The sequence below is a fragment of the Amphiura filiformis genome, unplaced genomic scaffold (assembly GCF_039555335.1).
Source record: "Amphiura filiformis unplaced genomic scaffold, Afil_fr2py scaffold_33, whole genome shotgun sequence".
NCBI lineage: Eukaryota > Metazoa > Echinodermata > Ophiuroidea > Amphilepidida > Amphiuridae > Amphiura > Amphiura filiformis.
This window is the reverse complement of record NW_027305497.1, coordinates 1-72,089: the sequence shown is the minus strand read 5'-3', so window position 1 is coordinate 72,089 and position 72,089 is coordinate 1. Positions and strand designations below refer to the sequence as shown.

At 35.9% G+C, this 72,089-nt stretch overlaps 1 protein-coding gene and 1 long non-coding RNA gene across 2 annotated transcripts in view; one reads left to right on the top strand and one right to left on the bottom strand.

The window, feature by feature from the left end:
• LOC140143946 (uncharacterized) overlaps positions 1–1,058 on the top strand; it is a 5,158-nt gene extending 4,100 nt beyond the window's left edge. Inside the window, exon 3 of the long non-coding RNA XR_011857812.1 lies at positions 219–1,058. This is a non-coding gene — a long non-coding RNA (uncharacterized lncRNA). The remainder of the gene's footprint in view (positions 1–218) is intronic.
• Positions 1,059–42,928: 41,870 nt separating this feature from the next.
• On the bottom strand, positions 42,929–63,350 carry LOC140143951 (acyloxyacyl hydrolase-like; the record flags this gene model as incomplete). The annotated part of the gene is made up of 9 exons (XM_072165785.1): positions 42,929–43,057; positions 45,282–45,358; positions 58,295–58,312; positions 59,314–59,331; positions 60,825–60,842; positions 61,099–61,195; positions 61,989–62,204; positions 62,630–62,705; positions 63,276–63,350. Coding segments are annotated over 9 exons (724 nt in total), but the record flags the coding sequence as incomplete, so codon positions are not given.
• Positions 63,351–72,089: the final 8,739 nt, after the last annotated feature.

The window sequence follows — 72,089 nt, the reverse complement described above, 5'->3', positions numbered from 1 at the left end:
AACAATGCAGTGTTACAATAAATTGAGAAGGTGCATTATACAATGTACATGGGACAATTTTCAGTCGGTACCCATAGCTAGGGGAATAGAGATTCATTAATGAAACTTATACATGTATTGCATTGGTTAGATATGTTTGGGTTCTTACAGTATTGGTTTACATGTACAAGAAATTGACTAATTTCCATTTTTATCCTTTTCATTTACACATGATGCAGGTGTCCAGAAGTTGATATTGATTCAGCATGAGTGTGGCTCGACATCTCTGTATTCCTGACACCATTGGGCGCTGGTCTGGTCTGTTACCAATATGAGACTTGTTTGGTCTTAACTCGCAATACACATGATACAAGCAGCAAGCACAGTCAATTACAGTCATGGATGTACCATCGATAGCTGCAAATATGAACTACAGATACATGTACCATATTCGCTCCATTAACAGCCCATGCCCCTATATAAGTATATAATCCTTTATCATTATGTGCATGATGCATGCAACTACTTGTGTATCCAACACATGCAGAACTTTCTACACACAAGGTCCATATTCTGGGCTATTTTTTACATATTCATGTAATTATGTAAACAATGTAAAAAATAAGGGCCCGCCCAAAATGACTTTGTCAAGTACCCTGTGTGGTTAATGGAATGAATACGGTAGGAGAAAATTGTGCACAGTGGATTATGTTGAAAATTTTCAAATATTCCTATTTTCAAAGGAAAAATATTATCAACTTTTAAAATTCAGTAACAAGTTAGACATTCTTCCTTCAGTTCAAGTTTATGTCGCTCACCCAGTTGTGACCAAGTATACATTGTATACTGCCCTATGCATGTGTGTATTGACACCGTCAGCTATGGGGACTATTTTGCGAAATTCAACAACCATACATTTAGCGGCTACAGGAACATAAGAAAGAATAGATGAGAAGACAACAAAACCAATTTTATTTGAGAACATTTCAGGAGAGATAATGCAATATACGATATACCCCGGTATACTTGAAAAATGAATGTGAAGCAATACATGTACAATGCATTTTTAAAACTCATTTTATATAAAATTGGAAGACAAGCATATTGTGTTTTTGTATTTTAAATTATGTAGTGATGATTATAATTAATATGAAGGATACAATCTTAATAATAAATATATTGAACAGTCTAAAAGCCTGCCCCATGTTTACTCTGTTTGGCTTATAATTGGTATTTACTTATTTTGAGATATTAACAGTACGGATTGATATAGCAAGGCATGCATACCTGTACGCAGTCTGGCAAAGCATTTTTGCTATTCAATACAAATAATTTTTACCAATTATTATTAGCCACACAAATAACACGCTGTAATACTTATAAACACTATACCAATTTCACACTGATGTATCGAGATTTTAGGCTTCGTAAAATTTTGCTATATACTAGGCCTAAAATCTCGATAAAATGGAAATTGAGACTTTTATTGCGATTTTAGGCGTTATAAAGCTTTACAAGGTTTTAAATCTTGATTAATTTGATCTTGATCAATTTCAATGTTCCATAGTTTTTATACAAAACTTTACAAGGCCAAAAATCTTGATAAAATCCTTAATTTCAATGTGCCTTGGCTTTTACGGAACATTGAAATCGAATTTTATTGAGATTGTAGGCCCGTAAAGCTTCACGAGGTCTACAATCTTGATTAAATTCTTGGTTTTAATGTTCCGTAGCTTTTATGCAAAGCTTTACAAGGCCTAAAATCTTGATAAAACTCTTGATGTCAATGTTCCGTAGCTTGTAGGGAGCATTGGAATCAAAACTTTTATCATAATTTTAGGCCTCGTAAATCTTTACTAGGCCTAAAATCTTGATAAAATTGAAATTAAGAATCTTTTTGAGACTTTAGACTTCGTTAAGCTTTACAAGGTATAACATTGTGAGAAAATTCTTAATTTCAATGTTCCGTAGCTTTTACGCAAGCTTAACAACACCTAAAATCTCGATACAATTCTTTGATTTCAATGTTCCATAATTATTTACGAAAATAATTTCAATCATTGAAAATTGATTTCAATGTTCCACAGCTTTAACGCAAAGCTTTACGAGGCCAAAAATATTGATAAAACCATTGATTTAAATGTGCAGTAGCTTTTACGGTACATTGAAATTGAGAATTTTAATTGATTTCAATGTTCCGTAGCTGTTTACGAGGCCTGAAATCTCGATAAAATCCTTGATTTCAATGTGCCATACCTTTACAGAGAATTTTATCAATATTTTAGGGCTCGTAAAGCTTTACAAGGACTAAAATCTTGATATACCGGTAATTGAAATTGAGAATTTTAACTGATTTCAATGTTTTGTAGCTTTTACGCAGCTTTTACTCAAAAGTTTACGAGGCCTAAAATCTCGATAAAATCCCTGATTTTAATGTGCCGTAGCTTTTACGGAACATTGAAATAGAGAATTTTATCAAGATTTTGGGCCTCGTAAAGTTTTACGAGACCTAAAATCTCGATAAAATTGACATATTGAGAATTTTAATTGATTTCAATGTTCCGTAGCTTTTACGCAAAAGTTTACGAGGCCTAAAATCTCGATAAAATCCCTGATTTCAATGTGCCGTAGCTTTTACGGAACATTGAAATAAAGAATTTTATCAAGGTTTTGGGCCTCATAAAGTTTTACAAGGCCTAAAATCTCGATGAAATTGACATTGAGAATTCTAATTGATTTCAATGTTCTTTATTTTTTTACATAAAAGTTTACGAGGCCTAAAATCTCGATAAAATCCCTGATTTCAATGTGCCGTAGCTTTTACGGAACATTGAAATAGAGAATTTTATCAAGATTTTGGGCCTCATAACGCTTTTTTACTGAGACCTAAAATCTCGATAAAATTGACATATTGAGAATTTTAATTGATTTCAATGTTCCGTAGCTTTTACGCAAAAGTTTACGAGGCCTAAAATCTCGATAAAATCCCTGATTTCAATGTGCCGTAGCTTTTACGGAACATTGAAATAGAGAATTTTATCAAGATTTTGGCCTCAGAACGCTTTTTCTGAGACCTAAAATCTCGATAAAATTGACATATTGAGAATTTAAATTGATTTCAATGTTCCGTAGCTTTTACGCAAAAGTTTACGAGGCCTAAAATCTCGATAAAATCCCTGATTTCAATGTGCCGTAGCTTTTACGGAACATTGAAATAGAGAATTTTATCAAGATTTTGTGCCTCGTAATGTTTTATGAGACCTAAAATCTCAATAAAATTGACATATTGAGAATTTTAATTGATTTCAATGTTCCGTAGCTTTTACGCAAAAGTTTACGAGGCCTAAAATCTCGATAAAATCCATGATTTCAATGTGCGTAGCTTTTACGGAACATTGAAATAGAGAATTTTATCAAGATTTTGTGCCTCGTAACGCTTTTCTGAGACCTAAAATCTCAATAAAATTGACATATTGAGAATTTTAATTGATTTCAATGTTCCGTAGCTTTTACGCTTAAAAAAGTTTACGAGGCCTAAAATCTCGATAAAATCCCTGATTTCAATGTGCCGTAGCTTTTACGGAACATTGAAATAAAGAATTTTATCAAGGTTTTGGGCCTCATAAAGTTTTACAAGACCTAAAATCTCGATGAAATTGACATTGAGAATTCTAATTGATTTCAATGTTCTTTATTTTTTACGCATAAAAGTTTACGAGGCCTAAAATCTCGATAAAATCCCTGATTTCAATGTGCCGTAGCTTTTACGGAACATTGAAATAGAAATTTTATCAAGATTTTGGGCCTCATAACGCTTTTCTGAGACCTAAAATCTCGATAAAATTGACATATTGAGAATTTTAATTGATTTCAATGTTCCGTAGCTTTTACGCCAAAAAGTTTACGAGGCCTAAAATCTCGATAAAATCCCTGATTTCAATGTGCCGTAGCTTTTACGGAACATTGAAATAAAGAATTTTATCAAGATTTTGTGCCTCGTAACGCTTTTTTACTGAGACCTAAAATCTTGATAAAATTGACATATTGAGAATTTTAATTGATTTCAATGTTCCGTAGCTTTTACGCAAAAGTTTACGAGGCCTAAAATCTCGATAAAATCCCTGATTTCAATGTGCCGTAGAATTTACGGAACATTGAAATAGAGAATTTTATCAAGATTTTGTGCCTCGTAACGCCTTACTGAGACCTAAAATCTCGATAAAATTGACATATTGAGAATTTTAATTGATTTCAATGTTCCGTAGCTTTTACGCAAAAGTTTACGAGGCCTAAAATCTCGATAAAATCCCTGATTTCAATGTGCCGTAGCTTTTACGGAACATTGAAATAGAGAATTTTATCAAGATTTTGTGCCTCGTAACGCTTTCTGAGACCTAAAATCTCAATAAAATTGACATATTGAGAATTTTAATTGATTTCAATGTTCCGTAGCTTTTACGCTAAAAGTTTACGAGGCCTAAAATCTCGATAAAATCCCTGATTTCAATGTGCCGTAGCTTTTACGGAACATTGAAATAGAGAATTTATCAAGATTTTGTGCCTCGTAACGCTTTCTGAGACCTAAAATCTCAATAAAATTGACATATTGAGAATTTTAATTGATTTCAATGTTCCGTAGCTTTTACGCAAAAGTTTACGAGGCCTAAAATCTCGATAAAATCCCTGATTTCAATGTGCCGTAGCTTTTACGGAACATTGAAATAGAGAATTTTATCAAGATTTTGTGCCTCGTAACGCAATAAGAGACGTAAAATCTCAATAAAATTGACATATTGAGAATTTGAATAGATTTCAATGTTCCGTAGCTTTTACGCTAAAAGTTTACGAGGCCTAAAATCTCGATAAAATCCCTGATTTCAATGTGCGTAGCTTTTACGGAACATTGAAATAGAAATTTTATCAAGATTTTGTGCCTCGTAACGCTTTCTGAGACCTAAAATCTTGATAAAATTGACATATTGAGAATTTTAATTGATTTCAATGTTCCGTAGCTTTTACGCAAAAGTTTACGAGGCCTAAAATCTCGATATAATCCCTGATTTCAATGTGCCGTAGCTTTTACGGAACATTGAAATAGAGAATTTTATCAAGATTTTGTGCCTCGTAACGCTTTTACTGAGACCTAAAATCCCGATAAAATTGACATATTGAGAATTTTAATTGATTTCAATGTTCCGTAGCTTTTACGCAAAAGTTTACGAGGCCTAAAATCTCGATAAAATCCCCGATTTCAATGTGCGTAGCCTTTTACGGAACATTGAAATAGAGAATTTTATCAAGATTTTAGGCCTCGAAAAGGTTTTATAAGGTCTAAAATCTCGACAAAATCCTTGATTTCAATGTGCCGTAGCTTTTAGCTTGTAGTATCATTCGATAATAATTTAGCTTTCTTTGTAGAAATATATGCCCTACAAACTCTGCACAGATGATCCAGTGCCTTTGTGTGAGTTTCCATTTATCATAATAACATCTAAAACGTTGTAATTATAAATAAAAATGTCAAAATAATGCGTGAAACACGAATATATCACCCTCTCTAAAGACGCCATTGTCCCAGCACGCGCCCGGTGCCTCAGCGCAACCGAGTGCACAGTGAGCGCCGTACGGCTCCCGCATGCATTGCGCCGTAGCACCGAGTTACTATGCATTACACGGTAAACACCGCAAAAACAGTGCGAATAAAATCACTGAAAATAAGAAAAATACTGAAGGCAAGTTTATTATATTATAATTTTTATTTGGGAAATATATTATCTTTTATTACGTTAACTTCGATTTTACTTTTGCCCTAACCTTTTCGTGCAACATGGGGTCATTTTTTGGTGATTTTGGATTTCGAAATTTTATCGCGGTAATGGCGCGATAACCGGTGAAAAATAATTATCGGACTGGACATTATGTCTCAATTACCGCTTATATTTTCGGTATTTGTATAGTGTCATTGGTATTTACTAGTAAAATAAACCATTTTACAACTAATAAGAGACGAAGAATACTTTCACTGTGTTTTTTAATTGAGTTTTATTGAGTTTTCTATCTCCATTTTTACAATCGTCTATGTGCGAGTGCAGTGTTTACATGTCAGTCTCTGTGACGTCACGACAAGGGGGAATCCCGCACTGGAGGAAAGAATTACCAACCGATAAACAATAATACTTTATTCTCAGAAATACACGCGATCGAGATACCGTGTATAAGCAAATACTTATGAAAACGTATGAAACTTGAACGTGGGGGTGTGTGTGGGTGAGGGGTTACACGATAATCAATTATCGATTTTCCTCCACCACCCTCAACCACACAAATATCCCCCCCCCCCCCCTAATCATCCTTAGCGACTGCGATTGAACATGACAGTCTGTGATCATCATTTCCGTGTTAGGTTTTAGAATTTAATTGAATATTGACAATTAATTGATCATTGATTGTCGGTTATCGACTGTCTATTACCCCCTCCCACCACCACCAACAACTCAAACACTGCTTAACAACGACATCTACCGGCGTGGCGTCTTTAATAAAGACTGTGATCACGAACTCCTACACTAGTGGAAGTTTTGGATGAGAAAACGGACATTTTGATGAGAATCGGCCAAAATGGTGAGAATTTAATTTTCTCATTCTCTTGGATGAGAAACTTCCTGGTGTGTGTGTCAATCATTATTGTCTTATTAAAACTGGTGACAATTGCTAATCCCCTATTATTATTTTCTCATCCAAAAGAATGAGATAATTAAATTCTCACCATTTTGGCCGTTTCTCATCAAAATGTCCGTTTTCTCATCCAAAACTTCCACTAGTGTTATCTGACAATTGCTATATTGCCCATATTCATGACATTTAAAGATGTCCGGATCTATGTGTGTCTTTATTACAAATAAAAAAAACAATCAATTATCATGCCATAGATAAATTAGGGTTTTAAAACTTATTTTTGTGTTTCACAATGTCAATTGTCATGAATATAGAAGAAAAGTTTACTGGTTTGAATAAGTCACACACAAAAAAAAAAAAGAAGAAAAAAAGTGAAACTGTTGGGGCTCGAACCACTAGCCTTTCGTTTCACCGTCTAAAGTACTGTCCATTACACCACGCTGTCATGTTGAAATAATTACGGGATTCCGTGATATATGGGTGCGCATTGCATTCTCGTGATTATGAAAATGGTAAATCTCGACAGACGATTTACATTTGCTAAAATCAGTAAAATGTAAATAATGTAAGAGCTAACAAAACGTAAAATAGTAAAATTAGATGTAGTTTTTAACAAGCTTTCAAACAAAACACTTTACAAATAAAAGTTGACACCAAATCGGCCTAAAATATGAATTTTGTCAACGGTTTACCATTTCTAAATTAAAGAAACTCCTTGTATTAATATTCAGTATTAGACTATGGTAAACCGTCAAATCACTATGTGATTCAATGGGACGATTTACAATTGCACTTTACCATTTCACGCAAATAAAATGATCAATTTTAAAGATATCTCTGCATGAGTAGGCCTACTTCATGAGCGTACTAATGCGATTTTTTTATTGGTTCGTTTTGTTTTGTTTTGTTTTGCTTTGGGGGGAGGGCGTTGGTCTGAAAAAGGTGAAAAGGGTCGTTTTTGACTATATTGCCCTGCACTGCAGCGTTCACGTGATACATATGCATTGAACTATATCATGCTGATCACTCACATCTGTAAGATTAGTATGTTTGAAAGGAGCGCTATTGTATTCAATCTATGATTGTAGACATACAGAGGTGATGGGTGCAACCTGCTTGTAGTCAGAGGCGAATAGCAAAATTGAACAATTAGTTGTTTTATAACTTTATATCTACATGATAGAATCATCCAAATTTTAATGAATATTCATTGAAAATTTGCATAATTCTATGATGTGGTTTATAAAAGCCAAAAAAAACTAATTGTATCAATTTTGCTATATTGCCTGCATACAAGCAGGTTGCGCCCATCACCTGTGTATGTCTACAATCATAGATTGAATACAATAGCGCTCTTTTCAAACATACTAATCTTACAGATGAGTGATCAGCATGATATAGTTCAATGCATAGGTACCGCGTGAAAAAAATTCCATGACTATTTATTAATAGATAGGTTATGATGTGGGTACAAAATAAAACAACTAATCTTTTATTTAGATAGTGGTCAAATAATTCTTTTGTACTGCATCCATTTGCATTATCTTCTGGAGCGTGCCTATAGAGGAGATGATTTGAACTAATGACCTTATGTGCAAGCACTCTATAAGCAAATACTTATGAAAACGTATGAAACTTGAACGTGGGGGGTGTGTGTGGGTGAGGGGGTTACACGATAATCAATTATCGATTTTCCTCCACCACCCTCAACCACACAAATATACCCCCTAATCATCCTTAGCGACTGCGATTGAACATGACAGTCTGTGATCATCATTTCCGTGTTAGGTTTTAGAATTTAATTGAATATTGACAATTAATTGATCATTGATTGTCGGTTATCGACTGTCTATTACCCCCTCCCACCACCACCAACAACTCAAACACTGCTTAACAACGACATCTACCGGCGTGGCGTCTTTAATAAAGACTGTGATCACGAACTCCTACACTAGTGGAAGTTTTGGATGAGAAAACGGACATTTTGATGAGAATCGGCCAAAATGGTGAGAATTTAATTTTCTCATTCTCTTGGATGAGAAACTTCCTGGTGTGTGTGTCAATCATTATTGTCTTATTAAAACTGGTGACAATTGCTAATCCCCTATTATTATTTTCTCATCCAAAAGAATGAGATAATTAAATTCTCACCATTTTGGCCGTTTCTCATCAAAATGTCCGTTTTCTCATCCAAAACTTCCACTAGTGTTATCTGACAATTGCTATATTGCCCATATTCATGACATTTAAAGATGTCCGGATCTATGTGTGTCTTTATTACAATTAAAAAAACAATCAATTATCATGCCATAGATAAATTAGGGTTTTAAAACTTATTTTTGTGTTTCACAATGTCAATTGTCATGAATATAGAAGAAAAGTTTACTGGTTTGAATAAGTCACACAAAAAAAAAAGAAGAAAAAAAAGTGAAACTGTTGGGGCTCGAACCACTAGCCTTTCGTTTCACCGTCTAAAGTACTGTCCATTACACCACGCTGTCATGTTGAAATAATTACGGGATTCCGTGATATATGGGTGCGCATTGCATTCTCGTGATTATGAAAATGGTAAATCTCGACAGACGATTTACATTTGCTAAAATCAGTAAAATGTAAATAATGTAAGAGCTAACAAAACGTAAAATAGTAAAATTAGATGTAGTTTTTAACAAGCTTTCAAACAAAACACTTTACAAATAAAAGTTGACACCAAATCGGCCTAAAATATGAATTTTGTCAACGGTTTACCATTTCTAAATTAAAGAAACTCCTTGTATTAATATTCAGTATTAGACTATGGTAAACCGTCAAATCACTATGTGATTCAATGGGACGATTTACAATTGCACTTTACCATTTCACGCAAATAAAATGATCAATTTTAAAGATATCTCTGCATGAGTAGGCCTACTTCATGAGCGTACTAATGCGATTTTTTTATTGGTTCGTTTTGTTTTGTTTTGTTTTGCTTTGGGGGGAGGGCGTTGGTCTGAAAAAGGTGAAAAAGGTCGTTTTTTACTATATTGCCCTGCACTGCAGCGTTCACGTGATACATATGCATTGAACTATATCATGCTGATCACTCACATCTGTAAGATTAGTATGTTTGAAAGGAGCGCTATTGTATTCAATCTATGAGTGTAGACATACACAGGTGATGGGTGCAACCAGCTTGTAGTGCAGGGCGATATAGTCAAAATTGATACAATTTTAATCTTTTATTTTATAACACATCAAAACTACATTAATAGATATTCATTCCAAATTTCAATGAATTCTATCAAGTAGTTTATGATTACAGTATAAAGTTTAAAATCAATGTATCAATTTTGACTATTGCCTCACTACATGCAGGTTGGCAATCGCAAAAATGTCTACAATCATAGATTGAATACAATAGCGCTCTTTTCAAACATACTAATCTTACAGATGTGAGTGATCAGAATGATATAGTTCAATGCATAGGTACCGCGTGAAAAAATTCCATGACTATTTATTAATAGATAGGTTATGATGTGGGTACAAAATAAAACAACTAATCTTTTATTTAGATAGTGGTCAAATAATTCTTTTGTACTGCATCCATTTGCATTATCTTCTGGAGCGTGCCTATAGAGGAGATGATTTGAACTAATGACCTTATGTGCAAGCACTCTATAAGCAAATACTTATGAAAACGTATGAAACTTGAACGTGGGGGTGTGTGTGGGTGAGGGGGTTACACGATAATCAATTATCGATTTTCCTCCACCACCCTCAACCACACAAATATACCCCCCCCCTAATCATCCTTAGCGACTGCGATTGAACATGACAGTCTGTGATCATCATTTCCGTGTTAGGTTTTAGAATTTAATTGAATATTGACAATTAATTGATCATTGATTGTCGGTTATCGACTGTCTATTACCCCCTCCCACCACCACCAACAACTCAAACACTGCTTAACAACGACATCTACCGGCGTGGCGTCTTTAATAAAGACTGTGATCACGAACTCCTACACTAGTGGAAGTTTTGGATGAGAAAACGGACATTTTGATGAGAATCGGCCAAAATGGTGAGAATTTAATTTTCTCATTCTCTTGGATGAGAAACTTCCTGGTGTGTGTGTCAATCATTATTGTCTTATTAAAACTGGTGACAATTGCTAATCCCCTATTATTATTTTCTCATCCAAAAGAATGAGATAATTAAATTCTCACCATTTTGGCCGTTTCTCATCAAAATGTCCGTTTTCTCATCCAAAACTTCCACTAGTGTTATCTGACAATTGCTATATTGCCCATATTCATGACATTTAAAGATGTCCGGATCTATGTGTGTCTTTATTACAATTAAAAAAACAATCAATTATCATGCCATAGATAAATTAGGGTTTTAAAACTTATTTTTGTGTTTCACAATGTCAATTGTCATGAATATAGAAGAAAAGTTTACTGGTTTGAATAAGTCACACACAAAAAAAAAAGAAGAAAAAAAGTGAAACTGTTGGGGCTCGAACCACTAGCCTTTCGTTTCACCGTCTAAAGTACTGTCCATTACACCACGCTGTCATGTTGAAATAATTACGGGATTCCGTGATATATGGGTGCGCATTGCATTCTCGTGATTATGAAAATGGTAAATCTCGACAGACGATTTACATTTGCTAAAATCAGTAAAATGTAAATAATGTAAGAGCTAACAAAACGTAAAATAGTAAAATTAGATGTAGTTTTTAACAAGCTTTCAAACAAAACACTTTACAAATAAAAGTTGACACCAAATCGGCCTAAAATATGAATTTTGTCAACGGTTTACCATTTCTAAATTAAAGAAACTCCTTGTATTAATATTCAGTATTAGACTATGGTAAACCGTCAAATCACTATGTGATTCAATGGGACGATTTACAATTGCACTTTACCATTTCACGCAAATAAAATGATCAATTTTAAAGATATCTCTGCATGAGTAGGCCTACTTCATGAGCGTACTAATGCGATTTTTTATTGGTTCGTTTTGTTTTGTTTTGTTTTGCTTTGGGGGAGGGCGTTGGTCTGAAAAAGGTGAAAAAGGTCGTTTTTGACTATATTGCCCTGCACTGCAGCGTTCACGTGATACATATGCATTGAACTATATCATGCTGATCACTCACATCTGTAAGATTAGTATGTTTGAAAGAGCGCTATTGTATTCAATCTATGATTGTAGACATACACAGGTGATGGGTGCAACCTGCTTGTAGTGCAGGGCGATATAGTCAAAATTGATACAATTAGTTGTTTTATTTTATATCCACATCATAGAATCATTAACAAATCATTCAATTTGAATATTATCAAGTTAGTTGCCATAAGTTTATCAGATGTAGCGATTGTACATAAATCAGAGGCAATAAAACAACTAATTGTATCATGATCCAAATTTTGACTATATGCCTGCATACAAGCAGGTTGCGCCCATCACCTGTGTATGTCTACAATCATAGATTGAATACAATAGCGCTCTTTTCAAACATACTAATCTTACAGATGTGAGTGATCAGCATGATATAGTTCAATGCATAGGTACCGCGTGAAAAAAATTCCATGACTATTTATTAATAGATAGGTTATGATGTGGGTACAAAATAAAACAACTAATCTTTTATTTAGATAGTGGTCAAATAATTCTTTTGTACTGCATCCATTTGCATTATCTTCTGGAGCGTGCCTATAGAGGAGATGATTTGAACTAATGACCTTATGTGCAAGCACTCTATAAGCAAATACTTATGAAAACGTATGAAACTTGAACGTGGGGGGTGTGTGTGGGTGAGGGGGGTTACACGATAATCAATTATCGATTTTCCTCCACCACCCTCAACCACACAAATATACCCCCCCCCCCTAATCATCCTTAGCGACTGCGATTGAACATGACAGTCTGTGATCATCATTTCCGTGTTAGGTTTTAGAATTTAATTGAATATTGACAATTAATTGATCATTGATTGTCGGTTATCGACTGTCTATTACCCCCTCCCACCACCACCAACAACTCAAACACTGCTTAACAACGACATCTACCGGCGTGGCGTCTTTAATAAAGACTGTGATCACGAACTCCTACACTAGTGGAAGTTTTGGATGAGAAAACGGACATTTTGATGAGAATCGGCCAAAATGGTGAGAATTTAATTTTCTCATTCTCTTGGATGAGAAACTTCCTGGTGTGTGTGTCAATCATTATTGTCTTATTAAAACTGGTGACAATTGCTAATCCCCTATTATTATTTTCTCATCCAAAAGAATGAGATAATTAAATTCTCACCATTTTGGCCGTTTCTCATCAAAATGTCCGTTTTCTCATCCAAAACTTCCACTAGTGTTATCTGACAATTGCTATATTGCCCATATTCATGACATTTAAAGATGTCCGGATCTATGTGTGTCTTTATTACAATTAAAAAAACAATCAATTATCATGCCATAGATAAATTAGGGTTTTAAAACTTATTTTTGTGTTTCACAATGTCAATTGTCATGAATATAGAAGAAAAGTTTACTGGTTTGAATAAGTCACACACAAAAAAAAAAAAAAGAAGAAAAAAGTGAAACTGTTGGGGCTCGAACCACTAGCCTTTCGTTTCACCGTCTAAAGTACTGTCCATTACACCACGCTGTCATGTTGAAATAATTACGGGATTCCGTGATATATGGGTGCGCATTGCATTCTCGTGATTATGAAAATGGTAAATCTCGACAGACGATTTACATTTGCTAAAATCAGTAAAATGTAAATAATGTAAGAGCTAACAAAACGTAAAATAGTAAAATTAGATGTAGTTTTTAACAAGCTTTCAAACAAAACACTTTACAAATAAAAGTTGACACCAAATCGGCCTAAAATATGAATTTTGTCAACGGTTTACCATTTCTAAATTAAAGAAACTCCTTGTATTAATATTCAGTATTAGACTATGGTAAACCGTCAAATCACTATGTGATTCAATGGGACGATTTACAATTGCACTTTACCATTTCACGCAAATAAAATGATCAATTTTAAAGATATCTCTGCATGAGTAGGCCTACTTCATGAGCGTACTAATGCGATTTTTTTATTGGTTCGTTTTGTTTTGTTTTGTTTTGCTTTGGGGGGAGGGCGTTGGTCTGAAAAAGGTGAAAAAGGTCGTTTTTGACTATATTGCCCTGCACTGCAGCGTTCACGTGATACATATGCATTGAACTATATCATGCTGATCACTCACATCTGTAAGATTAGTATGTTTGAAAGGAGCGCTATTGTATTCAATCTATGATTGTAGACATACACAGGTGATGGGTGCAACCTGCTTGATTGCAATTAGTTGTTTTATTTTATATCCACATACATGCTTTGCATTAACTAATATTCAGAAAATTTGGAGCAATAGTTTTCAAGTTACAGCCAAAAGTTTAAAATCAAAATTAGCGAACATCTGAGGATTTAACATCTGATTTTTTTAGCTATAACTTTAAAACTACATGATAGAATCACTCCAAATTTTCAATGAATATTAGTTAGTGCATAAGTTTATGATGTGGGTATAAAATAAAACAACTAATTGTATCAATTTTGACTATATCGCCCTGCACTACAAGCAGGTTGCGCCCATCACCTGTGTATGTCTACAATCATAGATTGAATACAATAGCGCTCTTTTCAAACATACTAATCTTACAGATGTGAGTGATCAGCATGATATAGTTCAATGCATAGGTACCGCGTGAAAAAATTCCATGACTATTTATTAATAGATAGGTTATGATGTGGGTACAAAATAAAACAACTAATCTTTTATTTAGATAGTGGTCAAATAATTCTTTTGTACTGCATCCATTTGCATTATCTTCTGGAGCGTGCCTATAGAGGAGATGATTTGAACTAATGACCTTATGTGCAAGCACTCTATAAGCAAATACTTATGAAAACGTATGAAACTTGAACGTGGGGGTGTGTGTGGGTGAGGGGGGTTACACGATAATCAATTATCGATTTTCCTCCACCACCCTCAACCACACAAATATACCCCCCCCCCCCCTAATCATCCTTAGCGACTGCGATTGAACATGACAGTCTGTGATCATCATTTCCGTGTTAGGTTTTAGAATTTAATTGAATATTGACAATTAATTGATCATTGATTGTCGGTTATCGACTGTCTATTACCCCCCTCCCACCACCACCAACAACTCAAACACTGCTTAACAACGACATCTACCGGCGTGGCGTCTTTAATAAAGACTGTGATCACGAACTCCTACACTAGTGGAAGTTTTGGATGAGAAAACGGACATTTTGATGAGAATCGGCCAAAATGGTGAGAATTTAATTTTCTCATTCTCTTGGATGAGAAACTTCCTGGTGTGTGTGTCAATCATTATTGTCTTATTAAAACTGGTGACAATTGTTTGTCCCCGATTATTATTTTCTCATCCAAAAGAATGAGATAATTAAATTCTCACCATTTTGGCCGTTTCTCATCAAAATGTCCGTTTTCTCATCCAAAACTTCCACTAGTGTTATCTGACAATTGCTATATTGCCCATATTCATGACATTTAAAGATGTCCGGATCTATGTGTGTCTTTATTACAATTAAAAAAAACAATCAATTATCATGCCATAGATAAATTAGGGTTTTAAAACTTATTTTTGTGTTTCACAATGTCAATTGTCATGAATATAGAAGAAAAGTTTACTGGTTTGAATAAGTCACACACAAAAAAAAAAAGAAGAAAAAAAGTGAAACTGTTGGGGCTCGAACCACTAGCCTTTCGTTTCACCGTCTAAAGTACTGTCCATTACACCACGCTGTCATGTTGAAATAATTACGGGATTCCGTGATATATGGGTGCGCATTGCATTCTCGTGATTATGAAAATGGTAAATCTCGACAGACGATTTACATTTGCTAAAATCAGTAAAATGTAAATAATGTAAGAGCTAACAAAACGTAAAATAGTAAAATTAGATGTAGTTTTTAACAAGCTTTCAAACAAAACACTTTACAAATAAAAGTTGACACCAAATCGGCCTAAAATATGAATTTTGTCAACGGTTTACCATTTCTAAATTAAAGAAACTCCTTGTATTAATATTCAGTATTAGACTATGGTAAACCGTCAAATCACTATGTGATTCAATGGGACGATTTACAATTGCACTTTACCATTTCACGCAAATAAAATGATCAATTTTAAAGATATCTCTGCATGAGTAGGCCTACTTCATGAGCGTACTAATGCGATTTGTTTATTGGTTCGTTTTGTTTTGTTGTTGTTTTTTGCTTTGGGGGGGAGGGCGTTGGTCTGAAAAAGGTGAAAAAGGTCGTTTTTTGACTATATTGCCCTGCACTGCAGCGTTCACGTGATACATATGCATTGAACTATATCATGCTGATCACTCACATCTGTAAGATTAGTATGTTTGAAAGGAGCGCTATTGTATTCAATCTATGATTGTAGACATACACAGGTGATGGGTGCAACCTGCTTGTAGTGCAGGGCGATATAGTCAAAATTGATACAATTAGTTGTTTTATTTTATATCCACATCATAGCTTATGCATTAACTAATATTCATTGAAAATTTGGAGTAATTCTATCAAGTAGTTTTCAAGTTACAGCCAAAAGTTTAAAATCAGATGTAAATTTTAGCGATTGCCTCATACAATCCCCGAAATATGTCTTGAAACATTAAAGCGTCTTGAGGGGAAAATTAGTCCCCCCACTCCCCCGTGCAATGTTGAAACGTGCAAATGTGTTCAGCGTGTCTCCAAAGTGTCGCAACATTGAATGATGGGGGGTGGGGAAGAAAAAAGTGTTAATTGATGGCCCAGCTTTCTTCTAATTCCAAATATTCAACATTTTTATCCACATTAAAAATACACTTTTGATTTCATTCAAGATGCCTAAAGCGTTTCAACGACATATTTCGGGGATTGTAGAAGCAAACTTATTTCTTTTCTTTTTTTCTTTCTTTTTTGGCCTAATATATAATATTCACATATATTCCGTTACAATCTGAGTCTATTTCTTCGTCATTGTTTTTAGGTCTGTACAGTTGGAATGAAAAAAACAATGAATATTAAAAGGGCATTTCGTGATCCACAGCCTCATGCCGCTACTTTTCTCATAAAAAGTTGAGATTTTTATATCACTGGAAACCTCTGGCTAAATAATGTTTATGTACAAAAACATTCTTGCAGATTAATTCGTTTAGCAAAGATATCGTGAAATTTGAATTACGTTCTGGTATACCAGAACGAAATCACAACACATTGTCTATGGAGCAGTGTAATTCATATAAACTGAACCCAGAAAGAATCGAAACGATTATAGATGGTCAGATATATCGGGAACTGAAATATATAGCAAAAACTTCTTTAATGTATATAAAGCGCAGCTTTCTTCTGCGCATTTTGATATCTCTTTTGTTACTCTACGATATGATTTGGTCGAGTTATGGGCGCTTGAGTGGCTTCAAGTCGGATTTTGAAAGTTGCACTTAGTTCCTATTCAAGCCAAATGCGTTCGTCGTGTACACCCACCCCCACAAAGGACACCGATGTGCTCTGTTTACTTAACCATGAACTTTACTTTATTTTACTCCTTCGACTTCCAACTTCAATACTTGCTACCCTTTACATATCTCTGACTTATCTCATGAACTCTTTCTGCTGACAAATCAATACTTTCTAACACTGCCTGGATTCGTCGTCGCATGCTCTGAACAAGATGTCTTATCATTCCTTGGTCAATGTCTCGCCATTTCCTGAGCAGGATGCGCCGAAGACCTTCTAAGGTGGTGTCAGGCTTGATTGCCTTGTTAGCTTTCCTCTTAAGAGTGTCCCACAAGTGTTCTAGTGGAGTAAGGTCAGTGCTCTTTGCAGGCCAGTCGAGAGTATCCACCCCTCTCATTTGAATTTGGCGGATAAAGGTAATGGTCATTTATTGGTCACAGTAGAACGAATTTGGCTTGAATAGGAGCTAAGTGCAACTTTCAAAATCTGACTTGAAGCCACTCAAGCGCCCATAACTCGACCAAATGATATCGTAGAGCAACAAAAGTTTTTGCTATATATTTCAGTTCTCGATAACACGTGTGGCCGAGTGGATAAGGCGCCCGACTCATAATCCATAGGTTGCGACTTCGAGCCCCGCTCGTGCTAACGTGTTGTGTCCTTGGGCAAGGCACTTTATCCTCATTGCCTATTGGTGGTGGGCTTGGGGTGGATTAGATGTTTGTATTAGGGGGTGTGTTATTTTGCAAATTTCAACTTTTTCATATGAATTGCAGTTCAAAATATGCTATCACCATTGGAAATCAAGAATATGAAAGAATTTTATTCAAAAAAGATTTCTAACCCCCCTGTACATACCCCTTGAAAATGTTGAAACAAGGTTTCCGAATTCAGCAGGCTTGTATACTTACTGCATGTAGCAGACGACATTAACGGAAGTTGAAATGGCTGTGAACTCTTGATTAAAGTGATTTTCGCTAAAACTATGGGTTTGTATGTAGCCTTCTTGATTAGCTGGTATGAAATTAGTTCCATATGATGACATTTGAGCAATTTGGGACATTTATAGGTGAGTGTGGTGTAAAAAGTGAGTAGGCTTATCTTTGTGATCTTAGAAGCAGCAAGTGGAGTAGAAATTATGAAAAGATAGACTTTGTTATCACAGATCAAACAGCTCATAGTGTAGTTGTAGAACGTCTTATTGATGAAAGGCTGGATTCTGAGTTTATGCCTGACCATCTTTTCTGTAAGTTGTAAAAGTCTTACCAAACACGTGAGAACAGAATAGGTAAAGACAAGATATACACAAGAATAATACTACTACTTCATCGAGCAGTTTGACTCAACAAGCATTTGGCTGCATTACCCGGTTAAAAAAATCATGGAACAAGTCCCAATGAAATGACATCCACATTTCCCAGTGAGCCTGAAGGACGAACGCTTTAATGACTTAACATATATGTGATATAACTCTAGCCTAACTCTATGCCATCTAAAAGATGTTATTCCTTCAAAAGTAGGCCCTATATGAACACGTACTTGAATGAGCTTGCATGCATTGTCAAGTACTTCTTGGATCTCCCTGAAAACCACATAGTCTTACTATACCGGAGCTCTGATTAGTTTACATCATATAGAGCCAATTAAACTTCAACAATTACAACCTACTTAACCTAAGCTAATACCAGCCTTTTATCAACTTAATGATGAGTAATTGCGCAATGATCCCAAGAACCTTCTTAAAATCATTATAATACCAGCATTCTCCTTTGTGTCAATGGACAGATGCAGCAAATCAAGTACATGTATGATAATGACATTTAATGTGATGTTGTATCTACAGCCTGTCTCAAAAAAAATTGTGCAAGTAAAAAGCGCCCTCTTAAGCAATTAGTAAGTACCGTTGTGACATGATGCTTACATCAACGTCAAGGGCGTAGTCTTAGCTCTCAAATGCCGTTTGTTTTGTTCAATTTGCTTGTTTTGATCTCGAGATATGTTTAGTTAACAACGAAAGGGTAAAATCACAATTGTGCCACTTTTTACTAGGGAAGAGGGCAGTACATGTAAACAAATGAGAGCTGAGGTTGATGCGTCTAATGCACTCCCCCTTCGGAGCTCGTGCATTAGACGCATCAACAGCAGCGCGTGTGCATTATTTTGTCTAATTTCTCTCCCAGCAAGTATTAATATGCGTTCATTAACCTATAAGTGTGCAATATTTGTTTGTGTTTTAACATGTCTTGAGTGACCAAGAAAACAGTATTTACCATGATAAAATCATTGACATGCACATGTATTTAATGTTACAGCAGAATGTGTAATATTTATTTATCTTTTAATCTGTTTTAAGTGGAAAAAGAGAATCATTATACCAGTATCATGATAAAATAGTAAAAACAGTAAAAACTATTTTGTATTGTTGTGTAATTGGTGCATTCTTTTGATTTCACGAAGGAACTCTTGATAAACTTGATGCTATCATTGATTTACATGTACAGCCTTCTTCCCTAGTAAAAGTGGCACAATTGTGATTTTACCCTTTTGCTGTTAAATAAACATAACTCGAGATTAAAACAAGCAAATTGAACAAAACAAACGGCATTCGAGAGCTAAGACTACGCTCTTGACGGTGATGTAAGCATCATGTCATAACGGTATTTTCTAATTGCCAAAGAGGGCGTTTTTCACTTGCACAATTTTTTTTTTGAGACAGGCTGTAAAGTAGCAGAATCCTTCTCATATGAAGCCACACTGAGATATAGATGATCGATCCTGTCTTGCTCCGGGTTTCAGATGCAGAATGAAGACAGTTGTACCTTTGGGGAATGTGATCTCACAGACCTCTGAGCATGCCTTAGGCCTATCTTCCATGGATTCAGATAAGCTTGACAAGGCACCGATCCAAATTAACCTTGCCCAGCTGTATCTTGAAGATATGCAAGGGACACAAGGCTTTCACTTCTTAAATCAAGTGATGTTTGTAGGCTATTGAAAGATCATAGAAAACTGCCTGAGAAATATAATGCCGAAAAACTCTATTTGAAGAATGTGATGTCTAAAGGCAACTGGACTAACTGACTTCAATGAAGCATTGTATTCTCTTCTAGACAAATAAAAGTGATATTTATCCTCCAGATGATAAGCTGTTTGTGTTATTGTCAACCCTTTTAATCAAACTCAGCATTTACAGTACAAAATAATAATTAAACAGGCTCAAGAATCACAATTTCTTTCAGTTTCTATGATAACCTACTACATTAAGCAATGTGCAAGGCTGCCGAATGCGGCAACTTTGTTACCAAATCTTCAGGGGGTATGTACAGGGGGTTAATCTACTTAAATTTATTTTTAATGTTCATATTCTTGTTTAGTATAGTCAATACCATATTTTCAGCAGCAATTCACAAAAAGTTGGAATTATCACACCCCCTATTTGTATAGTTGTTTGTTCCAATGTTGCAATATTGGCGCTGATTAAGCTGCTGCCTGCAAATTGCATTGTGTCTGTTTAGGTATGTTTAATGTATAATTCCGTATAATTCTAGCAATTTGACCCGCGGGTCACCATTAGAGTTTGAAATAAAAACCTCAATTGTTATACATACAGAAATCCAACAATAAAATGGGCAGCTATACATGCACAATACATTATCGATTTGAACTCGCTAGGCTGTTCCGGCTGCACGTGCTATTATATATACTCCTATATTATACCGGGTATAATATGTGGTTCAGCCATTTTTCGTGTATATACGGTCTGGAATTTCTCAATTTATAGGATAATTCCACGCGGGTCCCCAAAAGTTTCTTCCAGATATTGGAGATTAGATTCCCATAAAGACGAAACAGTAATCTTTAGTCGGGACCTACGTAAAATTTACATAAAATTTTCAATTGAGTGTTAATTTTGACTAAATTCAGAAAATATTTTGGCGTATATAAAATTGAAATAAAATTCTCTGCCTCCTAAACCACATAAATTTTAGCACGATTGGGTATTACGAATCGTTATATATGATGTGCATTTAATATTCATATATTCTTTTATACATAGGATGCTTCAGTTTTAACACAAAAAATATTTCATTGAAAACCCTCCCACTAGGCGATTTCAAAAAGGTAACCACGCTTCCCTAGAATGTGCAATAAATTAGCATTAAGAATTTTCTTATTTTAGCAGCATTCTAGAAACTCTGGCGTACGGCGAGTACTGCTGTAACCCAAAACCAAACATTGGGCTGTTCCAGTTGAAATCCATACACCCCCTATGGAAATAATTTTAAACATGACCTTAATCTTCCACACACGGACCCATACGCAGGGGGTGGGGTGCGTTTGCCCCCCCCCATGTGCAAAAGTATACAAAAGTCCCAAAATATAAAAAAAAACCTGTTTAAAAGGTGTACGTAAGACTTAAGGATACATTCTCTTTAGTCATGACCTTAACATAAGAAATTTTTTTTTTTTTTTTTGACAAGAAGGCATTACATATCCTTCATATAAAATAATATGAATCCTGAAAAGAAGTGCCAATGTGCCATTTCCCCCTATTTTGTCTCCCGTTGCTAATGAAAACAAACCCCGATTGTATTGCGCGAGGTCCATATTCCAAATACTATCTTAGTTTCGAGTCAAGACTGCATGTGGTTAGGACGAACGACGTGTGTTTGGAACGACATAAACCACAGCATAAACCGGATGTGAAGGAGACTAACTCTCAATTTGAAGAGCTTCCGGTTAGAATGTCAGTCCGGCAAATTCTTCAAATTGGGCATAATATCAAAACGGAATGTACGAACGGGATATCGCTATGCTTGCAACCGGGCACCTAGTAGGTCCCGGTAACTTGCAGTAGTGTTTTGCATGCAGCACTCCCGGCACCGGCAGCACTGGCTTTAACAGCCGGTCCGGGCGGACACACGCTTTGGCCCTGATGGAACCTGGCTTTCATTTTGAAGATATAGCCTATATAATTACCTGTAATTAGATTTACTCAAACCCGGGACTCACAAACATAAAAATAGTTATTATAAATGATCAGCCAAATATTGATTTTTATTCAATGGGCATGCATCATGTGTGTGTGTGTGGGGGGGGGGGCTTTAATCCCATACCAAAGGCATGCGGGGATGTGCCGCTCGATGGTTGATCTCTTGCAATAAAAAATCCTTAGACATGGGTCCCTATTTTTACTGGAAAATCCTTATGGGCCCGTTTTTTACTTGGGCCTAAACCCCTTTTCTACGAGCATGACGAGTCGAGTAGGCCCTAAACCTCGATCTGTTTGGGGAAATTGGGTCTATATTTCAAAGAAAACCTTAGACATGGGTCTATATTTTGAAGAAAAAAAAATCCTTAGAAATGGGTACGGTACCTGTCCACGGTCAAATGACCTTCGAAAACACCAGCCTATTGACCGTTGGGAAGTAAATCTTCCTCTTCCGCTCTTTGGCCCATGATGAAAATTCGGAGCCATTGAGATAGGCTTCTCCAATATGAAGAGAATCACTACGTCCTTGTCCCCTTAGAATACTCAAGAAAACAAAGATGGAGCTTGATGTTCATGGCAAGAGACCTTGGAACTAAACTAGCCCTACCAGAAAAACAGCACCCGATCTTACCGCACTGTTCTCCAGCAGTTTAAGGACAAAGTCCGGCCGGAACATAACTCACAAGTGCTCTTGAAAGACCTGGTATTAAACCTAACCTAACAAATGCCACGAACACCAAGATATGAGTAACTAAAAGGGGAAAGAACGGAGCAATATCTCATCATGATTGTGTCGCTGGCTGTACTGTCTACATCGTTGCAGTAGCAAAAACAAGTGGCCAAGACATTTGAACATACTGGCCGTTGAACCTGATGGTTTCCTCCGCCCTAAAGCTGGCATGTTCAACAACTGAGCTAGGGAGGTAGAGGGAGCTCATTCCCTCACTCTGGTAAATACCAGCCCGCACCTGAGAGCATCCAATGGGAAATCCAACACCAGAAACAGCATGTTAAACACTGTTTCTTTGCAAACGGGGTTGCAGGTGTTGTAATGACTAAAATGGTTTAATTCTCGCTATTCACAATAAAGGGCGCCGCCAGCAGTTTGCGATACCATAATCGTGATGTATCATGGGAAAAGGTCGACACGCGAATCGATACTCAATACAAATACTTAATAATGTGATTTGAAATGTGCACAATTAATTTTTTTCTATCGATTTGCGTGTAATACCGTTATATTGACAAACTCAAAAATATTGTCACGTGTTGAAATGTAATAGCATGGTAATATTCGTATATGCGGACTTGATGTCGACCTTTCCCATGATACATCACGATTATATCGCAAAACAAGCTGGCGGCGCCCTTATTGTGAATAGCGAGAATTGCACTGGGAGGTATTATCCTTTCAGTCAAAGAATTGATTTTGGTGGAAAGTAATTTTTGAATTATTTCAAGATGGTTTTATATTTCCCGTCCATGTATTTCAAAGCTAACATAATAACCAATCTACTAATCTTGATCAGTATGAATATGGTACCGAAATGCAGACCAATGTGGATTAATGTTGCTTGTAAATTATTATTTTATCGCGTCTGAAGTCATCTGTCAATCAAACTCGAGCACGGTTTGTTTACAAGTGTCGTGATGATGACTTGCTGAATCCACCATTTTTAAGCATCTCAGTACATAAAGCCATTTCAGACATATACATACTTACTACAACATGTATAAAGCGCCTTTTCAGAAATTTACAAAGTGCCCGTATGCAAAACCCAAAAGATAAAAAGTATAAACTAGAGCAACTGTGCCCTTTGCAAGGGCACGAGGTAAGTTTAATAGGCGGATGACTGTGACGATCTGATAAAGCAGCAATACTGTGCTGGATAGTATTAATTTTAATAAGATTGTTTCATTAATTGCCGTTTTAATATACCTTGTTCGTGGTGACTGGTTTCAGCTGACTGGTTCAACAAACTCGCATCTAATGAGGTAAGCTGGTTGTAACTCAGATCCAGGTAAGTCAGCTGACTGGTTTCCTTCAACAAATCCGCATCTAATGAAGTAAGCTGGTTGGTATGCAGATATAGCTCAGTCAGCTGACTGGTTTCCGTCAACAAACTCGCATCTAATGAAGTAAGCTGGTTGTAACTCAGATCCAGGTAAGTCAGCTGACTGGTTTCCTTGAACAAATTCGCATCTAATGAAGTAAGCTGGTTGTTATGCAGATACATGACAGTCAGCTGAGTGGTTTCCTGCAACAAATTCCCATCTAGTGAAGTTATCTGATTTTCATCAAGATCCAGGCTTTGAAGGTTTGCCAAACTTCTGAACAAGCCATTTGGCAGAATTACCAAGTTGTTGGACCAAAGAACTAAAACACGTAGTCTACCTAAATCTTCAAACACATGGTCGTCAAGCGTGTTTATCTGATTGTAGATCATGTCCAGTTCTTCGAGGGATATTGCAAACCTGAAAACGCTTTTGAATGTACTCTAAATAATCGTTTCAGAATGATAAAGGCATTTTCAGTTATCTTTTCTATGTTCTGCCATGAGATATCCAACATAATAACATCATTGGGATAGATTATCAGAGATGTGTGGCTTGTTTGCAAAATGTCATCATGACACTTGAACTCTACATATCCGTTCCCAAGTATGGCATTGCAACTGGCTGGAAACTGCTCAAATGAACAAATTTGATCAGGTGATAGGCGACAGGAAATAGAATGATTAAATTCAGCCGCACGACAATGGTTTATCCCACTAACTTCGGAAACTGCTTGTGTTTGTTCATCATGTGAATTGTCATGACATTTGGAGAGAGACAGGTTTGATGAGATATCGCTGACGAGGATAGTAATATTACATTTCAGAAATAGTTGGAGCTTTGCGTGCGAGAACACAATGAAGCAAGGTTCATCTGCTTCAATAACCACATATCTATTTTGACAATCCCTCATTTCAAATATATAGTTTTGGTTTCTCTATTGTTCAGAAACCAAAAATCAAGGGATTAAAATGTGGAGATGAACTGGTATGCAATCATAACACTATTGTGCTGGGAGGACACAAGAGGGTATATATAATCAAAAGTATAATGGCCTATAACCATACGTATATAATAGCCTATTGTGCTCACATTTTCATTATCGATATCTATCAACGCGGGCGACTTTTGCCGTAGATGGCACACTTCCATGACACCATAAAATTACACTCGAGTTGATAAGTTATGCATAGACATCGTTGGATATATACGAGACCTAGGCCTACATGTAGAAATCATGTGCATATATTGAGGGGGGGGGTGTTTTGTTTATTTGTCTGAAATATATACGATGCATGATGATGTAGATGATTTGATTATGAATTAGATTATTCCCCGGAAAGCACAACCCATACCTCTTACCTATGTTCCTCCGCCACCTATATACCTCCTCCCCCTCCCCACACTCGATATCGACTCTTCCCTATTATTCCACTCCACTCTTGAGCCCCCTCTCCCCTCCTTCCCTTCTCACTTCCAATGTTCTCTCCCCTCTGTTTCTCTTTCTCCCTTACCCTTACCCCCTCCCCCCTCACACACACACACACACCCCCACATACCCTCTTTCCCTGGCGATCTCTCTCTCTCTCTCTCTCTCTATTCTCCAATAAATAAATTGAATAAAAGTTAGTTTAAACCAGCTTTCTATGATATTGATCTTCCGTCATGCGACATGCACATAAATAGAGTTGTGTATAATACTGTTGATATCAATGAAGTCATAATCTGTCAAGTGGCTATTGTAATGTCTGTGGAAATATTTCGATGGTCTATATATTTTCACAGTGAAATCAGCTTAGGCTAATTCGTAGTCTCAAGTCAATGCTTTCAAACTAAATCAATGCTTTCAAATGTAGACTGCTTTGTTCGACTTCTCTGCTCGTGAATATTGCACTGCGAAATTTAAACATTTCTTTTGTATACTTAGAGTAGGTAACTTCAAATCAAATAATTTTACGATCCACACCACTTATAAGAAACTGAAACCAAAACCGAAACTGACTGACACAAATGTTCGGTTTTAAACAAAAGGTAGAAACAATGAGTTCGATATCTTATGATTCAAGTGGTTAGGCAGGACAATAGGAAACCACGTGACCAAAACCAAAACCAAAACTAAAACTATATATTTGAAATGAGGCAATGCAGAAGATCCCCTTGTTTATCCAAGTACAGAAATGCATCATGAGACAATGGTTTGGGTATTTGTATCGTAGTTTCTGACCCGGGATGTGTTGTTAATTGAACACTGCAAGTTTTACCAGTAGGATTACCGATTAGAGTGGACGAGTTATGATACCCATCGTTACCGTCAATTATTGTGAGAAGGCATGGGTCTGAATGGTTTTGAGTAGCATTAACATTCCAAAGAGGAAAACCCTTTAACTCTGCGTAGGCATGCAATTCCAGGTTACATACGATGAGTGAAAACACTAAAATAATGGCGGCAAGCTTATGAATGCAGTCCATATTTTCTATGTATCTTGGCCTTTCACTTTTAGGAATATGATGTATTGAGTAGCAACTATTTGTCTATTACAATTACAAACACAGGCTGCAAACAATTACATTATGAATCGCTTAATATATATAAATATTTAAAAGATGAACAAATAAACATTCGAAAGTGTTTCTAGTATTTACCTATTGTCCGAATAAGGCGTTGTTAATAGCGGATAAACATGGTTGATTTAGGCATTCGAACCCATCTCTTGTGCATTTAAAATGTCAACCAGCGTATAACAATCAAAGTTTAATCAGGTGTTTGACCATGCTAAACACCATAATCTGTGTCCACAGTGGCACAGTGCGAAGTGAGTAAGCGGAAAATCTACGTACGAATGTCTGACCAAGAATGTCTGCTTTTGACTATGCTACACATAGTGCATCCGCTTACAATTGATTGTTCACAGTGTTTTCTTTCACTGCTGGTGCAAATCTCTATTTGATACGGAAAATGATGTCATTCATTTGAGCCATAATGGTCTCCTCTAAAATGACAGTGTTCAGTAATATCCATGAAACATAATAGCTAGAAGTTTGGCATCATGTGGTGGAGATTCATTTAATGAATGTACTCGCATAATGGAGTTTAACACCTTTATACTGACAAATCAGGATGTCGTAGATCATAGTGACTTCTCGTCCTACTAAAAGTTGAGCCATTACAAAAGACGAGGTTGATTGCAACAAAGATCACAGGTTCCTGATACAGTCTGTGAAAAAACGGACAGATATAGGTTAAACAAGTTAGTGAAGAACACCGTATTACCGTATTTAAATTGTAAAAAAAGTGGATGACAATAAAGACAAATCCATTTCCGATCAGGGTAACACCAGCTATTCATACACCATGTCCTGAGTATCGTAGGAGAACAGTATATTAAATTGAATAAATATGAAATTAGACAATTGGCTAAAATAGTTTAATTGATCTGGAAAGCATTATCCTTTCAGTTAAAGAATTGATTTTGATGGAAAGTACTTTTTGAATTAATCTAAAATGGTTTTATATTTCCCGCCCATGTTTTTCAAAGGTAACATAATAACCAATCTACTAATCTTGATGTGAATTAATCCTCCCCCCCGCGCAAATCCCCCTCTCCCCCCCCCCCCCCCCCCCACCACCACCCACACACACACAATTAAATTTGTGATCAGTAGAAAGTAATGTGAGAGCGCTCCACCTGAGAGTGTGGACTTTAGCTGACGTATTACGTAACTTTATATTAATAAATAATAATAAAACTTTTCTTTGTATTTTATGTTTTATGTTAATTTTATTGCCTTGTGTGTTATGGTAATATTTATATATGTTATTCTTATATATATTGTTTTTATCAATACTCATATAACAATATTTGTATGTAATAATAATTATTATTGTTTTAAATTGTTTTGTATTTCTGTATTTAGATTCCAATGCGAAAAATAACTAGAAAATGTCAGAATAATTCCAGAATATCCTAGAATAAAAACCCAGGATAATCCCAGCAAAAAGCTGGAAAAAACCAGCAGGAAATTAGAAAGCTTGGATAAAGCTAGCTTCTGGCGGTAATTTGGACGAGATAAGCTAGAATAAATAAAGCTGGAAGAAAAATTGAAATCCTGGCTTTCTGCAGGAAATTTGAAAGCTTGAATAAAGCTGGCTTCTGGCGGTTATTTGGACGAGATAAGCTGGAATAAATAAAGCTGGAAGAACAATTGATATCCTGGCTTTCTGCAGGAAATTTGAAAGCTTGGAATTCCCGGCATTTTCTAGGAAAAGCTGGTGGTAATTTGGGCGGAATAAGCTAGAATAAATAAAGCTGGAAGAAAAATTTAAATCATGGCTTTCTGCAGGAAATTTGAAAGCTTGGATAAAGCTTGAATTCCCTGCATTTTATAGGCTGGCTTGTGGTGCTTGAAATGGACATTTTGAGCTTTGATAAAGCTTGGATTATCCAACAAAAATGATCAAACAATAATGGAGAAAAAGATAAACTCTGCCAGTTCAATGCCATATTTGTACTCTCCAAAGGACCCTACTACTTCCAACTAACAACCCCAATACAAATACATTGAATTAGCACACCACATCCCAGCTTTAATTACCAAAAATCTTCTTATTGTGCTGAAGGTGACTTGTAACTCACCATATTTAAACTCTCTGAATAACAACTCACCATATTTGAACTTACGAAATGACCCTTTCCCAATTGAAGGTGCAAACATCCCCAATACAACAACAGAGCACACCAAATTCCAACTTTATAAACTTGTCCAATAATATGCTGGCGGTGATAACTCACCATAACTCTCCAAATAAGAACTCACCATATTTGAACTTTCTAAATGACACGCTCCCACTTCAAAGTATATACAAACAAACCTGATGCATCAACAAAGCACACCACATCCCAACTTTATCAAACAAAACTCTTTAAATAATTATGCTGGAAGTGGCAACTCACCATATTTGAGCTCTCTGAATAACAACTCATCATATTTGAACTTTCTAAATAAGCCTGTCCCAATTCATGGTGCAAACATCCCCAATACATACATGCCAACTTCATCAAAAAAAAATGATATGCCGGAGGTGACAACTCACCATATCTGAACTCACCAATTAACAATTCACCATATTTGAACTTTCTAAATGACACTCTCCCCCTTCAAAGTACAAAAATCCATACATCATATTCTTCAAAGTACAAACATACATTATAAAACATGCACACCATGTGATCCAAACATTATTCCAATTCAGTGAAGATGTGACAACTCACCATGTTTGAACTCTCTATTTGAAACCTATCCCACTTCAAAGTACAAGTACAAACATGCCCTGGAAACATGCCCAGGACTGAAGACATCAACCCCTACAACATCAACATGACCAGTAACACTTTTTACCAGGGTCACCCAGGTCACTAAATGACCCAATCAATGCTGCAGTAGGGGCCTATGTATAATGCAGTGCATGTCTGCTGAATTCAACAACCTCTAAGCCAGATTATTTCCAAAAAAAAAAAAAAAAAAAAAAAAAGGAACAAAATACAGGCTTATAAACTTATGACAAGCTGATCTTTCTTCCAGGATAGTTTTGGTATACTACCCATCAACTAAACACTGTTGAAAATCTGTAAAATATCCTTAAAACTTTGAAATTTTTGATATTAATGGTAGCTTATTCCAGAAAACTCACCTTGTCAGTTGGTGACCTCTGACCTCCACTCCCATAATGCACTGTTCTTAAAAGCTTGGACTTTAATGTGTTATAAACTGCAAACTTCATCTGTTTAAGTCCAAGCTTTCCATGGCAACCATGCTCATAATGTTGGAGTTCAAGCTTTTCTCTCCAAGTTTGAGATGTCCAAGCTCTTACAGGTAGAACAAGCTGGAAAAGCTTGGATTATTTTCATTCCAGCTTTTACCCTGGCTTAAAACCAGGATATTCAAGGTTTGAATTTAGCCGGGATTTTTCCCTTAGCCAAAGCTTGGATAAGCTTGGTTATTCAAGTAAAAGCTGGAAGTTTCCAGCAATCCTGATCAACCTTGAATTAATTTTCGCATTGGTTGAGCTCATAATATTGTGTATTTTAAAATTCTAGTTATATTATGTGTATTTTATATTCCCCAGTTGACATTTAAAAGTTGACCTTTGATCCCATATATTGAATTGAATATTTTGATGAAATTACTTTATGATCACATAAAGACTGTATCTCTGCCTTTAAAACCACATTATAAATGATATAACATACTTGATTTTTCTAAAGATTAATAACATCGTTTTTCGACCTTATTGCGATGGGTTTTGGCTAACTTATTTCCTCACAGCGTTGCAGAATAAAAATAAAATAATCGTGCTGTCTATGTAATCAGGAAACTACAGAGGCGATAGTGTACATTTAAATTTTCATTACTACTTCATGTTGATATTCAAACAGTGCTATAAAGTTGTCTTACCAAGGAATGTGTTTGTATTAAAAGAAATAATTGTTTTACAACTTGGATGAACTAGAATTACTTTTATGCAAATCCGAAAATTGCAACAGATATTTTCATTTCTTTAAGATTTAGCGGTATTGCCAGATTGTACGTACAGTTGGGCTACATTAATAGCCTCATTATAGTTTTATTGATACTGGCAAAATACTTGCCTGTATGTGCTTGTTGTTCTGCTATAGCGTATAGAATCTGTTAATGATACTATAACCACACAGTCAATTAATTTATGTCAACATGTCCTTTTCACGAGGCTGTCGGATTGCTCAGACCAAGAATGTTTGCTTATTGACCAATTTACCAGGAGAAAAGTCAATAACTGGTTGCCCTTTATCTGCTAACTTGGTTGAACCTGGTGTGGTGGTATACAGCTGTATACGTTGAAGTCAATGTTCAATAAATGCCAAATGTTGCTAGCAGTAAAATAGTTAAATAGGCCTACTGCATGCAATGACAATAAAACAAAAGTTTATGATGTCGTCATGCGTAGATCTTAAGGTGGTATTTGAGGCATATTCTAGAAATTAATAAATGGCTGAGACAAAACCGTTTGTGACTTTCAGAAGATTTTAAGGTATGTGCCAGTATTTTTGGTAACGAACCGGAGCGATATTGATATGTAAAACAGATGAAAAAACTGGAAACATCAACCTTCTTTTGTGATGACTTTTAGCACCTTCTTTTGGAATGGGATAGGAGCATCTTTTGTAATGACATTCGGAACTGTCTTTTTGATGGGCCGAGCCATTATTGGCATAACCACAACCGTATTAATCAACCTTCTTTTGATCTTCTTCTATTATGACTTTCGGAACATTATGTAATGTTTTGAACTTTTGAATTCATAGTATGGCCGTCACATCTCTAATAAGATTGTTTGTTTTGGTTTTTTTATCATTTCTTCGATATTTTTTTTCATTTCTTCATTCATCGATAAAGAAGGCCTAGGTGCAATTATTTTTGTTTTAACGAATAACCGCGGAACGTCATTGACATGTAAAACAGACGTAGGCCTATCATGTAAACATTAATCATGATGATGGGGCATAATTATGCGCATTATTATAGCATATAACATTCAGTGGAAACTAATAAAATGTTCTCAATAAGTGCAAATACTACACTGTCAACTTTTAAATAGAAAAATTAATTATGCAAAGTAGAGCAGCTAACTAATTAATTATCTGGAAGTCATTAGGAACACTGACCAAGTTTGAAACCAGTATTCTATTAAATAAAAATGTTATTGAATATTAATGAGCACTTTCGAGTCATATTGGTTCATTGATTATTGATAAAAATAATAAATGCAAAGAAATAATTGTGTGTATTATAAAAACCGTATGTCTGATTAGCTTAAAACGTAAGGCGTATTGATCAGTGTTCTTTGCCCTACTCATTTAGTCTATTATTTTTGACATGCATAGAGCACTTCCAAAATGCCTCAAATACCACCTTAATGCGACAGCTTATAAACGACTGGTTTGGAGATTATGGCAGCGAACGAGGAAGAGCGAGGTTTTCAGGTTTATCAACAATATTTTTGAAAATATGATTTTTACTAATCACACTGATTTAGCCATGTCAATTCGGTAGATTTATTGTAACGAAAAAAAGTCGGGTCAAGTGGGGTATGAAAAGTCGGGTATGAGAAGTAGGGTCACAAATTGTACCAACCCAATTTCCATCGTTAACCGTGTAATTGAATGAGATTATTTTGAAATTTTAAAACGCTTGAAATATCACAAACAAATAGGCCTATGTTAATAAATAATACAAATACAAGCTAAAACCGTTTGGGTTCGATAATGACTCCCACAAAACTAACCGAGTATATTGGAAAATGCCATACGTCCGGCCCGGGACGGCCGGGCGGTGTCACAAGTTGCCGGCTCTATCATGCCACTCGCCGCCTGATAGGTTTCTACCTCTTACAAATGTTATTCGGGTCAAATTTATTGTCAGAACACGGAGATAAAATAGCATTGAAATAGAAATATATTGATGTATCAAGGACGTTTATGAACATTAATAAATAGATGTATCGAGGATGATATGTTTATGTGCATTAAGACATAGATGTATCAAATTGTTATACGTTTATGAACATTAATAAATAGATGTATAGAGGATGTTACGCTTATGAACATGATTTTCAACATTGTTAACAATATTGCTAGTATGTCAACAAATGAAAGTTCTGTAATTTGTTGAAATTCTTCAATACTAAATTATTTTGAATGTCATCAAATTGTAAATCTCTAGTCACATTTTCGATGGATTAACAACTAGCTATGTAGCAAAGATGTATATATGTATAACATATGTTATTCGTTTGTAAACACTTTTTTTCCATAAACATAGGATACCCAAAGCTACTTAGTATGCTAACAATGAACGTTCATTGACTGTTAGGCTAAGTAAACGTTACAGGATAATATGTATTCAAATTCTGCCTCAAGGTTCTTGCTTAAATTGTGTTCAAGAATCCACTAAGATTTATTTGGCCCCACCTTTTGCCAGTAAATAGGCTGTCATGAATTATCCCCGGGAATCATCCAGTGTATTTTTATTATACATGTACGTGGCGGCCTTATCACTTGGTACACAATTGCTCACCAATCTGAAAGCCTGTTTTAATCACAATGGTCAGAATTAAATAGTCAAAATGATTAGACAAATAGACTACACTGTCCATACACTGTACAGTCGCATTGCAAGATCATAGCCTAAATACCGTAGTCCTTGTCATTTGAGGTACGTAAAAACATACTCATTATGATCGATGCGAATTATAGAAACAGTTCAAACAATAAAATAACTACACCTTTATCTTGATACTTCCTCATTTGCTCGCCCTGTTCCTTTTTAAAGGAATTTTTATCATGTATACTCACGATATTACCCAAATGTGCGAACTTGAGAGAGACAGAGAGAGTGAGAGAAGAGAGAGGAGAGAGGGAGAGAGGGGAGAGGGAGAGAGAGGAGGAGGGAGAGAGAGGAGGAGGGAGAGAGAGGAGGAGGGAGAGAGAGAGTTGATTAATTGATTGATTGATTGATTGATTGATTGATTGATTGATCGATTGATTGATTGATTGATTGATTGATTGATTGTGTGATGTGCCCTGAGTAATTTAATTTAATTTAATTATTTAACTTTGTTTACAAGCTGAAAGTATGTCATGAGATGGGAAACCCCCTTGTACGTGCAAGATATTAATGGTGTGGAAAGTCATTTTGGAATTTCCCCCAAAATTATTGTAAACAAAGTCAGATCTATGTTTGGAACTTGGAAATCCCCAGTTCATTATTGCACCATCAGGAAAACCCCAGGAAGTGATGTAATGTGAAAGGTGAATGTGTATAATTAATCTTGGGAAATCCCAAGATTGCAGCAATGTTGTGAAAATGTGATTGAAGTAATGGTTTATTAATAGATGATGGGTTTTTGCATGAGTACTGGTATAAAAAGCTGGAGGCTTAAGTTGGGACTTTACAGAATGTCATGGGAGATTGTGAAACTCCACATGTGTGTGATGGTCTTCGTGCTTCAAAAAAGAAGCACATTTTAACCAGTTTATGTAGCCAATAAATCAGCTATTTTAATACAGCAACGAAGGAGATAGCGAGCAAACAAATGTGCTCTTCCTCATCAAAGGATTAAAGTTCTTCTGTCGAATTGCTGGAGTTTGCTGGGTTTGTGAAGGCCACGCATCTGTCAAAAAATAGTGCAGCTGTGTTAAAGAAACCTGTTCCCTGAAAAAAGAGTGATTGGTGAAAGAAACACCATTATTGGAGAAAGTAGCGCAAGGAGATATATTGTGGAGATAGCAGCGCAAGAACTTAAGAAATAGGAGCAAGCAGCATCATTTTCGTATGAGGATTTTATACGCAAGGATTTATAAATGCAAGTGTACAATGGACGCAGGACAAGTGAATAAGGATATAAAAATAGTGAATATTCTCAGTCATCCAGTCGTTAAAATCACAAAGTTTTGAATTAAATCAAATACTGGAATTTACATTTTTTGCAACTTACTACGTTGCGTCTGAAACCATCAGACTTCATCAGGCAACTGACCCGCTGGGATGGTCTGCTCCCTATGTTGGCGAAACAAAACAAGCCTTGAAAGCTAGACTCAATCAACATAGGAGGCCCAGCGGGTCAGTTGCCTGATGAAGTCTGATGGTTTCAGACGCAACGTAGCAAGTTGCAAAAAATGTAAGTTCCAGTATTTGATTTAATTCAAAACTTTGTGAATAAGGATATATTACATCAGTCGTCCAGAACATTGCAAGAACTCTAGAATCACCAACAAGCTCGAAGACCGCTGGTTAAGTACCTATAGATAAAACTGATTGTGTGATTTTATTGTAATTGTTGTTATATGTACCAAGCATACTTTGTTTTCAATTAAAGACTTAGATTATGTTAGCTTAATCAAACAGTGTATTTGTGTTGTGCATTCGTGTGAGTTCGGGTAAAAGGTGATTTTGGCCTTGAGTTAGTACGACTCGTAACAATTGTATTTGGTATATTATAAAACAAACACATTAATAAGACATTTATACACAGAAAATAGAAGAGAGGTTATAAAATATAAAATACAAGTACAATATTAAAAGTGACATTTATATTACCTTAAAAGCAAAGTTGATTAAAAAACCAGGGTCACGGGGAAAGAAAGCAAACAATCAAGTAGGGAATAAACAATACCGTTTCATAGATAAAACAAAGAATATTAAATATTCGTTTCATTTAACCGTAAAAGAAATGTTTAAAAAATATATAATTGAATCAGCGTGCATCACGGAACAACTTTTCTGACATACATTTTCTTTAATAAAAATAGACATTTTATTATTTGATTTTATATTATTTCATTTTATATTAATTCTAATATTATATTTTCCATATATATTCAGTCATGGGAAGAGAACAGATAGTATAGTTTGACTTATCTCGGATGCACCGTTCCTAGGGAAAAAATATTATGTCGGCAAGATATATATCCGCTTAATGGCTCGGATAGCGACGTTTTCACGTATTTTTGTGGGACCTGAGAGCACATCAGACACACTTAATTGCATTCTTATTGAAGATATACATTTTTCCCCAAAAAGATCTAAAGAAATTTAGGTATTTTGGGCATGTAGAAAGAAGAATAGAGAGAGAGAGACAGTTGATTGATTGATTGATTGATTGATCGATTGATTGATCGATTGATTGATCGATTGATTAATGGATTGATTGATTAATTGATTTCATTTTATTTGGCATATATATTCTAAACACATTAAAAAGGCATTACACAGAGAATGTGGAACTTTTAAAATTATAACCATTGTTAAAGGTGACATGTATTATTACATTAAACGCAATGTTAATATAAAAAAACAGATACCTTGTGAAAAATAGGACAAGGTAAACAATCTAGGGAATTAGAATTAGAAACACGAATTAGAAAAGCGAGAAAAGAGCGAGAGAAGAGGAGGGGGAGAGAGAGAGAGAGAGAGAGAGAGAGAGAGAGAGAGACAGAGAGACAGAGAGACAGAGACAGAGACAGAGACAGAGACAGAGACAGACAGACAGACAGACAGACAGACAGACAGAGCGAGAGAGAGAGAGAGAAGACAGTTGTAGACATCAGGGGAAGACAGTTGTAGACATCTAAAAATATTAAGAGACAAAAAGCAACTCACGCGTAGATGATTTGTATGAATAGAATTTATTACATCCAAGAAATGTTATAAACTGATAAAGCTATGTGATATTAAAAAGGATGACAATAACAGGAATATATGAATTGTAACCTTTTAGTTCAAGTTTAGTTCAATTTTAATAATACCGTTTAATGTAGTATCTTTATAGATATTTGGTCAAAATGTATTACTTTTTTCCACATTGATTGAGTTGCTCATTGGTACTGATGTTGTGCATTTAGTTTGTCATTAAAATAGTACTTCGCCCCTTAGAATCAATTCAGAATGAGTTACGTATATGTACTTTGTATACTGTCTATTTTGTAGGTTATAGGTCTATAATGTTATGTGAATGGAATACGAACTGTGTTGAATATAGTTAGGTTATTTGTTTATGCACTAGTTGTAACATGCTTATTGCGTGCAGGTGGTGGATGACATGATCGAGCCGGCAACTTGTGAAACCGCCCGGCCGTATGGCATTTTCAATATACTTGATTAGTTTTGTGGGGTTCATTATCGAACCCCAACAGTTTTAGTTTGCATTTATATTACTTATTATCATAGGCCCATTTGTTTTTGATATTTCAAGTGTTTTAAAATTTCAAAATAATCCCATTCAATTACACTGAAATTTACTGAATTTAGAGAATGCAATGCGGCCACCACCTGATTGCGTGTATATATCATACTGCAGTTACTGTCCATTTTCCTATACATAATACACAGTACTCTCACCATTGACGCGTGACCTCTACAAACAGTGCATGTTATAGGTATATGGGCATTGCCTAGTTAACGTCACTATGTGAAAAATAACCGGCCAATATTTAAAGTACTCTCTGAAATGCTACAAAATATAGTTTTGTAACACGTCCTAAATTTTTAGCTAATTTAGGTGTTTGGAAATATTCGCACTTTGGTGGTTTATGAAGGATATGTAAACGACAGATAACACCAAAAATATGAAGAAATTATTAAGTCTGCAACCATTATGTTTCTCATTTTCAAGAATGCTGGTTAATAATACGCAGACTTTTGTCTCATTTCGTAAACAAAGGCCAACACAGTATTGTTACCTTGCGTTTGCTTTATAATCGTTCACCCAACTGAAGCTATAATACCAGCTCATTGCTCATTGCACATGTAAAACAGAAACATATGTAGTGTGGATTTAACTAGAGAAGATCTGATTTAACATAGTTGAGCTGTTTTATCTAGTGTTATCTTGGTTTAATAGCTTTTAATGGGGTTGTTTAAGTCCTGCAAAGGTCGTGGTGAATTCTACTGTAGACATGACTGCATCATGTAATGAAAATAATTGAAGGTTTTCTGTTTAACTCGGTTTGTTATGGTAATGTTCTTTACCTTTTTATGCTTTGAACATGATCTATTTGCTTAAACTACTGCCTGGTGACCGCCATCTTCACATCACATGATTATACTTTTAAATCTAAGCTACAAGTTATTTGATGAAAATGCGATTTTTGATTGTAAAGATATGTTGGTTCAAAGCGAATACAGATTTGGTACATCGGAAACGGTTAAAAACCGAAGCCAAAAGTTTAGTAAGCATCATATTGTAGCTTTTGGTAATGTCCATAAAAATGTTTTCAAGATGTGGTTGTCCATCTGCTTACTCAAGATAAATAATTTAGTCCAAATTAAGCTCCCTGACATGCCTTGGGACTTCAAAACAAAATTAAACATATTTCATATGAGAAGAAAACATCGTAGGGTTCATCAGACACACAATGTTACTGAAATTTGGCAGATTTTGACTAAACATGTTTAAGCGTAATTTGTAACCAAATTACGTCCTATTTTAAGCAATGGATGCATCTTTACGTGCAAATAAGATGAGCAGTTTGTTAATAACCATGTACTTACAAAATACAAAAACTGTGCATAAGACTTATTTGATTTTAACTTAGGAACCAATTAATATGACTTGAACCAACAAGTGCTCACCCAATCGAAGTCAACAAGCTATTCTGAACATGTATCTGTTTTGTTGTGCAAAACACATGATACCCAGTACTGTACTACCTGTAAGCATTAGATATTGATTAAATTATTTGAACAAAATAAAGCAATTTAATCATTTTCAGAAATAATTCTGTAATGATTTCGATATTAATCAAAATTAGCCTTTCTTTTCAGACCGTTTCCGATGCACCATTGGTTTTTACAGTAAAATCAATGATTTTAATTAGGCTCTTGTAAAATTATTCCAAGAGCTACTGACTTTTTACTTGTTAGTTAGGTTGAAATGGTCATGGTCATTTCCTTTTACAGACTTGACATTTAATATGGAATATTTTTTCGTAAAATTACAAGACTGGTCTGGAAGGGGTCTGCATAAACCGCACGGGCTAAATATTAATTAGGGTGTGTCGGGAGATGGTGTGAAATAATTGTTTGACAGAAAATGTGCTTTCCATTAGTTTACATTCTAGCGCTCATAATGTAGTGAATTAACCAAAAATGGCGGATTTAATGAGACTGAATTTGGTTTTTGTGGGGGTAAAATTTCTGAATTTGAGCAACATTATTCTGATATTATCAAATGTATTGAGGTTTGAGGCGATTTTTACTAAACCTAAATACCAATATGTGTTCGTCAGAACTGAAATGCACTTGTAATCTACCAGTTTTGAAAGTGGGAGGAGATTTAAAAATATGACTCCTAAATATGGTACGCACTCAGAAAGTTTGAATGGTCCCCTGGGGCCAAATGCTATAAACTTATTGTTCACTAAGAAACAGCGTGAGTTCATTGGGCAACAAGGAATCAGCACAGTTGCTTTTGTACCGTTAGTTTATAACATTTGACCCCAGGGGGCCGTTTAAAATTCTGAGTACGTACAACTTTGAAGAGCCCTATTTTTAAGCTCCTCCCATGTTCAAAAAATTGGTACATTTCAAGTGTATTTCGGCAGTGATGAATACCAATTGCTGATGAAGTTAAAAAAATATCACCTCAAACCCCTATAAATTTGATAATAACGGCACAATGTTGCATAAAGTCCAAAATTGTGTCCCCTACAAAGCTCAAATTGAGCCTTCCTAAATCAGCCATTTTAGGCAACTTCGCTACATTAAGAGCACCATAATGTACAGTTATGGAAAGCACATTTTCTATCAAACAACTATTTTACACCATCTCCCGACACACCTCATTAATTTTTAGCCCGTGCGGTTTATGCAGACTCCGTCCAGACCACTCTTGGAATTTTGCGAAAAAATATTCCATATTAAATGTCAAGTCTGTATATGGAGGAACAAATTCGGAAAAAATCGTATTTTTGTAGAATTTTTAGCCGAAAATCAATATTGCCTATACTTTTTTACATAGCCCTCACATTACGACGTCATAGCTACATTATGTGGGACATGTTTGTACTTATTTTGGTATCACTGGATAGAGGAGGCACATAGCTATACATAATTTGGTACTCTCACATCCCTGGTACCACATAACGGTATATGACGTTTATAATTGAAAATTAGGGGGTGTAACAACCCCATCCCCTTCGTAGTCCGTCTTACAAAATTTGGCTCAGTAGTTCTAGGGTTAAAACTCCCGCCTATATAATTGTGTAGTCATTATCATAACATCCAGCCCTGATATTTTGGTGCAATTCAGTAATAACATCCCAACAAAACAGAAAACGTTTTCAGAAAATATAGTGACTATTTCGGGTTATTTAAAGGATATAAGGATGCATAAATGGATTAAAACGTTTTTATAACATTCTAAAACATTTTTGTAATTTGTAAAAGCTTGCTGCAAAACATTCTAACATAATTTGTATTTAAGTGTTGAAAACAATTATTTGCCAAAAATTAATGCCAATAAATATTTTACAATATTACATTTTGACAACATGTTACAACATTTTAAAAATGAAATATTATATTAGCGACATTTAAATGGTAGTAAAAGGGGGTTTTTTTACAAAAAACAAAGGCACGTTTATAATACGTTTAATAACGTTTAATAAGGCTGGGATAATAGATATAAATTTTAGTAAACTTACCGACAAATAAATATTCTCCCTGCTCGTCTTCTGCTTTTGTTCCTGTTTTACAAATAATATTACAACATAATAGCAAATAATGTTTCCTATTCAAATGCACTACACATTCCTCAGCACTGAATTTATATTTCTGTCCTCCTCGATGGAAAAATTCTTATTATACAGTAAATAGTAAAACTGTTTGTATTTGTTCACTCTCTGATATTGATTGGAATAAAATATATTGAAGTGTGACATCCAATGGATGCAAATAAGCAAAAACAATAATATACCAAGAATATCAGTACAACATTAAGCATCTTGTCCAAACCATTTCGAAAATAGTAATGGTAGCAAAAACAAACGCTATCGGCGTATGCTTGGTATAATAAGGCTAGGCATCGAATAAAAATGAAGTAGAAAACATTGCCAGATGAAGTACACAGTGTATATTATCTTGTAACATTTTCTGAGGAAGACGCCCTCAAGTTTTGTCAAAATTCTGATTTTTACATGACTGTAATGTACTTTAGTGAACTAACATACCCTGAAAATCGCCATTTAGGTTAAATACCACTAATTATGTATAACACGGGTTTCGATGGGAAAATGGCCAATTTCGGGTGGAATTTTCTCATATTCAGAACTCTCACAGTTAAATGCCACTAATATCAGGTGAAACTATATGATTTAGATGCCAAATGATCAAAGACCCAACAGAGGTTGACCTGAGACTTTTCTTGTTTTAACGCACTGAACCGTAAACACTTTAAAATGGCAGTGCGCCCTCGAAGCTGAAAGTTACAATATGATAGGGCGAATATTTACTAAAAACCGAAGCCGTGCGTATGAATTTTGGTACTATTCCAATAAAAATGTCATATAATGAGAGAAAGTATGTGACCCGGCAGCACAAATGAGCCGTAAATTCCGTAAATTGTATTCTGAGTTACGGTGTAAAATGTGTACGATAATAAGCTTCTAGCTTAGATGGCTATAGAACTTTTAATAGCTCTGGTCTTTGTTTGCTTTTGCTAAATCCTGTTCAAGTGGTGGGTTACCAGGCATTGTATTTTGTACAGGTATGCATAACCAACAATTAACAATGAGAGAACTTTCTTAAACCTCGCTGACTTGGGGATGATTTGAAATGACCGCCAATTATGACTGTTTGATATTTATTGCCAGCAATGTGGAAAAAGAGACACATGTAAAAACGGAAAAAGCTATAATGTAGTATAAGGAGCAAAGTTTAACAATCCATAACCCCGCTTCTGGATATCGTTTGAAGTCAAATGATATACCATTTTTAAGTTTATGATGTTTATTTTTTAAACACGAAATAAAACGAAATTGACCGGGGGAGGAATTTACGGCTCATTCGCCGTGAACGGTCACATATACCATTTTGAAGCATCAAACCCTAAAAAGTACTTTTTTGGCTTTATAACTTGAGGCTGCATGCTGGGATTCTGATTATCATAGCACACATTTTACAGTATTTACAGATAGTTCCTTTTTACATATCAATATACACATATCTGGTAATATTTTTACATTGAGAGCTCAGTGGTACAATATGGTCACTCCATTGGGATAGCCAAGGAGCGTACAGAGCTGCCCACTCCCCCATGCATACTGCTCTGGTATATTTAATATTTGTATACCTTTTTTCTTATTTTAGTCCATTCTGACAACATTGGTCAAATTTCCTTCCCCAGAAAATATCCTTCTGCACCCCCCCCCTCCCCCAATCTTCCAGGCCACTGGATCACCCAACTGGTATGTCAAGTTACAGGTGCCAATCTTTATTAGGGCATATGTTAGCACCCCTACACCATTCACAAATTTGCAGTAATCAAGATTTTTGGTGATTTTTAAATCGCTTATAGCTAGTTTTTTTAATTTTCTTTAATGTTTTTCATATCCTGAATCTGCAGTTTTTCAGTCTTAAAATGTCATATATCATGATACTCCCAATCAATTTTGCATAATAACTGACTTGATCATCAAACTGTTTATATAATTGCATCATTTTGTATATATAATTTGGTTCATCTCAAGTTCGGTAGTGACGTATGTGCGTACTTCGCTCGCTACAGTATTGAATCGGCAAGCTTGCGGCCAAATCGCAAAAACCCATTGACGTCACTAACAAACTTGAGGTGAACCAAATTATAGATTCCTTGATCACCAAACTGTTTATATATTGCATCATAGCCTCCTTAATCACCAAATGGTTAATATATTGCATCATAGCAGCCTCCAGCCACCAAACTATTTATATATTGCATTATCTAGCAGCCCTCTTGCTCATCAAACTGTTATTATATTGCATCATCTAGTAGCCTCCTCCTTGATCACCAAACTGTTTATAAATATTGCATCATTGTAGCCTCCTTGATTACCAAATTACTTTTATATTGCATAATCTAGTAGCCTCCTTGATCACCAAACTGTTAATAGATTGCATAATCTAGTAGCCTCCTTGATCACCAAACTGTTTATAGATTGCATCATTATACGGGTTGACTTTTCCAATAATTTCCGGGTACTTTGTTTCCAACTGCTTCCATACATGCCTGGCCGTCATGTAGTTAGCGTTCTGAAATAAAATAGAACATTGAAAGGAAAATATATTTATAGACTTATATTTGGAACTCAATTTCAATCACATGTCTCCTCATTCGGCACAGAAACATTAAACAACCAAACAAACAATGAAAACACAAATAAACATGACCAAGGAGCATCCAGTCAGGTTTGTTTATTTATTGTGTTTTTTTCTTTAATCAGTATCCATCTCTGATCTCACATATCTTGACATTAAAGCAAACAAATACACAAAAACAAATACCCCTACATACAAACAAACTGACTAGCGTGGAAAATCCATCTATATACAGGAATGATCCATTTGCATATCTGGCTTCCCCTGTCTTCCCATTTACACACACAAACACTCATATAAACAAACAAAACAAGCAAACAGCCAGACAAAGCAGAGTAAAAAAAACACCTACTCGTCTAGGTTTAATACAATTCCGACTATACAACTCTCACCTCACATACATGGAGGGCACTTTAGTACGGAATGCACATTGGTATACATGGTATAGGGCTAACACTTAACACTATCACAGTAAGGGCATTTGGTGAGAGCAAAATATTTTTAAAAAAATATGGGTGAGATTTTTGCGATTCAGCAGAGCAAAATGTCTCTCTAGGGTTTCTGGTTAAAAATCGCCTGAAAAAACAGAAATATGCGGAATGAGCAATTTTGGAGTCTTTTAGAGCTGAAATGATCAAAAATAAGGGTCTTTCGGAGCTCTATTTTGGTCAAATATAGGGGGTCTTTCACAGCTTCGAAATCCAAAAGTTGGGAGGTCTTTCCGGGGAACATACCCGTATGGTCATTTCACTCATTTCGTTTCACTACATGGAGAGAATTGATCAAAAATTGAATTCCCTCCTGAGGTTCGTATCTGTCAATGAGTTGACCACATCACAAGGATGTTATTATAGCTAGAGGCAGTATAACATGGGTCAATGAGTTACATAAAAATGTCCTTGTGCGGTATTTAGTTAGAAGTGAGTTTTGCCTGGGGCAATTTGTTGTTAAATGTTGATCCCTCACTACAGGAGTTATTACCGTCGATTTGGTTGAAAAAGGAGGTGAGACATGATCAAATCTCTCCAGGTAACAAAACATAATGTGTGTTAAGTGCCCTGGGCATAATTTAGGGAGCCGGAGAGAGCCGATAAGAGCCACAGAAGCAGCGTACATTGAATTTCAGGTTCAAAATGGCTTCAAATTGCTTTATTTCAAAATAAGAAACAAAATCAGCGATGAATGAGAGTTGCTGTTCAAATTGAAAAATAAGGGCCTTTGGGTGACAGATCGAATGGAAAAGGGGGTCTTGGGTGACAGAGCATGTGTTAAAAAAAAAAAAATATGGTGTCTTTTGGGTGACAGCGATACTGAAAAGGGGGTCTTAACAATCCTACTTATGGGTCAACTCCAGAATTTGAGTGCTCAGAGGCCTTCCCTTTGCCTTCTTGACAAATAAAACAAACTGTTGTTGGGCAGGAACAACCTCCCATATACGTGTTACCCTTGAAGATATTTACAAAAAAAAACTGTCAAGAGGTTACATACATGGACGTAAAAGATAACAGACCGCGTACAAACAGTCAAAGTCTCAGCATCACCCGATAACATTGAAAATCAGGATTGTTCCAAGAAATGCGACAGGCAAAACTTCTACGCACTTACCGCGTATATGTATGGTCTATCGCGTAATCGCGAAGACACGCAACATTTGCGTGATTGTTAGACATGTGACGATCAAACAATGAATATGCGAGAATTCACAGCATACACTGCACGGGGACTTAACATGGTCTGTAGTAGTATGTGGTTAAATAAGAGGTTTTTATTTTGCTTTAAACATATTCAAAGGCCAACGACACATAGGAGGTTTCCCCAAGGGGGTTTCCTGCCCAATAATTTGAAAAACCTCCTATGTACCTGTGGCACTTGACCATGTTTAAAAAACCTGCTATGAGGTTACATAATGTTTTAAGCATATTCGGGAGCGTCCCAGTAACAGATAGGATGTTTTTAATGCCCAACGAATTGAAAAACCTCATGATGTACTGCCCTTGAACATGTTTAAAATAATACTGGCTAAAAGGTTACATAGGAGGTTCCCAGCCAACACAATACGTTTTCACGACGTTCGCTGTACAACGTAGATAACTTTTATACGACGTTGTAACAAAGTAAAATTGTTGGCCGGGCTATGCTTTTAAAAGGTCAAACCAACCTGATTAGGGTGGACTCCATCAACAGGTTCAAACAACTGCCATCCTTCCCCGCCCATATCCTCCCATTCTTTGATGACTGAAGAAACAATAGCAAGAAAAATAATCATTAAAGCACTGATTCATACTGTCACTGGGATATGACTATATTAGCACAGTGAGCTAATTCATTTATAACCCACACCTTGAAGATTTTGGAATTCCAACCAAATTCACCAGTTTTAAATTATTACAGATCTAACTATTCTCATCTCTAAACAGTGGAAACAGTGCAAAAGTTTGTTTCATTGTGAGCCAAATTGTCAAATTTGACTGGATTTGACAAATTTCAACAAGCTCAAACTGAATTTGACATAAAATTGACAAAAATGTCCAGCCGGGTTGAACATAAGGCACAATGGAGTTGAGATAGCAGTAAAATCTTCCACAGGCGTGTGTGGATTTTTAAATGGAATAGTATTTACTTCTTCCTCTATTTTCTTGCCTATCCTTAACCCATACTATTTACCGTTATTCTTAGCGTTTTATTACTTGTATTTGAAAATTGTTGTGAGGTTCAGGTAAATTACAGTGTATATATATTGGGCTATTCCAGTTGAAATTCACACTACCCTGCGGAAGATTTTGGAGTTTTTCAAATGTAAATGGCCAGGGTTAATCAATTTGACACTCATACTCCCGATGTATTATGGCTTTACACATATCTTCCACAACTGGAGTGAGTATTTTAAATGGAAGTTACCCAATTGTCTATTCTATTCAAAACTTATACTCCGTCTGTAGAGGACTTTAGCTAAATCTTCCATAGGGGTAGTTTGGATTTTAAATGGAACAGCCCATTCTGAGCAGTAAACGTCTTCACGCAAAATTATTGGTTTTTGTACTTAATATTTTACTCTAACTTGGTGGATTCAGGTTTTCAAGAGGGTTGGCCCCACTCAAGAAATTTTTTTCTCGTTTACTTCGATCATCCAAATTAATTGTTGTGTTATAAGTTGCAAAGACTGGATAGAATAGTATATGGAGTATGTTGGGCTACCTGCTCTGTAATAGTAGTCTATTACCTACTTGTTCTCAGTATTATTCTCAGTGGACAACCTACCTGCTCTGAAGTCATAGTCTATATAATAAGGCTTGACGATAAAGTGTTATCCTCAGTGACAACCTACCTGTTCTGATGTCATAGTCTATATAATAAGGCTTGAATAAGGATAATTCACTGAGCAGAGTGCATTAGTCAATATAATTGCACGAGACCGTAGAGTTATTGCATTTAGCTCGAGAGCCGTAGGCTCGAGAGCTAAATGCAATAACTCTACGGTCAAGTGCGATTATCTTGACGAATGCACTTCTGCGAAGTAATTATCCCTCATATACTTCAAGGGCATCACTTATAATAAAAGAAACACATTAGAATATGATTAATATTAATGTTTTTAGTCTTAAAAAATAATTAAAACATGTATTAAAAACACTGGTCAATGACCTGTCTCCACTGCACTATCTGTTTATTTTCTCGTCATAGTCTAGTCAGTTTGATGGCTGCTTATATATATAACTGTTGATAATGGTGTTACATTGAGCGTGTTTAAAGTGGCTGTATAGTATACGGGAAGATTATCCTTATCATTGCAATTGATTCCGCAGTACTTTTACGCTATACGCTAAATAATAGACACACCTGTAATTTCTATATCTGTAGATTCGTGCATAATTATTATGTCCTTCAAGTGATTAGACCATTAATAGTTGCACTTCTGATGCGTTTAATCAGGAATGTTGAAAAAGACTCTTTCCTGGTTTAATAGGTTTCTGTTTTGCATATAAGAAGGAAAATTGCCACAATAGTCACGGGTTCATTTCAAATGGTCAATAACAAATCATTGCAGTCTTGCACCTGAAGATAGATAGACCTGTGCTGCGTTCTGTATATTACTACACACGATTTTATCGGAGATGAAGGATGTCCTATCTTCATGATTTGTTTTATTTACCATATACGGAAATTATCGGAAATACTTAGAAGTAAGGATACAAAGTAATGAAACTCTTCTCCGTGAATCGAGAGTTCGGTTTAGGAACAACCATGTAATTTTGGGAGATTATTTGTTATCTTCGTTGAAATGCATGTTTTGAAGATATGATCCGAAAAGGGAAAAGGACCTAAAACATGATTCTATATTTAGCCTAACAAAGGTAAGCATATGTCTCATTTTAAATGTGTAAACAGAGGAAGAAATCGTTTTTATTTGGTTGGTCTGAACCATAGGCCTAATACCTACATGTCCCCGAACCTCAGCGGCAAAAAAACAAACAAACAAAGAAAAAAGAAACCACAACAAAACTCCGCCGCCTTCGACGCGGAAAAAAGCCCCGACCTCAACTTCCAGCCCCCCCCCCCCATAGAGTCACAGACTAATGTTTGTAATATAACACCAAGTGTTAATTTATGAACATTAGTGTTAGACCATTAACATTAGTGTTAGACCATTAACATTAGTGTTAGACCATTAACATGAATTATGTGTTTATTAAGTGTTGCTCTAATAAACACAATATAGTGTTTAAATAAAAACACTTGTTTTTGCAGTGTAGGTCTATGCAAATCTTGGCGGAATAATAGATTTATGACACAAATGAAAGTGTAATGGCCGAATTACACTCAAAATGCAAAATTTGCGTTGTTATTTTACATACAAATAAAATTTTGTAGGCCTATACAATTATAAAAGCTCGGTAGGCCTATTATATAATTTTGGAAAAATGTAAGTTCAGCGCAAGTACAAATAAAGTATTGTCTTCATTGTATTTTTTAGTGTAAAATGGTTTCATAATTTTTGAATGTCGTTCATTTTATTTTATTTGTTCATGATAATGTTCCTTTCCTAACACTTAATTTAGAAACGGCCGTAATTCTATTCATAAACTGTAGATTGCATGTTTTATACTAATCCACACTTTTCTGTACGAATCCACACTTATTGAATAGACTGACGTCGCAGCAATGGTTTGAATAAATCGCAAATTGACACGAAAGCTTCATTCCATGAAGCATTTCTCTCGTATTTGATCATCTTCTACTCTTCCCTAAAAAAATCATTATAGGCCTAATACCAAATCTAATCACCATGGAATTCACCATATCCCGTCCAGCTCACATTGGGCGCCCCATTCCTTTTTTAAAGGAATTTTTATCTTAATACTAATAACGGCGTGTCCGTCCGTCCGTCCGCGCTATCGCGTTCGCGTCCGCGCGGTTCGCGTTCACGCGGTGCACTATCGCGTTCACGTAGTGCACTATCGCGTGCTCGCGGTTCGCTATCGCGGAGTATCAACGGGAGTGTGCGCGGAGTAGAGTTCGCGCATCGGAAAAGCATTACAGTGTGACTAACAGGTGCATCTCATCGGACCAATAATAGGCCAATTAGGCCTTATTTTCAACACATATTTCAATACCGAACACGTGCACACACCAAACACGTGCATATATAGGCCTATTTCAGCAGGACATGACTATTTCCGGAATCCTCCAGAATGGTTAACATAAAAATTATCCGTTGTGGTAAGGCCTATAACCGTTTTTGCGTTCACGTTTCTCACGATTGATTTCATTACTTTAGTAACTGGGCAGTGCTTGGAAGAGGCGAATGATGGGTTTCCAGATTATGGGTAGGCCTACCGAACTACCGAAGTAAGCATCACACCTATAAAACAAACAGAGTTGAGTCAAGTTGGGTCTTGATCATTGAGAGACGCATTTCATAGTAGTTCAAAAAGTCAGGGCAGGTACTAGGTATATGGGTAACGGGTTTGGGTAATTAGAAATAGGCCTATCACGAGAAGCGCTCGACCCGAGAACCGCGAAATCTAGTTCTTTCTAATTTTGTATCTGAAGGTTATTGACGTCATAATTCCATAATATGTATGTTTACTTCGAGTGATGTATTCATCTGTTGTTGGCAATTGATTTTCTTTAAGTAGTTTAATCTATTGTTTATTATCTATTGTTGTTCTGTGTATTATATTTTACTTATCAATCTCTTGGTGTTTCTAGAGGTTTGCTTGAGGTTATAAAAGGTCAGCGTGCACGTATTATCTACATTCTTTTGTTTAGCGTGCACGTTATCTAGATTCTTTTGTTTAGCGTGCAGGTTTATATAATTTGTGCACGCTGACTTCAGATAACCTCGCTGACTTCAGATAACCTCGCTGAAGAGTGATTCGTAAAATATAATGCACTGGACAATGGAGTGATGCACTAGAAGTGTATTCTCAGTGGACAACCTACCTGTTCTGATGTCATAGTCTATATAATAAGGCTTGAAGTTGATGTGTTATTCTCAGCGGACAAAATATATGTTCTGATGTCATAGTCTATATAATAAGGCTTGAAGTTGAAGTGTTATTCTCAGTGGACAGCCTACCTGATCTGATGTCATAGTCTATATAATAAGGCTTGCAGTTGATGTGTTATTCTCAGTGGACAACCTACCTGTTCTTATGTCATAGTCTATATAATAAGGCTTGAAGTTGATGTGTTATTCTCAGTGGACAACCTACCTGTTCTGATGTCATAGTCTATATAATAAGGCTTGAAGTTGATGTGTTATTCTCAGTGGACAACCTACCTGTTCTGATGTCATAGTCTATATAATAAGGCTTGAAGTTGAAGTGTTATTCTCAGTGGACAACCTACCTGTTCTTATGTCATAGTCTATATAATAAGGCTTGAAGTTGAAGTGTTATTCTCAGTGGACAACCTACCTGTTCTGATGTCATAGTCTATATAATAAGGCTTGAAGTTGAAGTGTTATTCTCAGTGAACAACCTACCTGTTCTGATGTCATAGTCTATATAATAAGGCTTGAAGTTGATGTGTTATCCTCAGTGACAACCTACCTCTTCTGATGTCATAGTCTATATAATAAGGCTTGAAGTTGAAGTGTTATTCTCAGTGGACAACCTACCTGTTCTTATGTCATAGTCTATATAATAAGGCTTGAAGTTGATGTGTTATTCTCAGTGGACAACCTACCTGTTCTGATGCCATAGTCTATATAATAAGGCTTGAAGTTGATGTGTTATCCTCAGTGACAACCTACCTCTTCTGATGTCATAGTCTATATAATAAGGCTTGAAGTTGAAGTGTTATTCTCAGTGGACAACCTACCTGTTCTTATGTCATAGTCTATATAATAAGGCTTGAAGTTGATGTGTTATTCTCAGTGGACAACCTACCTGTTCTGATGTCATAGTCTATATAATAAGGCTTGAAGTTGAAGTGTTATTCTCAGTGGACAGCCTACCTGATCTGATGTCATAGTCTATATAATAAGGATTGAAGTTGAAGTGTTATTCTCAGTGAACAACCTACCTGTTCTGATGTCATAGTCTATATAATAAGGCTTGCAGTTGATGTGTTATTCTCAATGGACAACCTACCTGTTCTGATGTCATAGTCTATATAATAAGGCTTGCAGTTGATGTGTTATTCTCAATGGACAACCTACCTGTTCTGATGTCATAGTCTATATAATAAGGCTTGAAGTTGAAGTGTTATTCTCAGTGGACAACCTACCTGTTCTGATGTCATAGCCTATATAATAAGGCTTGAAGTTGAAGTGTTATTCTCAGTGGACAACCTACCTGTTCTGATGTCATAGTCTATATAATAAGGCTTGAATTTGAAGTGTTATTCTCAGTGGACAGCCTACCTGATTTGATGTCATAGTCTATATAATAAGGCTTGAAGTTGAAGTGTTATTCTCAGTGGACAACCTACCTGTTCTGATGTCATAGTCTATATAATAAGGCTTGAAGTTGAAGTGTTATTCTCAGTGGACAACCTACCTGTTCTGATGTCATAGTCTATATAATAAGGCTTGCAGTTGATGTGTTATTCTCAATGGACAACCTACCTGATCTGATGTCATAGTCTATATAATAAGGCTTGAAGTTGAAGTGTTATTCTCAGTGGACAGCCTACCTGATCTGATGTCATAGTCTATATAATAAGGATTGAAGTTGAAGTGTTATTCTCAGTGAACAACCTACCTGTTCTGATGTCATAGTCTATATAATAAGGCTTGCAGTTGATGTGTTATTCTCAATGGATAACCTACCTGTTCTAATGTCATAGTCTATATAATAAGGCTTGAAGTTGAAGTGTTATTCTCAGTGGACAACCTACCTGTTCTGATGTCATAGTCTATATAATAAGGATTGAAGTTGAAGTGTTATTCTCAGTGGACAACCTACCTGTTCTGATGTCATAGTCTATATAATAAGGATTGAAGTTGAAGTGTTATTCTCAGTGGACAACCTACCTGTTCTGATGTCATAGTCTATATAATAAGGCTTGAAGTTGAAGTGTTATTCTCAATGGACAACCTACCTGTTCTTATGTCATAGTCTATATAATAAGGCTTGAAGTTGAAGTGTTATTCTCAGTGGACAGCCTACCTGATCTGATGTCATAGTCTATATAATAAGGATTGAAGTTGAAGTGTTATTCTCAGTGAACAACCTACCTGTTCTGATGTCATAGTCTATATAATAAGGCTTGAAGTTGAAGTGTTATTCTCAGTGGACAACCTACCTGTTCTGATGTCATAGTCTATATAATAAGGATTGAAGTTGAAGTGTTATTCTCAGTGGACAGCCTACCTGATCTGATATCATAGTCTATATAATAAGGCTTGAAGTTAAAGTGTTATTCTCAGTGACAACCTACCTCTTCTGATGTCATAGTCTATATAATAAGGCTTGAAGTTGAAGTGTTATTCTCAGTGGACAACCTACCTGTTCTGATGTCATAGTCTATATAATAAGGCTTGAGTTGAAGTGTTATTCTCAGTGGACAACCTACCTGTTCTGATGTCATAGTCTATATAATAAGGATTGAAGTTGAAATGTTATTCTCAGTGGACAGCCTACCTGATCTGATATCATAGTCTATATAATAAGGCTTGAAGTTGAAGTGTTATTCTCAGTGGACAACCTACCTGTTCTGATGTCATAGTCTATATAATAAGGCTTGAAGTTGAAGTGTTATTCTCAGTGGACAGCCTACCTGATCTGATGTCATAGTCTATATAATAAGGCTTGAAGTTGAAGTGTTATTCTCAGTGGACAACCTACCTGTTCTGATGTCATAGTCTATATAATAAGGATTGAAGTTGAAGTGTTATTCTCAGTGGACAACCTACCTGTTCTGATGTCATAGTCCATATAATAAGGCTTGAAGTTGAAGTGTTATTCTCAGTGGACAACCTACCTGTTCTGATGTCATAGTCTATATAATAAGGATTGAAGTTGAAGTGTTATTCTCAGTGGACAGCCTACCTGATCTGATGTCATAGTCTATATAATAAGGCTTGAAGTTGATGTGTTATTCTCAGTGGACAACCTACCTGTTCTGATGTCATAGTCTATATAATAAGGCTTGAAGTTGAAGTGTTATTCTCAGTGGACAGCCTACCTGATCTGATGTCATAGTCTATATAATAAGGCTTGAAGTTGAAGTGTTATTCTCAGTGGACAACCTACCTCTTCTGATGTCATAGTCTATATAATAAGGATTGAAGTTGAAGTGTTATTCTCAGTGGACAGCCTACCTGATCTGATGTCATAGTCTATATAATAAGGATTGAAGTTGATGTGTTATTCTCAATGGACAACCTACCTGTTCTTATGTCATAGTCTATATAATAAGGCTTGAAGTTGAAGTGTTATTCTCAGTGGACAGCCTACCTGATCTGATGTCATAGTCTATATAATAAGGCTTGAAGTTGAAGTGTTATTCTCAGTGGACAACCTACCTGTTCTGATGTCATAGTCTATATAATAAGGATTGAAGTTGAAGTGTTATTCTCAGTGGACAACCTACCTGTTCTGATGTCATAGTCCATATAATAAGGCTTGAAGTTGAAGTGTTATTCTCAGTGGACAACCTACCTGTTCTGATGTCATAGTCTATATAATAAGGATTGAAGTTGAAGTGTTATTCTCAGTGGACAGCCTACCTGATCTGATGTCATAGTCTATATAATAAGGCTTGAAGTTGAAGTGTTATTCTCAGTGGACAACCTACCTGTTCTGATGTCATAGTCTATATAATAAGGCTTGAAGTTGAAGTGTTATTCTCAGTGGACAGCCTACCTGATCTGATGTCATAGTCTATATAATAAGGCTTGAAGTTGTTGTGTTATTCTCAGTGGACAACCTACCTGTTCTGATATCATAGTCTATATAATAAGGCTTGAAGTTGAAGTGTTATTCTCAGTGACAACCTACCTGTTCTGATGTCATAGTCTATATAATAAGGATTGAAGTTGAAGTGTTATTCTCAGTGAACAACCTACCTGTTCTGATGTCATAGTCTATATAATAAGGCTTGAAGTTGAAGTGTTATTCTCAGTGGACAACCTACCTGTTCTGATGTCATAGTCTATATAATAAGGATTGAAGTTGAAGTGTTATTCTCAGTGAACAACCTACCTGTTCTGATGTCATAGTCTATATAATAAGGCTTGGAGTTGATGTGTTATTCTCAATGGACAACCTACCTGTTCTGATGTCATAGTCTATATAATAAGGCTTGCAGTTGATGTGTTATTCTCAGTGGACAACCTACCTGTTCTGATGTCATAGTCTATATAATAAGGCTTGAAGTTGAAGTGTTATTCTCAGTGGACAACCTACCTGTTCTGATGTCATAGTCTATATAATAAGGATTGAAGTTGAAGTGTTATTCTCAGTGAACAACCTACCTGTTCTGATGTCATAGTCTATATAATAAGGCTTGCAGTTGATGTGTTATTCTCAATGGACAACCTACCTGTTCTGATGTCATAGTCTATATAATAAGGCTTGAAGTTGAAGTGTTATTCTCAGTGGACAACCTACCTGTTCTGATGTCATGTAGTCTATATAATAAGGCTTGAAGTTGAAGTGTTATTCCCGGGTGTTATTCTCAGTGGACAACCTACCTGTTCTGATGTCATAGTCTATATAATAAGGCTTGAAGTTGATGTGTTATTCTCAGCCGACAACCTACCTGTTCTGATGTCATAGTCTATATAATAAGGCTTGAAGTTGATGTGTTATTCTCAGTGGACAACCTACCTGTTCTGATGTCATAGTCTATATAATAAGGCTTGAATTTGAAGTGTTATTCTCAGTGGACAGCCTACCTGATTTGATGTCATAGTCTATATAATAAGGCTTGAAGTTGAAGTGTTATTCTCAGTGGACAACCTACCTGTTCTGATGTCATAGTCTATATAATAAGGCTTGAAGTTGAAGTGTTATTCTCAGTGGACAACCTACCTGTTCTGATGTCATAGTCTATATAATAAGGCTTGCAGTTGATGTGTTATTCTCAATGGACAACCTACCTGATCTGATGTCATAGTCTATATAATAAGGCTTGAAGTTGAAGTGTTATTCTCAGTGGACAGCCTACCTGATCTGATGTCATAGTCTATATAATAAGGATTGAAGTTGAAGTGTTATTCTCAGTGAACAACCTACCTGTTCTGATGTCATAGTCTATATAATAAGGCTTGCAGTTGATGTGTTATTCTCAATGGATAACCTACCTGTTCTAATGTCATAGTCTATATAATAAGGCTTGAAGTTGAAGTGTTATTCTCAGTGGACAACCTACCTGTTCTGATGTCATAGTCTATATAATAAGGATTGAAGTTGAAGTGTTATTCTCAGTGGACAACCTACCTGTTCTGATGTCATAGTCTATATAATAAGGATTGAAGTTGAAGTGTTATTCTCAGTGGACAACCTACCTGTTCTGATGTCATAGTCTATATAATAAGGCTTGAAGTTGAAGTGTTATTCTCAATGGACAACCTACCTGTTCTTATGTCATAGTCTATATAATAAGGCTTGAAGTTGAAGTGTTATTCTCAGTGGACAGCCTACCTGATCTGATGTCATAGTCTATATAATAAGGATTGAAGTTGAAGTGTTATTCTCAGTGAACAACCTACCTGTTCTGATGTCATAGTCTATATAATAAGGCTTGAAGTTGAAGTGTTATTCTCAGTGGACAACCTACCTGTTCTGATGTCATAGTCTATATAATAAGGATTGAAGTTGAAGTGTTATTCTCAGTGGACAGCCTACCTGATCTGATATCATAGTCTATATAATAAGGCTTGAAGTTAAAGTGTTATTCTCAGTGACAACCTACCTCTTCTGATGTCATAGTCTATATAATAAGGCTTGAAGTTGAAGTGTTATTCTCAGTGGACAACCTACCTGTTCTGATGTCATAGTCTATATAATAAGGCTTGAGTTGAAGTGTTATTCTCAGTGGACAACCTACCTGTTCTGATGTCATAGTCTATATAATAAGGATTGAAGTTGAAATGTTATTCTCAGTGGACAGCCTACCTGATCTGATATCATAGTCTATATAATAAGGCTTGAAGTTGAAGTGTTATTCTCAGTGGACAACCTACCTGTTCTGATGTCATAGTCTATATAATAAGGCTTGAAGTTGAAGTGTTATTCTCAGTGGACAGCCTACCTGATCTGATGTCATAGTCTATATAATAAGGCTTGAAGTTGAAGTGTTATTCTCAGTGGACAACCTACCTGTTCTGATGTCATAGTCTATATAATAAGGATTGAAGTTGAAGTGTTATTCTCAGTGGACAACCTACCTGTTCTGATGTCATAGTCCATATAATAAGGCTTGAAGTTGAAGTGTTATTCTCAGTGGACAACCTACCTGTTCTGATGTCATAGTCTATATAATAAGGATTGAAGTTGAAGTGTTATTCTCAGTGGACAGCCTACCTGATCTGATGTCATAGTCTATATAATAAGGCTTGAAGTTGATGTGTTATTCTCAGTGGACAACCTACCTGTTCTGATGTCATAGTCTATATAATAAGGCTTGAAGTTGAAGTGTTATTCTCAGTGGACAGCCTACCTGATCTGATGTCATAGTCTATATAATAAGGCTTGAAGTTGAAGTGTTATTCTCAGTGGACAACCTACCTCTTCTGATGTCATAGTCTATATAATAAGGATTGAAGTTGAAGTGTTATTCTCAGTGGACAGCCTACCTGATCTGATGTCATAGTCTATATAATAAGGATTGAAGTTGATGTGTTATTCTCAATGGACAACCTACCTGTTCTTATGTCATAGTCTATATAATAAGGCTTGAAGTTGAAGTGTTATTCTCAGTGGACAGCCTACCTGATCTGATGTCATAGTCTATATAATAAGGCTTGAAGTTGAAGTGTTATTCTCAGTGGACAACCTACCTGTTCTGATGTCATAGTCTATATAATAAGGATTGAAGTTGAAGTGTTATTCTCAGTGGACAACCTACCTGTTCTGATGTCATAGTCCATATAATAAGGCTTGAAGTTGAAGTGTTATTCTCAGTGGACAACCTACCTGTTCTGATGTCATAGTCTATATAATAAGGATTGAAGTTGAAGTGTTATTCTCAGTGGACAGCCTACCTGATCTGATGTCATAGTCTATATAATAAGGCTTGAAGTTGAAGTGTTATTCTCAGTGGACAACCTACCTGTTCTGATGTCATAGTCTATATAATAAGGCTTGAAGTTGAAGTGTTATTCTCAGTGGACAGCCTACCTGATCTGATGTCATAGTCTATATAATAAGGCTTGAAGTTGTTGTGTTATTCTCAGTGGACAACCTACCTGTTCTGATATCATAGTCTATATAATAAGGCTTGAAGTTGAAGTGTTATTCTCAGTGACAACCTACCTGTTCTGATGTCATAGTCTATATAATAAGGATTGAAGTTGAAGTGTTATTCTCAGTGAACAACCTACCTGTTCTGATGTCATAGTCTATATAATAAGGCTTGAAGTTGAAGTGTTATTCTCAGTGGACAACCTACCTGTTCTGATGTCATAGTCTATATAATAAGGATTGAAGTTGAAGTGTTATTCTCAGTGAACAACCTACCTGTTCTGATGTCATAGTCTATATAATAAGGCTTGGAGTTGATGTGTTATTCTCAATGGACAACCTACCTGTTCTGATGTCATAGTCTATATAATAAGGCTTGCAGTTGATGTGTTATTCTCAGTGGACAACCTACCTGTTCTGATGTCATAGTCTATATAATAAGGCTTGAAGTTGAAGTGTTATTCTCAGTGGACAACCTACCTGTTCTGATGTCATAGTCTATATAATAAGGATTGAAGTTGAAGTGTTATTCTCAGTGAACAACCTACCTGTTCTGATGTCATAGTCTATATATAATAAGGCTTGCAGTTGATGTGTTATTCTCAATGGACAACCTACCTGTTCTGATGTCATAGTCTATATAATAAGGCTTGAAGTTGAAGTGTTATTCTCAGTGGACAACCTACCTGTTCTGATGTCATGTAGTCTATATAATAAGGCTTGAAGTTGAAGTGTTATTCCCGGGTGTTATTCTCAGTGGACAACCTACCTGTTCTGATGTCATAGTCTATATAATAAGGCTTGAAGTTGATGTGTTATTCTCAGCCGACAACCTACCTGTTCTGATGTCATAGTCTATATAATAAGGCTTGAAGTTGATGTGTTATTCTCAGTGGACAACCTACCTGTTCTGATGTCATAGTCTATATAATAAGGCTTGAAGTTGAAGTGTTATTCTCAGCCGACAACCTACCTGTTCTGATGTCATAGTCTATATAATAAGGCTTGAAGTTGATATGTTATTCTCAGTGGACAACCTACCTGTTCTGATGTCATAGTCTATATAATAAGGCTTGAAGTTGATGTGTTATTCTCAGCCGACAACCTACCTGTTCTGATGTCATAGTCTATATAATAAGGCTTGAAGTTGAAGTGTTATTCTCAGTGGACAACCTACCTGTTCTGATGTCATAGTCTATATAATAAGGCTTGAAGTTGAAGTGTTATTCTCAGTGGACAGCCTACCTGATCTGATATCATAGTCTATATAATAAGGCTTGAAGTTAAAGTGTTATTCTCAGTGACAACCTACCTCTTCTGATGTCATAGTCTATATAATAAGGATTGAAGTTGAAGTGTTATTCTCAGTGAACAACCTACCTGTTCTGATGTCATAGTCTATATAATAAGGCTTGCAGTTGATGTGTTATTCTCAATGGATAACCTACCTGTTCTGATGTCATAGTCTATATAATAAGGCTTGAAGTTGAAGTGTTATTCTCAGTGGACAACCTACCTCTTCTGATGTCATAGTCTATATAATAAGGATTGAAGTTGAAGTGTTATTCTCAGTGAACAACCTACCTGTTCTGATGTCATAGTCTATATAATAAGGCTTGCAGTTGATGTGTTATTCTCAATGGATAACCTACCTGTTCTGATGTCATAGTCTATATAATAAGGCTTGAAGTTGAAGTGTTATTCTCAGTGGACAACCTACCTGTTCTGATGTCATAGTCTATATAATAAGGCTTGAAGTTGAAGTGTTATTCTCAGTGGACAGCCTACCTGATCTGATGTCATAGTCTATATAATAAGGATTGAAGTTGATGTGTTATTCTCAATGGACAACCTACCTGTTCTTATGTCATAGTCTATATAATAAGGCTTGCAGTTGAAGTGTTATTCTCAGTGGACAACCTACCTGTTCTTATGTCATAGTCTATATAATAAGGCTTGAAGTTGAAGTGTTATTCTCAGTGGACAACCTACCTGATCTGATGTCATAGTCTATATAATAAGGCTTGAAGTTGAAGTGTTATTCTCAGTGGACAACCTACCTGTTCTGATGTCATAGTCTATATAATAAGGATTGAAGTTGAAGTGTTATTCTCAGTGGACAGCCTACCTGTTCTGATGTCATAGTCTATATAATAAGGCTTGAAGTTGAAGTGTTATTCTCAGTGGACAACCTACCTGTTCTGATGTCATAGTCTATATAATAAGGCTTGAAGTTGAAGTGTTATTCTCAGTGGACAGCCTACCTGATCTGATGTCATAGTCTATATAATAAGGCTTGAAGTTGATGTGTTATCCTCAGTGACAACCTACCTCTTCTGATGTCATAGTCTATATAATAAGGATTGAAGTTGAAGTGTTATTCTCAGTGGACAGCCTACCTGTTCTGATGTCATAGTCTATATAATAAGGCTTGAAGTTGAAGTGTTATTCTCAGTGGACAACCTACCTGTTCTGATGTCATAGTCTATATAATAAGGATTGAAGTTGAAGTGTTATTCTCAGTGAACAACCTACCTGTTCTGATGTCATAGTCTATATAATAAGGCTTGAAGTTGAAGTGTTATTCTCAGTGGACAACCTACCTGTTCTGATGTCATAGTCTATATAATAAGGATTGAAGTTGAAGTGTTATTCTCAGTGGACAGCCTACCTGATCTGATGTCATAGTCTATATAATAAGGCTTGAAGTTGAAGTGTTATTCTCAGTGGACAACCTACCTGTTCTGATGTCATAGTCTATATAATAAGGATTGAAGTTGAAGTGTTATTCTCAGTGAACAACCTACCTGTTCTGATGTCATAGTCTATATAATAAGGCTTGGAGTTGATGTGTTATTCTCAATGGACAACCTACCTGTTCTGATGTCATAGTCTATATAATAAGGCTTGCAGTTGATGTGTTATTCTCAGTGGACAACCTACCTGTTCTGATGTCATAGTCTATATAATAAGGCTTGAAGTTGAAGTGTTATTCTCAGTGGACAACCTACCTGTTCTGATGTCATAGTCTATATAATAAGGATTGAAGTTGAAGTGTTATTCTCAGTGAACAACCTACCTGTTCTGATGTCATAGTCTATATAATAAGGCTTGCAGTTGATGTGTTATTCTCAATGGACAACCTACCTGTTCTGATGTCATAGTCTATATAATAAGGCTTGAAGTTGAAGTGTTATTCTCAGTGGACAACCTACCTGTTCTGATGTCATGTAGTCTATATAATAAGGCTTGAAGTTGAAGTGTTATTCCCGGGTGTTATTCTCAGTGGACAACCTACCTGTTCTGATGTCATAGTCTATATAATAAGGCTTGAAGTTGATGTGTTATTCTCAGCCGACAACCTACCTGTTCTGATGTCATAGTCTATATAATAAGGCTTGAAGTTGATGTGTTATTCTCAGTGGACAACCTACCTGTTCTGATGTCATAGTCTATATAATAAGGCTTGAAGTTGAAGTGTTATTCTCAGCCGACAACCTACCTGTTCTGATGTCATAGTCTATATAATAAGGCTTGAAGTTGATATGTTATTCTCAGTGGACAACCTACCTGTTCTGATGTCATAGTCTATATAATAAGGCTTGAAGTTGATGTGTTATTCTCAGCCGACAACCTACCTGTTCTGATGTCATAGTCTATATAATAAGGCTTGAAGTTGATGTGTTATTCTCAGTGGACAACCTACCTGTTCTGATGTCATAGCCTATATAATAAGGCTTGAAGTTGAAGTGTTATTCTCAGTGGACAACCTACCTGTTCTGATGTCATAGTCTATATAATAAGGCTTGAAGTTGAAGTGTTATTCTCAGTGGACAACCTACCTGTTCTGATGTCATAGCCTATATAATAAGGATTGAAGTTGAAGTGTTATTCTCAGTGGACAACCTACCTGTTCTGATGTCATGTAGTCTATATAATAAGGCTTGAAATTTATGTGTTATTCTCAGTGGACAACCTACCTGTTCTGATGTCATAGTCTATATAATAAGGCTTGAAGTTGAAGTGTTATTCTCAGTGGACAACCTACCTGTTCTGATGTCATAGTCTATATAATAAGGCTTGAAGTTGAAGTGTTATTCTCAGTGGCCGACCTACCTGCTCCGAAGTCATAGTCCATATAATAAGCCTTGAAGTTCATGAATGTGTTATTCTGGACAACCTCCTGTAGTGCTTTGCTTAGGTTGGAAGCACGCTGAAAATACAAATCAACACATGAAATATGCACAATTCATAAGACATTTATAAGTAAAAGATCATCCCAGCAGACATGCCAACTTCATCCAGATTTCCGTACTCAGAAGAACAAAAATCCGTATTTTGCACCCTAAAACCGTATTTTTTAAATATGTACCTTTTGCATACCTACCAACCCCAAAACCCCAAAGACAAATCAACACATTAAATATTCAAAATTATATAAGACATTTATAAGTAAAAGATCCTCACAGCAAGCACAAAACGCCTGGCAGAAAATGTTGAAATGTTGGGTTATAAAAAAGATATATACAAGAAGACACTTTTAGACATATCATCAACAAATCATACACATGCATATAGATGACTTGACCTATGATGTCACATGTTTACATTCAGACCACCCTCTGTTGTTTCATGCCAGGCAAAATAACACAGGAGTGTCTATGGCAGACCACATAAATCTCTTCAAACCCCAACTTTTAAAAACCTTTGAAGTTTTGTGTGATACTATGTATATAGCTTGATACATTTGTAAACAAGTTTGATAACATTTTTAGTAGTATTAGCTTTAAAACCAAAGTTAATGAAGAAAAATTAACTTCTTCCATGTAAACAATAGTGTTTTTTTACTGGCAGTTTTGATCTCATATCAACAGAAGGCATATCAAATGTAAACACATGTCAACTCATCTATAAGTGATTGGCCAAAAGAATGGATATATTTTTGCCATCATTCATACAAGAAATGCCTTTTAAAAGGACCTCATAGTAATACTAGTTTTATTTACCTCCCATGTAGAATTCCTTAGAGTCTCATTTGAAGACATCCATCCATTGCAAGGAGACACTTGAAGACATAATAGAAAATCATACACATGCTTGTATGTGACGTCATGGTTATATTGGCCTAGGGGGTGAATGCGATTTGCCATCAGTTCATACAAGACACGGAAGTCAAACATGCCTGTTACGATCACAAAGCTTCCTTTTGGTAGTCTAGTGTCCTGTAAATTAAAAGTAAAAACAAAGCAAACAAAATATATTTTGAGTTAAAGGTCTTGATTTTTACATGGCTGAAATGTATTTCTAAAATTAAAAGTGCTGTAACATCTTAATTATTCATACAAGATATTAAAACTGTATATATTTGGAATGGAAATTAGGAATGGTAATAAATCAAGGAATGGTAATAAATCACAAAATTTGGAATTAAAGCATATATTTTTGAAAAAATTACACACACAAATAAAATATTTTTGCCTTAAATATTATTTTGTAAACTCACTATAGAAAAAAAATTTGACTTTGTTGTTTTTAATGTGTGCTCTGGTCTCCATAAAACAACATAATTTAAATTAGTCTGAATTAGTCTGAATTTCCCTTAAGTTATCTGCTATTTCAGAGGATTCTGAGGAGATTCAAAGCTTACCAGATATTTCATTGTGCTTAGACTGTACGCTTTCATCTGCTCTGGTGTGGTCATGTGTGCAATGGTGTCAGGATGCCTGGAAAATGAAACATTAAAGACTGCTAACAAAGGGTGTTATGTGTTACAGGTACAGGTGGAAGAACCAGCAACATTCCGGAGGTCCAAATAGCTAGATTACTATATAGTTTAAGTGCCCAAATCCCTTACTTTGGATTCGGTGGAGTTACAAGCCAATCAGTGATGATAGCTGGTCGGCCAAAGGATGTAGCCAGTGGGGTGGGGGATTGGTGTTGACAATGTGTCTCTAAAAGTGTCAATCTGAAAAATACACTTTTTCCTATAATAAAGATGAAAAACAGACCTTTTCTTAGGGGAAACCTCTCAAAAGATCACTTCCTAGCTCCCTCCACCAGCCCCCACCCACCACCAGTCACTCACCCCCCCCCCCCCAATAAATCCTAGCTATAGACCTGGATGTCCAACATCAGTTCCCCAAATCCATGACAAAACAAAGTGGCGTAGATTTCTTTTTGACATGGGGATGGTGTTGAAAACAAATCAGCTTGGGATGATTGTAATGGACCCCCCCTATTTACCCCCCCCCCCCCTTACATCCCCCATCTATGCCTATGTCAAAATAACTCACCCATTACAGACATCATTAGCATTAAGTGAATACATTACAATTGCTGGGTGGTCTGTGTTTGGATCACGAGACATGCTGTCAAAAGAACAAGAAAAAACACGTTTTATTGAATAAACACAGCCAAATTAAAAAGGCGCCACTAGTTCCATCCCCATTTAATCAGAGTCTGATGAGCTTATGGCAAAATAATTTATATAATACTTTTTATACACCTTCCTTTGAAGGTTGATACCAAATTTGATATCAAAAGTTTAATCATCGTGAGCATAAGAATCGTTGTTTGGAAATTGGTGCAATTTTAAAAATGACAAATTACGAATTGACCACGCAAAAGCCAATGCATGGTATCAGCTTATTATGTGGCCCGAAGCAACCCGTACAGGAATCATTGTACACTTGCCTGCGCACAATTAAAAGAGCGGGGTATTTGATTTGCATTTTGACATGCATGGGTAAACCTTTAATGACAATGAAATTAGACCTCTTTGATGCGTGTACACTCAGCAACCTGGACAACCGATTCTTTTGTTATGCAAGGCTCACTCAGTCATTTAATGAGGCAATACAAACAATCCAATTTGGTGTTGAAATGAGCTAAATTTTGAGTTACACCTTTTCAATGTAAAATTAATTTTCTCGGCCAAATAAAAAGCAATCATTTTCATTTTTTCAGTAAATGCCAGGTCAAATTGTAGTGCTTGATACTGTATTTTTTTCAAATCCTAGTGTTAAACTTAGGCGTGAAATTCAGTCATTTCGTGTAAGATGTTCGGTTTTGATAGGCTTAAACTCTGCCCGCGAGCCTTTTTTTGGATCAACCTTTTAGCTTTTCAAAGTAATATAGTTCGCTAATGAAGGAATTTTCCCAACTTCCTAACGCACATCACCGTGAGCGATATATCATAGTTTTGTCAGAATTTCCGTTTTGATTTCACCATTTTTTACTCCCGCCTGAAAAATTTTCAAAATCAACGCGTGAAATCTAAGGCTAATACTAGCAGTGTGGATCGATATCCCTGGGTTTAATAGGAATACCGGCATGGCTATAGTGTTGCCAGAACTTCAATACAGCAACGAAATTCCCAGGCCTAATAGCGCTCCTACTGATCACAGCGGCGTAGCTGGGAGTTTTTCAAAGGGGGGGGGCAAATCCACCAAATTTCCCTGCACTTGGGGGGGGGGGGGGGCGGGGGCTAAATAGACAATTTTTGCCAGGCTTATTGAATATAATCGTATGGTATTGCATACCGTATGGATTCTCCATCTCTCTGCCCCTCTCCCTCTCTCCCCCTCTCTCCTCTCTTTTTTCTTCTTTCTCCCTCCTTTTTCCTCTTTTTTCCTTGCACTAGGGGGCGGGGGCCAAATAGGCAAATTTTCCCTACATACACCCCCACTACCCACCTCACACACCTCTGCACCCACCCCACCCCATAGGCCTACATGATATTACATAATAATATATAGCATAGCTATACATTTAGGTATACGCCTACATGTCAAATTAAAAACAAACCGCCCGAACACAAGTCTGAAGGGTGTAATGAAAATGGCAACCCGCGATGGGGGCAGGGGGGGGTAGGTCATACAAAATTCACCTGGAGATAGGAGGGACAGAAGATTAAAATCCCGTATAATAACACGCTAATTTTTCTAGGTTTGGACCGTGGATTTTCCCATGGACCTCAAGCGTGCGTCTCTTAATACGGACTAACCTAGGTAAACAAACAAACAGACAGACAAAATGGTTTTCATAATCATGGAATCCATATAAATTGAAATTGCAGGCCGCGGGAGCAAATTTTTAAAATTCACCTCATTTACCAGAAAACCCAATTGGGGATTTGGGCTACTAAATCGCTGGTCGGGCAATATTTGCTTTTCAATGGAAAATTGCCCTGGATGACAACAATGAAAATATCGACTATTTCTGCTGGTTGCACACGAGATAAAAGTACTGAGTTTGACATTTTCGGAGGATGAAGGGAAAAGGGTAAAATAAAAACGGAAATTCTGACAAAACTATAATATATAGACCCACACGATGTGCTTTACAGAGGTGGGAAATATCTTTCTTTAGCAAACTATATTAGTTTGAGACGCTAAAAACCAATTCCGTAAAAAGCTCGCGGGCGAACTCAAGGCCTATAAAAATCAAAAATATCACACTAAAAGACACAATTTGATGCTTAATTTTAACACCGGGATTTTTAAAAAAAATGTATATCCAAGCACCAAGTTTTTAACTGACATTACTGAAGGAACAAAAAAATATTGCTTTATATTTGACCGAGAAAATTAATTTCATAGCAAAAAGGTGTATCTCAGAATTGTGCTGATTTTAACATGTATCGATCGACTTTTAGCGCGACTAAGCATTTCTAAAGAATCGGTTGTGCAGGTGGCTGACTGTGTAGATGTTGAGAAGAGGTGGTGTATAATCGATTAACCTGCCGGCCTATTCAGGCGACGTAATTCTTGGCACTCACGCTAGCTCCGCCGCGAGTACAACCCTCTGTGGCATTTTTAAAATTGCACGAATTTCCAAACAACGGTTCCGATGCTCACAATGATTAAACTTTTGATATCAAATTTGGTATCAACCTTCGACGGAAATTGTATAGAAAATTATTATATGAATTATTTTACCATAAACTCTTCAGACTCTGAATAAATGGGGATGGAACTAGTGGCGACTTTTTAATTTGGCTGTGTTTATATATAATGACTGTGATGTTGTGCATAAAAAGAGTTCGCCAGATACAGGGTAGATATGAAGTACACTAGGGCACATAAGCAACCCTGATAAGGGAGCACATGCTATTTTTGGCAATTTTCCTATGAGATTTTCTAAATTTTCAATTCAATTCCATGATGCTATGCTATTGCCGGATAGGCTTCTGATATGAAATAAATAAATTGAATGCTGAGACAAAAAGGAGACATTTAATAAAAACATTAAATACCGGGTGTCCCAAAAAAAGGTTACATGTAGATTTTTGAAAATAATCTTAGTAAAGTTAACAAATATAAATATCCTTTTCATGACATAATCTATGTACCCTTTACTAGTACTCCTGCGAATGTGAAGTTCACAACCTACAGCCTGTCTCAAAAAAAATTGTGCAAGTGAAAAGCGCCCTCTTTGGCAATTAGAAAATACGGTTGTGACATGATGCTTACATCAACGTCAAGGGCACATTCTTACCTCTCAAATACCGTTTGTTCTGTCCAATTTGCTTTTTTAAATCTCGAGATATGTTTATTTAACAACGAAAGGATAAAATCACAATTGTGCCACTTTTACTAGGGAATAGGGCTGTACATGTAAATCAATGATAGCTGATGTTGATGCGTCTATGCACTCCCCCTTCGGGGCTCGTGCATTAGACGCTTCAACATCAGCGCGCGTGCATTATTTTGTCTAATTTCATTAATTTGTCAAATTTCATGAACTTGTCTAAGTTCATTAACCTATAAGTGTGCAATATTTGTTTGTCTTTTAACATGTCTTGAGTGACAAAGAAAACAGTATTTACCATGATAAAATCATGCACATGTATTTAATTTTACAGCAGAATGTGAAATATTTATTTATCTTTTAACTTGTCGTAAGTGGAAAAGAGAATTATTATATCTGTATCATGATAAAACAGTAAAAACAGTAAAAACAATTTTATATTGTTGTGTAATTGATGCATTCTTTTGATTTCACGAAGGAACCCTTGATAAACTTGATGCTATCATTGATTTACATGTACAACCCCCTTTCCTAGTAAAAGTGGCACAATTGTGATTTTACCCTTTCGTTGGTAAGTAAGCATATCTCGAGATTAAAACAAGCAAATTGAACAGAACAAACGGCATTGGAGACTTAAGACTACTCCCTTGACGTGGATGTAAGCATTATGTCACAACGGTATTTTCTAGTTGCCAAAGAGGGCGCCATTCACTTGCACAACTTTTTTTTAGACAGGCTGTACGTACTTAGCCCGCATTCCAGGCATTCCTGACTAAGCTCTTTACTTGACATAATGCAACACGAGGTTCATTATACCACCGTCACAGCCACCGTGTATTTGGCGGGGCACTCGAGTAGGCCCAATCATAGCATGGCATATGCAGTATTTTATTCTGATAAACACAGAATAAAATTTGTTCAGTTCTATTTCATAGTTCAGTCAGAAATGTAAAACCAAAAAGCAGCGATTTCAAGTCAACAAAATCCAAGCAAGGCCTTACTATGTTGATGACAGTACAGCGTGCAGAACTGCTTTCACCAAAAAACGTGTTCTTCTCTAATGACCATCCTCCTTTATTTCTTGCCACCAAGAGTCAAGAAATTCTAAAACTGATTTATTTCAGTGTACAATATTTAATTTTCCAATATGTTTCTTTTGTGCAATAAGTTCAACAATGAAAAAAAAGAGAAACATGAAAAGTAATATAAAAAAAATCTCAAAAAAGGTGTGCTTGTGTTCAACTTTCGTTGTGCGATATTTTGATGGTTAGCCACTCTTGACACCCCTGTCATCTTACGCTCATAAGTTAAGTTGCTTTTAAGATACGGAATTGAAACTTAGTAAACGGCTACAAGAAGGCTGAATAAATAATATCTAAAAAAATTACTTTTTTTTTTGTACCATCACAAAATGCGGTTCATTTTCTACATGTAACCTTTTTATGGGACACCTTGTATGTCAAGAACTCTTCCACAACACCATATACTAGATTTAATTTTCGTCTCCTTCATTTCACGACCTTAATCTTACACTCATGTAGTGTGAATTTCAAATTGGTTTACCTGAATCATGTGACGTGAATGGATGATTCCATATGAAAGCTACACCCCCTATGCGGGAGATTAAGGTTATGTCCTCCATATAGGGTGTATGGATTTTAAATAGTCTAATATGGATACGAGAAACAGTAGCGTATCCAGTGTGTAGCAGACTACCCCTGTACACCCAAAATGGGGGGCGGAGAAGCGGACAAATGGACGAGAAGGGAGAAAAAAGAGAAAGAAGGGGAAAGAGAGAAAAAATAGGGACAGGACAATACTGACGTTTGCCCCCCCCCCCCCTCCCGGTCTGACAATGCTGGCTACGCGCCTGATGAGAAACTTGTTGTCAGAAGTACTTTGTGGAAAGTGGCTTTGTAAAAGACAATCCCACAAAATGTGTTCGAACTCTCAATGTAGTGCGCAAGCTATACTAGTCACTCGATACTAAGAATTATAATAGTGCTGTCTCAAGGTTAATGTACCCGTCCCATTTCCATACTAAACAATACTGGGAGCAGATACGGTAAAGATGATCATATTGGGCCACAGCGATTGGGCATGTCAACATTGTAAGGGTAAAAGGGTGACCATTTCCAATGATGTTTCTAAAAATGGAGGTCTATTTCGTAACAGATACAGGGTATCAAAATAATTGGTACCGGGCTATGTGACATTTTCAAAAATTTATCAAAAATATAAAATGGGTAATTAATATAGTTTTTGTACTATAAATAGAAAGGGGCATATTATGTTAACTTATTGATCTAATAATCTGAAGATAATAGGTTAATGCATCTGGGAGTTATTGTCATTTAAACGAAGATCGATGTAATCATGGTTTTACTTACACTTCACAAGATGGATAGGTTCACTGCTTGAACTATTTATTGCATACATGCTCTTCAATATCTCACCTCAGTCTACATAACATAAAATTGCTTTACACATGCTTTTAAAAAGATAGTCCCTGACGTCCCTGACTAACGACTCTGGCAGTGTGAGGTGAAGCCCTATCTTGAATGAACTTAAACACCTAGGATGGATATCCATGTTGTAACTGCCCATATCAAATTATTGAAACATTGCAAGTTATAGCATGTTTGCATGGGATAGGCCTACTCCTTGCTCTTGCAAAATGTCTTCTAAATCTTCTCTGCCCTTCCCAATAGCTTTGTGTCAACCAGTAATTCTTTACTATGAATGGAATACTGTGGAGCCATTCCAATAACTTTGAGGTCTAACATACACTGTCTACAGTCTATAGCCATTCTGCCACACCATCTACTTATCTCAATGCATCGTATTCTACAATTTAAATTAGGGAACAAACCAAAAGATCGATGACGTCCTATAAACGTAACTGGTTTCGTTTCTCAGCCGACCCCCTCCCTCCCTGCCAGAAACGTAATAATGAAATGTTGACATTTTGACATAATGATAATAATGACACATTCTTCAGACCGATGTTTTTGTACAAAAGTAATCGAATTTTTTACCCCCTCCCCCCTAAACGAAACTAGTTTCGTTTATAGGACGTCATCGATCTTTTGGTTTGTTCCATTACCATCTACTTATCTCAATGCATCGTATTCTACAATTTAAATTACCGCCCTGGAAGGTGTTGATAGAAATAGGCAAGGAAGAAAATAAACATTTCCATGATTTTCAACATACAAGGTATTTGTAGTAAAATAGAGCTTTGAAAATGGTGCGCTACTGATCCAGCGTTACGATGAAAAGTGTAAAAACACCTACTTTCCTTTAGAATCATGTAACTTCTGAACAGAATGTGCTATCTTTATGATCTAAAATTCTTAGAGAAGATAAAACTACTATAATTACAAATATTTAAACAATTTACCCCAAACTGGTACAGCAAATAGTAAAAAATCAAATAATTAATAATTGAGAAGTCCTCGGTACCAATAATTTTGATACCCCATGTATGCCTTATGCCACTCTGTGATAAAGTAATTGACTGGTTGTGAAAATGGGTAATTGATTGATTGATTGATTGATTGATTGATTGATTGATTGATTGATTGATTGATTGATTGATTGATCGATCGATCGATCGATTGATTGGATGATTTGGTGGTTTGGTGATTAATTGACTGCTTGACTATTTAATTAGATAATTTGGTTAATTGGATAATTTGATTGATTGATTGATTGATTGATTGATTGATTGATTGATTGATTGATTGATTGATTGATTGATTGATTGATTGATTGATTAATTAATTGATGGTTTAATGACTGAAGGACTTGTTTGGTTCATTGATGGTTCATTGATATATGGATAGCTGATGATTGATTAATGGTTTACCAGATAATTTCAGTCTAGTTTGTTGATTGATTGATATGTCATCTCATCTCATATCACCTGGTAGAATACTGTGGGGAGGAGCGCTTTTAAGACCAACCTTAAAAGGTTGGTCTTAACCCTGGAATTTATATGGAAACTTTCGGGCCTCACAACTGCTAAATTGTTGGTCTAAAGTATATAAAATTATACGTATTTTAGACTGGCAAAGACTTGATAAATTCATCTGTGAGGTCAAATTTGGACCAAAACGCTCATTTTTGGCCCAAAATCCACCCAAACGATTTTTTGGTCCCTTCTTTTTCGTTAAACGTAAAAAAATAATTCTTCGACCCAAATAAAATTTTGATTAATTTTTAACAACTAAGAAAGGAGCCGGTTTTTTATTTTTTTGAATTTTGACCAACTTCACTAAAAAATATTTGAAATTTAGGCGAAAGTCGGGTTTTTTATGATATTTTTGATAATTAAGCATATTTTGACACAAGTTCACAAATAACAAACTTTTTTGTAAATTAATTTAAGGTGTTATATCATGAAGTGCATGTTATGTTATTGTTTTTGTAATGTACGTCGTAATATGATGGTGACCCTATCTGAACCAACCAAGTTTTATGAAAAACTTTTTGCCAATGGAGTGTTACGAGTCGTAATGACTCAAGGCCAAAATCATTACCCAAATTCACACGAATGCACAACAAAAATACACTGTTTGAGTTAGTTAACAACAAAATCTAAGTCTTAAATTGAAAGTCAAATAAGCTTGACAACAAATGCACATACAATATAACTCACACAATCACCGTTTTAACTGATCAGTACTTAGCCAGTAGTCGTCTTGGTGATCGTATAGTTCCATTGCAATGTTCTGGACGGCTGATAGCCTTAATCACTTGTCCTGCGAAAATCACTGTTCAGCGAAATCCACTGTACACTTGAAATTATAATATTTTGCGTATAAAATCATCGCACTAAAATGGTACTGCTATCTCCAACCACTTAATTCCTTGCGCAGTTCTCCAAACACTTAACACCTCATAATTGCCTAGATGACAATCTCCAAAAAATTATGATTCTTTCACCAATCACTCTCATTTCTAGGAAAAAGGCTTCTTTCTGGTTTTATAAACCAGACTCCAGCAAGTCGACAGAAGAAGTTTAATCCTTTGGGGAGGAGGAGTACCTTCATATACTCAAATTCTCCTTCGTTGCTGTATTAAAATAGCACTTTATTGGTTATGCAAACTGGTTCAAATCATAGTCGTAGATCTCGGGGATGGGGGGATATATTTATCCAGGGGGGCTGGTCCATACAATCATCCCGCAAATGTTGACGCCTCTATGTGGGTTTCTGAATTTGGTCATTTTAGCCCTAAAAGTGCCAAGTTTAGCGCACTTTGCGCGCAATAATATTATATTCAACTTTTTTGCACCATATTTCATCATTTTAGCTTCAATATGGCAACATTTTTCGCACGCGTGTCTACCATATACTTACTTGGTCGCCAAAAGATGCTGGATTCACTATACGTCAAGATATTTTTTCCAACCCCATCCCCTTCAATGTCAAGAAGAAATCTACGCCACTGGTTCAAATGTACTTCCTTTTGAAGCACAATGACGACTAACACATAGAGAATTTACAAACTAAAGTTTCTACCTTTTATACTCCTATAAACATGATCCTGTGGGTTTTAACATCCTGACT